The sequence below is a fragment of the Thamnophis sirtalis genome, unplaced genomic scaffold, assembly GCF_051295495.1.
Source record: "Thamnophis sirtalis isolate CommonGarterSnake01/CBP01778 unplaced genomic scaffold, rThaSir2_p1.2 scaffold_3, whole genome shotgun sequence".
NCBI classification, from domain to species: domain Eukaryota; kingdom Metazoa; phylum Chordata; class Lepidosauria; order Squamata; family Natricidae; genus Thamnophis; species Thamnophis sirtalis.
The window spans coordinates 4,793,854-4,865,645 of record NW_028261383.1 but is presented as its reverse complement, the minus strand read 5'-3'; the positions used below and the strand labels follow the sequence as shown (position 1 = coordinate 4,865,645).

At 40.3% G+C, this 71,792-nt stretch overlaps 2 protein-coding genes across 2 annotated transcripts; both read left to right on the top strand.

The window, feature by feature from the left end:
• The first annotated feature begins 27,330 nt into the window (after positions 1-27,330).
• Positions 27,331-30,265, top strand: LOC148047053 (vomeronasal type-2 receptor 26-like). The gene is made up of 2 exons (XM_087707708.1): positions 27,331-27,412; positions 29,355-30,265. The coding sequence occupies exons 1-2, from the start codon at positions 27,331-27,333 to the stop codon at positions 30,263-30,265; spliced, it is 993 nt and encodes a 330-aa protein (XP_087563834.1).
• A 769-nt stretch (positions 30,266-31,034) lies between these two features.
• Positions 31,035-52,711, top strand: LOC106543808 (vomeronasal type-2 receptor 26-like). Its single transcript, XM_087707707.1, has 4 exons — positions 31,035-31,057; positions 39,869-40,160; positions 40,244-40,304; positions 51,801-52,711. Exons 1-4 carry the CDS (start codon positions 31,035-31,037, stop codon positions 52,709-52,711), a joined length of 1,287 nt encoding a protein of 428 aa, XP_087563833.1.
• Positions 52,712-71,792: the final 19,081 nt, after the last annotated feature.

Genomic DNA, 71,792 nt, shown 5'->3' with positions numbered 1-71,792 from the left:
CGCACCGCGGTTCGCCCACATAACACCCATCCTCCGCGAGCTGCACTGGCTACCTGTTGATCTCCGGGTGCGCTTCAGGGTGCTGTTGACCATCTTTAAAGCCCTTCATGGTAGTGGATCTGAGTACTTGAGAGACCGCCTTCTGCCGATTACCTCCCTCCGACCGATAAGATCGCACAGACTGGGCCTCCTCCGAATCCCATCCGCCAGTCAATGTCGACTGGCGACTACACGGAGGAGAGCCTTTTCAGTTGCAGCTCCGACCCTGTGGAACGATCTCCCTGTCGAGATACGCACCCTCACCACTGTCCAGGCCTTCCGCGCAGCCCTCAAGACCTGGCTCTCCCAACAGGCCTGTGGATAAGTCTCTAATTTGCCCCACCCGAGTGTTGAATGTTGAATGCAAGTTGTGTTTTTATTACTCTATTTTGTTCACATATTGTTTATTTTGAATTGCACCCCCTCCCTAATGATTGTAAGCCGCCCTGAGTCCCCTCAGGGAAAAGGGCGGTCTATAAATCCTAATAAAATACTAAAAAAAAAAAAAATACTAAAATCTCCTTAAGAACTGTATGGGTATCAGTCTTCCCATTCCCCTGAGGTCTGTGTAGTGTTGGAAGGAAATTGGACATTTATTTGGATATTTATCTTCGCTAGATATTACAAGTTCTTCATTCCAATGACACATTTCCTACTATAAATTCCCCAGCCTCAAGGTTACCACCATTTATAGACAAAAGCTAACTTTTAACCTCCCCCAGGGAGTGAAGCCATGTCTTCCTCTGTACCAGATCCTTTGTGCCTTCCAGTAACCCCCAAAAGACAGGATGAGTTCATGTGCTTTCTGGGGATGATAGAAAAGCTGCTGTATAAAAGTAACCATGTCAAATGAACTCCGCCTCTGCCTCAAGCAATTTGCATTGCGTGCTCCATGGAAGACCCAGCCTGGATTTGAACCAGAATCTTCTTCTAATGATATACACTGAACAATGTCAAACAAAGGAAGTCTGTTTTTCAAAGAGGACCTTGCAAAAGAGACATCTAAAGCTAGTCCAAGGCCAAAATTGGTCCAAGTTCAAAGTATCAGCCAGTCCAAACATCTAAGATTCAAGAGTGAATTCATACACAAGAATCACACTTGAGCTGAACATTATTTCTATTTCCAGCAAAGAGAAGAAAGAAAACCCAGTTTATTTTATATGGGCTTTCTCTCCTCGGAATGTTGCTGCAACCAACTGTCAGTGATCGGAATCTTGACTCTGTTGCTAGGCAACTAACCTAATGGAAACTCGCCTTCTGCTCGCCTTCCTCCTGGGCCATGATAAGCCAACACCTCAAGAGCCAAAATGAAAAACAAAGAGGGTAGTAGATAATTTTGTCTTATATCCCTCTAGCTATCACACGGTTTAGTTAGATCATCACCTTTAGCCATAATTTGAATCTTCTGAAATGAATATAACAACTTGCCATATTTTTCAGAGTATAAGATACACCGGAGAATAAGATGCACCAAGGTTTTGAAGAGGCAATTTTTAAAAAAGTTTTTGTACTCTGTTAACCTCTCCAAAACGGCCCAATTTTCATGAAAACGGGCCTATTTTTTTCCCAAAAAAATTGCATGCATAGCCTTTAGGAAGCTTATAGAGTGCTCCTAGGCACTGAGGGAAGGACAAAATTGAGCAAAAACTGGACCGTTTTTCACTCATTTCTGCCCTCCCCAACCCCCAGGAGCATTCTGAAAGCTTCTTAGAGACTATGCATGGCCATTTTGGTGAAGGGGGCGGGGTTTGGGGAGGCAAAAAATGCTATATTCAGTGTACAAGATGCATCCAGATTTTCAACCACTTTTTTGAGGGAAAAAGTTGCATCTTATATTCTGAAAAATACAGTAATTTCTTTATGTTTTTGATAAAGTCAATATCTTCAATTTATTAATTTGTTTGTTTGTTGTTTATTTATTTATTTATTTGTATTTCATATTTTTAACCACCCATCCTCTTCAAATTGCCACATTATTTCTTTTACATCCAAGAATATTAACCCAGCTTGTTTTTCATTAAATTCTTGTAAATATACTATGATATTCAATATAGTTCTCATGTTGTCTTTTGTCTTCTGGATAAAAATCTACACTGATCTTCATGCCTAAAGTTGTAATTTGCTTTATAATAAATCATTCAAAATTAATGTAAACACTTTATAATCATGATCGAATAAGTAAATTTATTTTTAATTCTTATATTATCTATTAAACAGTTATAGCTTTTTTTCTGGCTTTCTTATTAACCCTTTTAAAGATAACATTAGCACTTTTAACATGACAATCTAGGCTTCTTTTTTAATGTTAAGAAAACATTTTTTTCTTGGAAATTTGTGAGAGCAATTTTCAGCAATTCCAACATAGTGTAGGTATTTTGAAAGTCCTTGAATACATTTGTAAGTTTCAAGAAAGATAGAAACTCACCTGGGAAATTTAAGGTAACCCATAAATTTGCTACATGTGGAATGTTATGTAGAATCAATGTTTTCCCTTGTTCAAGACTCACAGGTAATTGATGCCTTTTATTGTTTGATCACTTGCTTTCTGATATATCACAAATATCGAATATATGGATCATTTGTTTCTGTACCCTATAAAAACACTTAAACACACACGCACAAACCCATTATAAATGCTTTGCTTTGCTTTAATTTGTTACTGATTCATATTTTGACATGGGCAAAGAAGCCACTTCAGAAAGAAAAAAGTCTCTGTCTATAGTCCAAGCATCAAATCCAGCCAAACTTGGGATACTTGATTTTGGAGCCAACCCCTTGACTCTGTAGCAGGGTGGAGTAGAGCCACTGATCCATAGACTGTTTCAGTTATGTTGTCCCAATAAGCTGGCTTCATATCTGGTGTACCATGCTCAATGAAACACACGTTGAGGTGGAGATTGCAAAAACTTTGTTATGAACAGAAGAAAGGACACAGGAGTGTGTGTGTGTGTGTGTGTGTGTGTGTGTGTGTGTCTGTCTGTCTGTCTGTCTGTCTGTCTGTCTGTCTGTCTCTGTCTCTCTGTATCTGGGTTGTATGTATGTATGTAGGTAAGTAGGTAGGTAGGTAGGTAGGTAGGTAGGTAGGTAGGTAGGTAGGTAGATAGATAGATAGATAGATAGATAGATAGATAGATAGATAGAGATAGAGATAGAGATAGAGATAGAGATAGAGATAGAGATAGAGATAGAGATAGAGATAGAGATAGAGATAGAGATAGAGATAGAGATAGAGATAGAGATAGAGATAGAGATAGAGATAAATTTATTTATTTCCATCTTCCATGTACAAATATCTTTGTGCAGTAATAATCAAAATTTACAACAGTAGTCATTACATTAATATTGATTCTCTGATCTTACAAAACTAATATTGAACATGATAAACATATTCATTTCTCCCTCTTAACATATCTTCTAATAAAAATATAATAGTAGTATTAAATCCTAATATTTATAATAGTAATCTTGTTATAATAAAAAAATTGTATAAGATATTTTATAGATGGCACCATGTGCCGGTGAGGCTGACAAAGCAGCACATTGATTTTGAATAGAGGTTGGGAAGGAAGAGAAAGAAATTGTTCTGTGCCCTCTTCCTCCCTTTCTGAATCACTGGCATCCGTTGCTGTTCATGGGATTTCTTCCTTCCCCGAAAAACATTCCTCACAAACATTTTCAACTTCCCTCTTAAAAATGCTTCCAATACCTTCACACAAAAACTGTATCTTGATTCATTACTGTTACTGATAAGCAGAAATAGTAAATTGCCATAACTCAATGGAGACCTGAGCAGCAGTGGGGGTGATGGGCCCTGTCTCTCCTCTCCCTACACTCCACATAACTTTCCCTTCTCTTTTGGAGTAAAATATTTCCTTTTTGGCAGTGAAGTCAGAAAACCTCATTTATTAAAGCTAACACTGTCAGTCAAATTAGGCTGATGAAACTTTCCTGGTGAAAAGCTCCATCCCAAAAGGGGAGTCAAAGGCAGCAGGCATATTTCCTGGCTCAAAGCTCTGATGCAAGAAGAGGGAACACAAGCAGACATTATCAATGGTCCTCCTTATTCCTCACTCTGTCCCCTTCTTTCTAAACACCCAATAGTGAGGAACTCACTATGGCGGAGGCTGTATAGGAGCTGCAGACAGAGAGGTTTGTTAAGAAATTGGATGAGCTGAAGGCCCTGCATGTCCTCCATTCTCTAAAGAATAACATGGCTAAAAGTTTACACACAAAAATTTCATTTTGGTCTTGGGGAATCTCTACCAAATAACTTAAGACAAACACATGGGCTGTTGTTGTTTTTTAAACAAGGGGTTGCCATATCTCAACCCAAGATAAGCCTTTCATGTCAAACTTAGGTCCTCAAGTCATTTATCATAAGATCTTCTAAAGGTTCACAACAGACAGCATGATTGCTCCTTGTCCTTGCCTGAGACTCATAATGACCCACATAAGTAGGGAAAGGTCACACTCACCTCTCCATAGCCAAATTCCCCCTGCCAGATATCTCCAGTCATTGCTCAGTTGAGCTGACTTCATGGCCAAGGGTGGCTGAGAATTGGAATGAAAAAGGGAGCACACACATTTAACAAACCTTCCTAACCAAAACAAACTTTTAGACAGAGACTGTTGCCTTAAAAGACTCCTAAATGGTGCCCTTTTTTGGCAACAGGAAAGGACATAAGACCTCTACATCACATATGGTGCTATGATCCCTGGTCCCAGATGAAAAAAAAAAGTGAATTCCAGTTTATGTGGAATCAAACCACAGGACCCAAAGCAAAGAATCAGACCTCACTGCAGTGTTTATTATACAGTAAGCACTGGGAATGGAGTGTTCTCCAAAACGGGGTGAAACTCTTATAGACAAAGTGATACTCATCCCACTCATACTGTGATGGGCTTTTTTATTAGTTTTTGTGTTATTGTGTTCAAAGCTGTAAGCCACCACAATAATCTATGTATGAATTGAGTGTGTTTGTTTATTAAATAAATACATAAACATTTATACATTTCAGAAAGGAGGGGAAAATGATGCAAAAGGGAGAAAATGATCCATCCATACAATACAATACAATAGCAGAGTTGGAAGGGACCTTGGAGGTCTTCTAGCCCAACCCCCTGCCTAGGTAGGAAACCCTATAGTGTTTCAGACAGATGGCTATCCAACATCTTCTTAAAGACTTGCAGTGTTGGGGCATTCACAACTTCTGGAGGCAAGCTGTTCCACTGATTAATTGTTCTAACTGTCAGGAAATTTCTCCTCAGTTCTAAGTTGCTTCTCTCCTTGATTAGTTTCCACCCATTGCTTCTTGTTCTACCCTCGGGTGCCTTGGAGAAGAGTTTGACTCCCTCTTCTTTGTGGCAACCCCTGAGATATTGGAACACTGCTATCATGTCTCCCCTAGTCCTTCTTTTCATTAAACTAGACATACCCAGTTCCTGCAACCGTTCTTCATATGTTTTAGTCTCCAGTCCCCTAATCATCTTTGTTGCTCTTCTCTGCACTCTTTCTAGTATCTCAACATCTTTTCTACATTATGGTGACCAAAACTGAATGCAGGATTCCAAGTGTGGCCTTACCAATGCATTATAAAGTGGTATTAACACTTCACGTGATCTTGATTCTATCCCTCTATTTATGCAAACTAGAACTTTGTTGGCTTTTTTGGCAGCTGCTGCGCACGGCTGGCTCATATTTAAATGGTTGTCCACTGGGACTCCATGATCCCTTTCACAGTTACTACTACTGAGCAAGGTACCACCTATACTGTACCTGTGCATTTCGTTTTTGTTGCCTAAATGTAGAATCTTACTCTTTTCACAATTGAATTTCATTTTATTAGATAGTGCCCAATGTTCAAGTTTGTCAAGATCCTTCTGTATCTTTAGCCTGTCTTCTGGAGTGTTGGCTATTCCTGCAGCTTGGTGTCATCTGCAAATTTGATGAGTTCCCCACTTATTCCCTCATCCAAATCATTGATGAAGATGTTGAAGAGTACTGAGCCTAAAACAGAGCCTTGGGGTACTCCACTGCATACTTCCCTCCCTCCATACTTCTCATGTTGAGTGTGGTTGGTCAGCCAGTTACGAATCCATCTGGTGGTGATGCTGTCTAACCCATATTATTCTACTTTATCAAGTAGTAGGTTATGGTCTACCTTATCAAATGCCTTACTGAAGTCCAAGTAAACTATATCGACAGCATTCCTCTGGTCCACTAATTTTGTCACATTATCAAAGAATGCAATAAGATTAGTTTGGCATGATCTGTTTTGACAAACCCATGTTGGCTTTTGGCTATTACTTTGTTTGCTTCTAGTTGTTCGCTAATTCATTGCTTGATTATTTTTTCCAGAATCCTTCCTGGTATTGAGGTCAGGCTGATAGGTCTGTGGTTTCCTGGATCTATTTTTTTTCTTTTTTTGAAGATGAGAACCACATCAGCTCTTTACCAGTCCTCTGGTAGTTCCCCAGTGCTCCAGGATCTCTGAAAGATATAATTCAGTGGTTCTGAGATCTCATCTGCCAGTTCCTTCATAACCTTGGGGTGCAATCCATCCAGTCCTGGTGATTTGAACTCGTCTAGGGTAGACAGGTGCTCACCATTTTCTTCCCTATTTCAATTTGTGTTCCTAATCTGATTTTTTGTGGTGCTGTTTTTGATAGGTTGGACTGTTTTATCTCTTTGTGTAAAGACAGATGCAAAACATGAGTTAAATAGTTCTGTTTTCTTCCTGTTGCTTGTCACCTTCTTGCCACTTTCTCCCAGCAATGGATCAATTGTTCCCTTAACTTTTTTCTTGTTTTTAACATGTTGGGAAAAGCTTTTTTTTGTTGTTAATTTTTACTTTTGTGGCAAGCCTTTCTTCATTGTCAGCCTTAACTTTCCTCACCTCATCTTTACAGGCTCGGGCTATTTGCTGATATTCTGCCTTAGTTATGTCCCCCTCATTCCACTTTTTATGCTTATCTTTTTTGTCTTTCAATTTGTCAGAGAGTTCTTTATGCAGCCTTGCTGGTTTCTTTTGGGAGCTGTTATTTTTCTTCTTCATTGGTATTGTGCTAGACTGGGCTTTTGTAATCTCATTTTTCAAAATTTCCCAAGCTTGTTTTCCCCTTTAGGATTCTCATCCATGGAATTTTTCCCAAGCTCTCTCTAAGTTTATTGAAATTAGCTCTCTTAAAGTCCAAGACTCTAGTTTGACTTTGTTCTACTACTTGTGTTTGCATGTTGAATTCCAATATTGCATGGTCACTTGCCTCCAGGGTTCCTGTGGCTTCAACACCTTCTATCATTTCCTCTCTGTTAGTGAGAATTAAGTCCAATATGGCTGATCCCCTTGTTCCCTTGTCCACTTTTTGCAAAACAAAGTTGTCTGCTCAGTTTGTTAGGAACCTGTTGGATCTTCCACTTGGTACAGAGTTTGTTTCCCAGTTGATGTCAGGGTTGTTAAAATCTCCCATTACTATTTTGTATCTCTTCCATGGTAGCAGGGGACTTGGGTACTGGTAAATCTGTGCCATGAGGGATGGGATGAATTGCTGAGTGAAGATTGGGGTATGAAATGGAATGCTTCCATTTGGAATTAAACCCTTTCACATTGCATGAACAAAAATAACAGTCATCACTATGGTTCTTTTGCTCTCACCATACCATAGGAATCCCATAATGGAAAGATTTTTTCTTACCCTTGAACCAGTTTCGGAGGTCCTCAACACACTGTTTGCACACTTTATGAGGCGCCCAAACTTTATCTTGATCTCCAATTTTTAGTCCAAAGTGTGCAAAGTATACTTTTTTCACAAAGTCTGTAATATTCTGCTGTTGCTTCAACTCTGTATATTCACCACAGATGAAACAGAAACTGTCTGGTGAATTAATACACTTTTGCGGAACCATAACATAACAGTTGAAGAATGACGAGCTAACATGAATTGCAATGAAAAAGTGTGAACAGCCTAGAACCAAGAACCTGATGATGATTCGTGCACAAGTGTGGCATGCAGGAGAGAGCAGCTCTGTTTCTGTACATGAGACATCACAGTGCTGGCCACGCCCCCTGCACTGACCGGAGATGCTGCTATCTGCCCTGTGTCTCCCTCCCACACTGGATTCTTCAGGAAAGATTATTCCCTTCTACCATTAGAAGGACAGACTTTTTTTATTTTATTTATGGTTTTATTTGTATTTGTAGGCCGCCCTTTTCCCTGAGGGGACTCAGGGCGGCTCACAGAAAACCAAGGGAGGGGGGAATACAACATTGAGATTACAACACATAATAAAATAGCAAACAACATGCATACTACATTCGGGCGGGGTAACAGTCCTTATCCCCAGGCCTGACGGGCGAGCCAGTTCTTCAAGGCTATGCGGAAGGCCTGGACGGTGGAGAGAGTACAAATCTCTACGGGGAGCTCGTTCCAAAGGGTCGGGGCCACTGCTGAGAAGGCCCTCCTCCTTGTGGTTGCCAGCCGACACTGGCTGGCCGATGGAATACGGAGGAGGCCTAATCTATGAGATCTTATAGGTCGTAGGGAGGTAATTGGCAGAAGGCGGTCTCTCAAGTATCCAGATCCACTGCCATGTAGGGCTTTATGGATGATCAATAGCACCTTGAAGCGCATCCGGAGATCGACAGGTAGCCAGCGCAGCTCGCGGAGGATAGGTGTAATGCGGGTGAATCGAGGTACACCCGCAATCACTCGCGCGGCTGCGTTCTGCACTAACTGAAGTCGCCGGATGCTCCTCAAGGGCAGCCCCATGTAGAGCACGTTGCAGTATTCCAGCCTAGAGGTCACAAGGGCCCGAGTGACTGTTGTGAGGGCCTCCCGATTCAGGTAGGGTCGCAACTGGCGCACCAGGCGTACCTGGGCGAATGCCCCCCTGGTCACAGCCGCTATATGGTGGTCGAATGACAGCTGTGGATCCAGGAGGACTCCCAAGTTGCGAACCCTCTCTGAGGGGTGTAAAATTTGACCCCCCAGCCTGAGTGTTGGATTATTGGTCAGATCTTTGGGAGGAAAACACAACAGCCACTCGGTCTTTTCCGGGTTGAGCACAAGCTTGTTAATCCTCATCCAGTCCATAACGGCTTCAAGCCCCCGGTCCACCACGTCCACCGCTTCATTGATTTGGCACGGGGCGGACAGATACAATTGAGTATCGTCCGCATATTGATGGTATCTGATCCCGTGCCTGCGGATGATCTCCCCCAGCGGTTTCATGTAGATGTTGAATAGTAGGGGGGATAAGACCGAACCCTGCGGCACCCCATATTTTAGGGGCCTTGGGGACGATCTCTGCCCTCCCACTAACACCGACTGCGACCTGTCCGAGAGGTAGGAGGAGAACCACCGTAATACGGTGCCTCCCACTCCCACCTCCCGCAGTCGTCGCAGAAGGATACCATGGTCGATGGTATCGAAAGCCGCTGAGAGGTCAAGGAGGACCAGGATGGAGGGATGTCCTTCATCTCTGGCCCTCCAAAGATCATCCATCAATGCGACCAAAGCGGTTTCTGTGCTGTAACCGGGTCTGAAGCCTGACTGGAAGGGGTCTAGATAGTTTGCTTCCTCCAAGGACCGTTGGAGCTGAAAGGCCACCACCTTCTCAACAACCTTCCCCAAAAAGGGGAGGTTGGAGACCGGGCGATAGTTGTTAAGGGCAGCTGGATCCAAGGATGGTTTCTTCAGGAGGGGTCTCACCACCGCCGCTTTCAGTGCGGCGGGGAAGTTCCCCTCCCGAAGGGAGGCGGTTACAACCGCCTGGATCCAGCCTCGTGTCACCTCACTGCAGTTAGAAACCAGCCATGAGGGACACGGATCCAAAGCACAGGTGGAGGAACTTACAGCTCTCATGGCCTTGTCCACATCCCCGGGGGTAACTTCCTGAAACTCAACCCAGAGCTGTTCTACTTGGTCCCCCTGTGCCTCGGCTGGAACTGCAGGTGTGGAGTCCAAGTCCGCCCGAAACCGAGCAATTTTGTCCGCTAAGAATTGGGCATATTCTTCAGCTCTGCCCTGCAAGGGTTCCCCCGTCTCCCTTCTGTTCAATAGGGAGCGGGTTATCCTAAACAGGGCGGCTGGGCGGGACTCAGCGGATGCGACCAGGGAGGCTATGTGTGATCTTTTAGCTGCCCTAAGTGCCCTAGTATATTCCCTGGTGCAGGTGGTTACCATTGCTCGGTTCGATGCGGACTTATCGGACCTCCAACGGTGCTCTAGGCATCTCCTCCGGCGCTTCATCTCCCGGAGTTCCTCGGTGAACCAAGGAGGTCTCCGGGATCCGCCGCCTCGGAGGAGCCGCAGTGGCGCAATCCGGTCGAGGGCCTCTGACGCTGCCGAGTGCCACGCAGCAGCCAGAGTCTCCGCCGGACTGTGGGCGAAAGTGTCAGGAATAACCCCAAGCTCTGTCTGGAACCTTGCTGGCTCCATAAGACGCCTGGGGCGGAACCACCTGGTCGGTTCCTCCTCCCTACAGTGGGGGTTTGGCCTCCGGAAGTCGAGCCTCAGTAGGCAATGGTCTGACCACGACAGGGGTATGATGTCACTCCCCCTCAGACCAAGATCACACATCCACTGCTCCGAGAGAAATACAAGGTCAAGCATGTGTCCCGCTGAATGGGTTGGGCCTCGGATTACTTGGGTCAAGCCCATGGCTGTCATGGAAGCCATGAACTCCTGCGCCCCATCAGAGTTTTCACCGAGCGACGGCAAATTAAAGTCCCCCAGGACCATCAACCTAGGGAACTCAATTGCCAGCTCGGCTACCAACTCGAGGAGCGAGGGGAGAGCTGCTGCAACGCTGTTGGGAGGCAGGTACGTTAGCAGCAGACCCACTTGACCCTTGAGGTCCAACTTTAACAGCAAAGACTCACACCCGACAATCTCCGGAGCAGGGACCCTACGAGGAGCTAACGACTCCCGGATAACAGCGGCCACACCTCCACCCCTTCCCTGGGCTCTCGGCTGATGTAGCACCTGAAATCCTTCTGGGCACAGTTCTACAAGGGGGACTCCTCCCTCTGGGCCCAGCCAGGTCTCAGTAATACATGCCAGGTCTGCCCTCTCGTCTAAAAGTAAGTCCCGGACGAGAGGTGCTTTATGTACAACAGACCTGGCATTTAGCGACAACAGCCTGAGACCAGGGTCCTGACTACTTGCGCCATCTGGTCTTGGAGTGGGACTCCTAGGGCCGGAAGAAGGGATCTCTGTAATGTAGCGAACCCTCCTTCCCCGGTAATGGCCTGCCCTAAAGTCCCCGCCGTATCTGCCCCTCCCTGTTACGACCGCAATACCCCGACCCTCTCCCGTATCTCTGGTCCCCTCAACCACCCCCGTGGCCCCCGCAATTCCCGACAGGTCCTCCGAATCACGCACACTCATGCACTCCCGCAAACAGTCCCCACGCAAAAAGTTAAAAACACAAATTTACAACAATATAATCATAAAAAGTGGGACATTCACTCATGTCAAGCATACCTCATACATAACCCATACAAAGAAAGAAGAAAAAGATGAAAGGAAAGGAAGAAATTATAATTGCGCTAGAAGTTAATTAGAATAAAGTGCGAATAGTTCTGGAAGAGTCCAAAAAAAAAAAAAATCTGAGGTGGTTAAGGAAAGGAGAGAGCCTCCTATACACTGTAGGTACCCCCACTCGTCCAGCAATGATGTTATCCGAAGGAACAGGTCCAAGGCGGCATCAGGCAACAATGGCCGTGGCAGATGAAAATACAAGTAAAGGAATAGATGATAATACAGTCCAAAAGGTCCAATAGCCGCATTCCAAGGGTTGAAACTTGCTTCAAGACTTGAAACTTGCTTAGCTTATGTATATATTGCTGACCATCAGATTTACAGTGCTATATTTTTTTTACATAACTCGGACAAAGCCTTTAAGATTTTTTTGGCATTTTATATCTTAAATGCACTTATGTGAATTAATTAATATTAATTTGGACTTTAAATTTGGTTAAAAACCCATTAATATAAAAAAATGCCATAAAAATGATAAATTTGAAGACAATTTTGCATGTTGTGGCAAATCATGATGTCTAGGAGTTTTTTCAATATTTTATTTGTTTTCAGCACATCGAAATACATTGAAATTAGATGAAAATAATCAAACAGCTTTTTAGTCGCAGACCTGTGTTGTCCTTTGTAATGTTATAAACATAGACAAATTCATTTTATCCACATAAACCTCTTTCAGATGTGCCCCTTTTCAAGATTTTTCCTTGATTTAAAACAATCATTAGTATGAGCTCGATTCAAGGAAAAAAATTTACCAGGATATAATTCAAAATTTGATTTAGTGAGTTTAAAAACTGTTGAGCCTTGGCATGGAATATATTTTGTTATATATATTCCATGCCAACTATATCCATGTTGAGGACTGAAATGTCAAATTCATGCTAAAATTCTCTTTTGAGGGTGGAAGGTTTCCAGAGGTTTTCTAAGAGGCATTTGGGGACAACTTCTCTCTCACTCCTTGGCTCATTTTCAGAGTTTCACCCCATCTATGACTCCTCCCATTAAGCACCTCTTGCTGATTCACTCAGAGTTTAGGGAGTTGATGTCTCTCCTTGTGGCCATTATCCAAATCATAGTGATTTATTTGCTGTCTGGATGCTAAATCTCTAAAGACATTTAGAAAAGCTTTTGGATGTCACACAAACACAGCCATAATGTGCTTTTACCTTGATATCACATCAAAGCATTTTTGCCAAATGTCTTTGCATTAAAAAAAATCTTGGGGGCATAAATGTTTCTGGAGAAAGAAAGAACCTTGGAGGGTTTTAGGACAGGCAGGGACTGTATTTACTCCCCTGCCCTTCAGATGTGAAGCCTTGGCTGGACTCGGTCTGGATTAGGAAACCTCTGAAGCTTCTGTCTTGAAAAAGGCTTTGGTTTATTCCAGGTCTTCATATCAGTGTTTCCTCAAAGCAGACCCAGGGCTGGAGACTCTGCCAGAAAAACATCATGTGGCTGCTTCTGCTGCTTCTGCTGCCCCAGGAAGTTTTGGTGAGCCTCAGAGCCAATTGCTGCCTGACTCTGAAGAGGGACGAGGTGCACCCAGAAAACCATTACAGGCCAGGAGAGTTTCTCATTGGAGGCATTGTCTCTGCAACAAAGGCTAGATTTTTACTACTAAGCTTCAACAAAACTCCCCTGACTCAATTTTCTAGGTACGTTAAAGTTTCTGCACAGAATTAGAGCCTCTCCATTCGACCCTGAGTTCTCCTGTTCCAGCCTCCTCTCCTTCAGGGTTTGATCTTATTGATCTGCTAGTTTATCTCTCTTTCTGCTTCATTTCATTCTTGGGGATCCATTTTCCTCTTTTCATCTGATTTGAAACTCACAAACAAATAATCAGTAGAGATGTTATTTATTTATTTTTATTGAAAATTTTAAAAACCTTTAAAAAGTAGAGATCTTATTTTTTTTTTTTTTCCTTGAGAACTTTTTTATTTTTCTTTAAAAAAAAAACACAAATAAGTCATCATTTGTCAATCATTAAGACATTGAAGTACAATTTTTTTTTGTTGTGTATACCCCTCCCTCCCTCCACCCCCCCATCCCCCCTCCTCCTTCCCCCCCCCGACTTCCCAGAACCCGTACACGGTATGGATTTTTAACTAACACAGTCTAAAATCTATTGAGAAAAAAGAAATAAAGAAATTAATGACATTCTAGATTGAACTTAGCTTCTTCTTACTGAACTGACTTTTAACAGTTTAAATCATTTCTGATCTTAAGCATAGGCTAACTGGAATTTCTTAGTCCCGTATTTATTTTGTATATAGTCAATCCATTTTTTCCAGTCTCGTTTATATCTCTCATTTGAATAATCTTTGAGATATGCCGATATTTTAGCCATTTCAGCTAAGTTTGTTACTTTCAATGTCCATTCTTGGATTGTAGGCAAATCTTCCTTCTTCCAATATTGCGCCACCAACAATCTTGCTGCAGTTATCAGGTGCAAAATCAAATTGGTCTCTACCACTGTAAAATCAGTACATATACCTAGTAAAAATAACTGAGGAATAAACTTTATCCTTCTTTTAAAAACATTTTGCATGACCCACCATATTTTTATCCAAAATGCCTTAACCTTTTGGCAGGTCCACCATATATGATAATATGTAGCATCGAGAGAACCACACCTCCAACATTTAGGCTGTACATTCGGATACATAGAAGCCAACTTTTTAGGATCTAAATGCCATCTGTAGAACATCTTGTAAAAATTTTCTCTCAGATTTTGAGCTTGTGTAAATTTCACATTTCTTACCCAAATTCTTTCCCATGTATCCAACATTATTGGTTCCTCAATATTTTGAGCCCATTTTATCATACAATCTTTAACTAATTCTGTTTCCGAATCCATCTGTATTAATACATTATATATCCTCTTTATATGCATTAAGCTTTGATCTCTTATTTGTTTAAACAGATTATCCTCAACTTGAATAAAACCAATTTTTTGATCTATTTTCCACCTAGCCTGTAATTGCCCATACTGGAACCATGTTTGAACTACCTTCTCCTCTTTTAATACCTCTAAAGATTTTAATTGTAATACCCCCCTTTCCGAGGTAAGAAGCTGTCTGTAAGTAAATCTGTCCTGTTTTTGTGCTGTATTCATATTTTCAATTGCATGTCTAGGAATTGCCCACATGGGTATCTTGTCATTTAATTTATATTGGTATTTCTTCCAAACCCGCAGTAAAGCATTTCTTAAAATATGACTTTTAAAGTTCTTATCCAATTTTTTGTTGAATAACAGGTAAGCGTGCCAACCAAATACCAGATCGTGTCCCTCAATGTTCAATATTCTATCATTGGTTAAATGAATCCAATCACTAATTACAGATAATGCCACTGCATCATAGTATAGTTTTAAATTAGGTAGTTTCAGTCCTCCTCTCTCACGTACATCTTGCATTATTTTCATCTTTACCCTCGGCTTCTTTCCTGCCCACACAAATTTGTTGATACCCTTTTGCCATTCTAAAAGGTTCGCATCTTTTTTAAGTATAGGTAACATTTGGAAAAGAAATAAAAATTTTGGTAAAATGTTCATTTTCACTGCCGCTATCCTGCCCAGCAAAGATAAGTGCAATTTCTCCCATTTTTTCATCTCTGTCTGTATGCTATGCCAAAGTGGTTCATAATTATGCTTATATAACTTCCCATTTGAAATTAAAATGTTAACTCCAAGATATTTGACTTTTTTAACTACCTCACATCCTAGCATCACTCCTAATTCTTCCTTTTGTTTAATATTCATATTTATAGCTAATGTTTTGGTTTTTCCTAAGTTTATTTTAAAGCCAGACACTTGACCATATTGATTAATCGTATTCATTAAAACCATACTGGATTCCTGCGGTTGTTCCAATATTATGACCAAATCATCCGCAAAAGCGCGGACTCTATATTCTTGCTGCCTAATCTTGATCCCTTTTAAGCCATCCAAGCCCCGTATTTTATTCAACAATACTTCCAAAGTTATAATAAACAATAATGGGGACAAAGGACAACCCTGTCTTGTACCTTTTCCAATTTGAATAGAGTCTGTTAAACTTCCATTGATTATGATTTGTGCTGTTTGCTGTTGGTATATTGCTTTAATTGACTGTAAAAAATTATCTCCTATCTGCATTTTTTGCAATATCTTCAGCAGAAATTGCCAGTTAACTCGATCAAAGGCCTTCTCAGCATCCAAAAATATAAACGCAGCAGGGATCTGGTTGTTCTTTCCCAAATATTCTAATGCATTAATAATTAATCTGACATTACTTTTCATCTGTCTCCCTTGTATAAAACCTGTTTGGTCCGTATGTATCAATTGTTGAATGACCAACATTAACCTATTTGCTAATATTTTAGTAAAAATTTTATAATCTACATTCAGTAATGAAATGGGTCTATAATTTTTGGGTTGAGTAGTATCTTGATCTTCTTTGGGTATCAAAGATATAAACGCTGTCTTCCAAGATGGAGGGACTTTACCTTCCGTTTGAATCATATTAAATAATTCTCTAAGAGGTTCTACCATTTCTAACTGTAAGTTTTTATAGTAAACCGCTGTCAAGCCATCTGTACCTGGTGCTTTCCCTGGCTTTAATTGCTTAATTACCTGCAGGATTTCCCCCGAGGTTATTGGTTGATTCAATTTTTGCCTATGTTCTTCTCTAACTGAAGGTATTTTCTCCTTGTCTAAATATTTGTCTATGTCTAAACCATTAATTTTATCCCCTTTATACAGTTCTGTAAAAAATTCCCAGAAAGCCTTTTGAATCTCTTCCTGTTGGAACACCTCCTTCCCTCTGTAAATCAATTTAGATATATTTCGAGTTTTCCTTTTTTTCCTAATCTGATAAGCTAACCATCTGCCAGGTTTGTTTGCATTACAAAAAGTATTGTGTTTTGCATATAATAAATTAGTAGCTACCTGGTCAGAGATCAACATGTCAAATTGAGATTTTAATATGTTAATAGTTTCCTTAACCTTTGTATCGTCTGGTTTCCTTGTTAACTCCAGCTCTTTTCTCTTAATTTCCTCTTCCAGTTCTGTTCGTTTTAACCCTTGCTTATTTCTATGTGTTTTATTTATATTCATCAAAACTCCTCTCATATACGCTTTGCTTGCATCCCATACAAATTCCATAGATGTACCCTTATTCATATTCAAAACAAAATATTCAGATAGTAATTTTTTACAATCATTAATATAGTTTTCATATCTAAATAAATTTTCATTCAGTCTCCAAAACCTTCTTGCCTGCACTACCCTTCCCAACTCCATCCAAACTGGGTTATGGTCCGAAAGGACTCTAGCTGCAATCTTTGTTTTCTTGACTCTAGAAAGCAACTATATCCATGTTGAGGACTGAAATGTCAAATTCATGCTAAAATTCTCTTTTGAGGGTGGAAGGTTTCCAGAGGTTTTCTAAGAGGCATTTGGGGACAACTTCTCTCTCACTCCTTGGCTCATTTTCAGAGTTTCACCCCATCTATGACTCCTCCCATTAAGCACCTCTTGCTGATTCACTCAGAGTTTAGGGAGTTGATGTCTCTCCTTGTGGCCATTATCCAAATCATAGTGATTTATTTGCTGTCTGGATGCTAAATCTCTAAAGACATTTAGAAAAGCTTTTGGATGTCACACAAACACAGCCATAATGTGCTTTTACCTTGATATCACATCAAAGCATTTTTGCCAAATGTCTTTGCATTAAAAAAAATCTTGGGGGCATAAATGTTTCTGGAGAAAGAAAGAACCTTGGAGGGTTTTAGGACAGGCAGGGACTGTATTTACTCCCCTGCCCTTCAGATGTGAAGCCTTGGCTGGACTCGGTCTGGATTAGGAAACCTCTGAAGCTTCTGTCTTGAAAAAGGCTTTGGTTTATTCCAGGTCTTCATATCAGTGTTTCCTCAAAGCAGACCCAGGGCTGGAGACTCTGCCAGAAAAACATCATGTGGCTGCTTCTGCTGCTTCTGCTGCCCCAGGAAGTTTTGGTGAGCCTCAGAGCCAATTGCTGCCTGACTCTGAAGAGGGACGAGGTGCACCCAGAAAACCATTACAGGCCAGGAGAGTTTCTCATTGGAGGCATTGTCTCTGCAACAAAGGCTAGATTTTTACTACTAAGCTTCAACAAAACTCCCCTGACTCAATTTTCTAGGTACGTTAAAGTTTCTGCACAGAATTAGAGCCTCTCCATTCGACCCTGAGTTCTCCTGTTCCAGCCTCCTCTCCTTCAGGGTTTGATCTTATTGATCTGCTAGTTTATCTCTCTTTCTGCTTCATTTCATTCTTGGGGATCCATTTTCCTCTTTTCATCTGATTTGAAACTCACAAACAAATAATCAGTAGAGATGTTATTTATTTATTTTTATTGAAAATTTTAAAAACCTTTAAAAAGTAGAGATCTTATTTTGAAGCAGAAGCATCCACTGTGATTGATATCCATTCAGCGGAGCTGGACTGTGGATGGGCAAGAGACTACCATTCTTATGCACAATAAGGGGTTGAAAAATGCAGAAATGTTTAATTTTATTCTGCACCGAGTCACCTATTAAGCGAAAATTAAATGACTAGATTCCAGATCAGAATTGCCTTTTTTAAAACATTGTGAATCCCATTTGAATGGATGCCAGCATCCTAATCATTTAATGAGTTAAATGTCACTAAGGTCTTTATTGTGAAAATGTTTGAAACAAAATAACATAATAACAACAGAATTGGAAAGGACTTTACAAGTCTTGTAGTCCAACCCACTGCTCAAGCAGGAGACCCTATACCATATCCAGACAAGTGACTGTCCAGTCTCTTTTTAAAAACCTCCAGTTCTTCTTTTCACTAGACTATTTTTTGGTATTTTTGGTATTTTATTAAAATTTATAGGCCGCCCTTTTCCCTGAGGGGACTCAGGGCGGCTTACAACCATTAGGGAGGGGGTACAATACAAAATAAACAATATATAAACAAGATAAGTAGTAAAAACACAACATGCATTCTACATTCAACACTCGGGTGGGGCAAATTAAGGACTTATCCCCAGGCCTGTTGGGAGAGCCAGGTCTTGAGGGCTGCGCGGAAGGCCTGGACGGTGGTGAGGGTGCGTATCTCGACGGGGAGATCGTTCCACAGGGTCGGAGCTGCAACAGAAAAGGCTCTCCTCTGTGTAGTCACCAGTCGACATTGACTGGCAGATGGGATTCGGAGGAGGCCCAGTCTGTGTGATCTAATCGGTCGGAGGGAGGTAATCGGCAGAAGGCGGTCTCTCAACTAGCCATATCCAATCCTGTAACTGTTCTTCATATGTTTTAGTCCCCAGGCCCTTCATGATTTTAGTTGCTCTTTGCAATTTTTCCAAAGTCTCAACATCTATTTTGCAATGTGGCAACCAAACTGAATGCAACCAAATATGGTCTTACTGAGGTTTTATAAAACTGGACTAATACTTCCCCTGATCTTAATTCCATCCCTCTGTTAAGGCAACCTAGTATTGTGTTGACTTTTTTTGGCTGGTGCCATACTGCTGGCTCACATTTAAGTGTTTTTCCACTAGGACTCCAAGATTCCTCTCAGAATTACTCATATAAACATATAAATCATATAAACTCCTCCGGAAATTAAGCACACTCCTTTTGTTAACAAGCATAGTTGCTCATTTTACGTGTTTGTCTGCTGGGAGTGTGTATGTGGGACTGTGTGTGTGTGTGTGTGTGTGTGTAATTCTCTGTTTGTGTCCTTCACTGATTCTATATTTCATATGAAATACTAATTCCAATTATTAATTGCTAGAAAAGATAAACAAACAAAGGGACAGAGGAAGATTGGAAGTGAATTTGAAATCTTAATACAAAAGTGGAAATAATGACAACAAGAAGAATAAGACAAAACCTATGATAGAACAAACTTAAAGATAATGTAGATTTTAAAAATCATTATGTGGAAAGTGCTACATTGAGAGTTTAAGTACAGATGGAGATACCTTTATGGTATCTCCATCACAAGGAACATTCATTAGAACAGAAAGAGAAAAATGGTTAACATATCGAGATTTATTAATACAAGAAATTGAAATGAAGTAAAGAGAACAAGTGATCGCAAAAGGGCATAGTTTGCAGTGATTCCCATCTGCACAGGTTTAAAAAAAGATTTAATATGGATTAACAGACATTTAAAATAGTCTTTTAATCCATATTAACCGTTCCACTGGTTAATTGTTCTCACTATCAGCTTTATTGCAGGTGGCTCTTTCCTTGATTACTTTCCATCCATTGCCTTTAGGTGCTTTGAGAAATAACTTTACCCCCTCTTCTTTGTGGCAGCCCTTTAGATATTCGAACACTGCTATCATGTCACCTCTAGTCTTTCTTTTCATTAAACTAGACATACCCAATTCCTGCAACTGTTCATCATATGTTTTAGCCTTCAGACCCCTAATCATCTTTTTTATTCTTCTCTGCACTCTTTCTGGAATCTCAACATCTTTTTTTCCCCACATTCTGGCAACTAAAATTGGATGCAGTATTCCAAGTGTGGTCTTAACAATAGATCTTGATTCTATCCCTCTATTAATGCAGCCTAGAACTGTGTGGGCTTTTTTTTGGCAACCATAGCAAAATGCTGGCTCATATTCAATTGATCATCCACTAGGACTCCAAGTTCTCTTTCACAGTTACTACTGTTGAGCCAGGTATCACCAAGAATTCTATACTTATGCATTTGGTTTTTCTTGTCTAAATGTAAAACCTGAGTTTTCTTTACATTGAATTTCATTTTGTTAGATAGGGGTCAGGGTTCAAGTCTGTCAAGATCCTTCTGTATTTTGACCCTATCTCCTGGAGTGTTCGCTATTCCTGTCAGCTAGATGTCATCTGCAAATTTCATGATTTCCCCTTCTATCCCCTTATCTAAGTCATTGATGAAGATATAGAAGAGTACTAAGCCTAAGAGAGAGCCTTAGGCTCCCTAATGCACAATTCCCTCCATGTAGATACAATTCCATTAAGGATGACAAGTTGAGTGTGATTGAATAGCCAGTTACAAGTTTATCTGGTGGTGGTGCTATCTACCCCACATTTTTCTAGCTTGCCAAGAAGTAGGTTGTGGTCTACTTTATCAAATCTATGCTGAAATCTAAATAAATTGTATCTACAGCATTTCTCTGGTCTACTAATTTTGTTACTTTTTCAAAGAATGCAATAAGATTTGTCTGGCATCATATGTTTTTGAGAAATCCATGTTGGATTCTGCTTATAAATTTGTTTGCTTCTAAGTGTTTGCAGATTTGTTGCTTTATTATCTTTCCCAGAATTTTTCCAATTATTGAAAGCAATAGCACTTAAAGTTATATACCACTTTACAGTGCTTTACATCCCTCTGTAAGTGATTTACAGAATCAGCATATTGCCCCCAACAATCTGGATCCTCATTTTATCAACCTCAGAAAGATGGGAGGCTGACTCAGTCTTGAGCCAGTCAGGATCAAACCCCTGGCAGTCAGCAGAATTAGCCTACAATACTGCACCACCATGGCCCATGTGTCAGGCTGATAGGTCTGTAGTTTCCTGAGTCCACTTTTCTTCTTTGTAGATGGGGACTACACCAGCCCTTTTCCAATCTTCTGGTAATTCCCTGTTTCCCCAGGATCTTTGAAAATGGTTCTGAGATCTCATCTGCCAATTTCTTCAGAACATGAGGGTGCAATCCATCTGGTCCTGGTAATTTGAACTCTTCTAGAGTGGATAGGTTTCCTTTACCATTTTCTTGATTAATTTGACTTTCATTCCTAATTTGCATTTTACATTTTTAATAAATTGTATGTTTTTTTCCCTTTTATGTAAAACAGATGCAAAAACTCAGTTAAAAGGTTCTGCTTTCTCTTGCAGCTTGTCACCTTCTTGTTCCTGTTAATAGACCAAAGTTTCCTTGACTTTTTTTTTTACATGTTACAGTTATAACATATAAGATGTTACAGATGTAAAATGTAACAGGTTACAGATTGCATGATTAAATGTGCTATTCAATTTGGATATGAAATAGAGATGGAAGGATCTGGGTAACTGGTATTCAGTTTACACTGTGTCATAATTTAAAATATAAACCAACATTATTTATATTGGTATTTCTTAATAATAAATTAGAAAAGATTCATAGTGGATGGTTGGATTTTATATATGGTAATCACAGCACATTATTGTATGCATAATGATGGGTAAATCATGGCATCCCCACAGGACTAGACTAGATTATGAAAAGTTCAGATTTTACAAAAATGACAAGTTATCTGTTGAAAAGAAGGCTGGAAATCATTCATATATTTCTAAACTTAAAGGTTTTTTTCCTTTTTATTTTTGCAATCAATCCAATAGATGAATTACAATCAAATAGATGAGATATTTTTTGGAGATTTGAAAAAAAAATCTATCAGATACAGAATTCAATGCTCCCCAAACTCTCAGCATTGGGCGGATTAAAACTATTATTGTTGAGAGAGGTTAATTAAATGTTCTTTCTACTAATTATCTTTTAACATATTCAGGAAAGCATCACCAGAGTATTGGAAAATGCTTTCTTTCCTTTTTGCTATCCAGGAGATCAACAAGGATTCCAACATTTCATTCAATGTCACCCTGGGTTACAACATCTATGAAAATAATTTCTACCAACTTATGACCTCAGAGGCTTTACTGGACCTCCTTTCGGAGGGCGAGGCCAACGTTCCCAACTACAGCTGTGGAAGGCAGAGAAACACAGTGGCTGTTCTAGAAGAGGCTAATACTGACATCTCCATTCAGATTTCTACCATGTTGGAAACCTACAAAATCCCACAGGTGTGTCTTTATTGAGAATAATTTTTTTAGACATGCAACTTTCAGTCAAACATCTTCTACCCTAAATGAAGAGCCAAGTTCTATTATGGGAATTGTATGAAGAGAGGATGAATCTATCAAATGATAGAAGGATCTGAGCACATACATCTCTTCCTGGCACGTTCCTAATGTTGCTGGGCATCTCTGCAGGCTATTTGTAAGAAGAAAATACAACGTTGAAGTGAGAGGAGAAACAACATAAGAGCAGAATGACCAAACAGGTCCCTACAGACGGTTATTCTTTGCTAGCAGTGGAACAATTCCTTGATTAGGGCTAGATTTTTGAATGTCATGGTATTTAAATAAAATAGCATTTCTTTATTTATTTTCCTTTTCAGATCAATTACGGTTTTGATTCTCAGGTTCTGAGTGATAAAATCCACTTTCCTTTCTTCTACCCAATGATCCCGACTGAAGGACTTCAGTACCCAGGGATGGTGAAGCTGGTCCTCCATTTCAGGTGGACCTTGGTGGGTCTCCTTGCTCCAGACACTGACAGCGGACAAAGGTTCATGAGGACATTGACTTCCATGCTAATAAAGAATGGCATTTGCCCAGTTTTATCACAAACCTTTCCCATAGCTTCTGGGAAAGTATTTGTAGACCTCCCTCTTTACCGCAATTGGAGAAAGGTGAATGTCTTTATTTATGGTATAGACATAAATACATTCCAGAAAGGTGTTATAATTATACAACAGGTCTTTGAAATGATTACTGAACCTCTTAGAGGAAAACTCCTGATCATCACAACCCGCTGGGACTTCACTATTTATTTGGGAGTTGAGCATTTCCCCACTAAATACCTCCATAGTACTTTTTCCTTTCTTATGAAGAACAATCAAATGGGAAAGTATGGTGGTTATACAAAGTATTATCCTTTGATGAGGCACTTTGCAGAGAAGTCCTTCCTGTGTTCTTATACCAAGGATGCCTTTTCAGTGAAAGTCTGGAGAAGGTGTAGGGAAAGAGAAGAACTGGAGACTCTGAGGAAAGAGGAGATGGATCCGATCCTGACTCTGGACAGCTATTTCATTTATAACACAATATGGGCTCTGGGACGAGCCGTCAATACTGCTTATTTATGCAAACTCAGGAGGACAACATATAAATGGGGTCAAAACTTGAAAACTCCAATACTGGATGCATGGCAGGTATTTATTTTTTATTGCACTGCACTCTATAGCTGTTGGGGATTAATTTTAAATTGTAAGAACTGTGTAATTATCCTGACCATAGTTATAATGTATTCTGAATATAAAAAATTAAGTTGAATTTCATCTTTTGCTTTTTGAAAATATTGTGCTCTTTCCATAATTGTAGTTCAGCGTTTGTCTGCTGATAGGATTAAGATGATCTGATGCTTTTCTGATGGCTGTTTTACCTCTGCTGCCAGTTGATTCTATTCTTGTCTTTTTCCAGTCTGTGGAATGTTGGTTTGTCTGATGTTATCTTAGATTTCTGTGGGAAGTCCAGTGGTTTTAAATGTTCCTTCTAAGCCTGCCAATAATGGCAGGACATGTTGACTACCCAACCAGATTCTTTTGCTTCTGTAACAGAAGCATGTTCCAACATGTCTTTCATGAGGGGGTATGGGTACATGTTTTCTATGCATACACCATTTATTCCTCTAAAATCAGGGATGAAATTCAGTAGGTTCTGACAGGTTCTGGAGAACCAGTAGTAAAAATTTTTTAAAGTTTTTTATTTTCCCATTTTCATAACAAATAACCACATGTATACTGTTACATAACCAACATTATTTTATATTATTAAATATTTACATCAATTCATCTTACCATCAAACCATCAAAATGATTATTGGCTCTTCTGCTCTCTATGCACCATATTTGTACCATATCCATCACTTTCTTCTCCCTCTCTTCTCTTCCTCCCTACCTCCTTTCTTCCCTCTGTCATCCTTCTCTTCTCTACTTCCCCTTCCTCTCTCCTTCTTCTCTCTCCCCTTTCCACTCCTTCTTTCTCTCCTCTTCTCCCCCCTGCCTTTCTCCTAACTCACTCTTCTTCCCTTATCTCTCTCCTCTACTCCACACTCTTCATCTCATTTACTTGGTGTATTTCAGCCTCTGAGCAACCTCCATTTTATGTTGATGGTGTTTATAATTTTGTTTCAATGAACATCTTTAATTTTAACATATATCCTTCTTTTTTTGAAAGGAAAAAAAAGTATACATATATAGAAATTATATTTTACCACCACCCCTCCCAACCTATTTTTGGCCGGGAATTTGGATCTGATTATGATTCCCAACTATTCTAATCATAATATTGTATAGTTATACATCATTACACATCCTAAATTTTTAGTTCTGTCTTTATAGTCTCAATAATTTTCCATTGTAAGTATGTTTCATGTTCTCTCTCCATTTTTCCATATCTTAGCTTAGCTTACCTTTAATTGTCTTTAAATAACAATCCTTACTGTTCAATGTTCATTACAATTCCATTGATCTGCTATGTAGAATAAGGAGCAATACATACCTCGCTTCTTAAGAATTCTATACATGCATATTTTGTATATTTTACCTATATTTAATTATCTTTCCATTATCATATTCAATCAATTAGCAACTCAGTTTAATTATCACGTAAAAGGGTAAATCACATACCTCAGTTTTAGATTCTCCACATAACAATTTCTAAATATCTGATTTTTTTCTAGTAAATCTTTTGTCCCAATTCTCTATTCCTGTCTCCTCCCTTCTCTTTGTTGGGCCATGTCCTCCCTCTTCAATTTTCCCCAAGCCACTGCCAACCCCAGTGAAATATTTTGTCATTTTTTTTATTTCCCTTTGTTGGGACACATCCCCCCCTTTCAATTTTTTCTATACCACTGTCAAACCCAGTGAAATTTTTTGTCTGCTTTTTATTTACCACTGTTTCTACCCTTTCATTATCCCCCCCCTCTTCTTCCTTTGCTTCCTACCTCTCCTCAGATTCTAACTTCAAAATTTTATATAAAGTTAATTTTAATGATTTATGCATACTTTTTTATAATTTCATGTAATGCTTCAAATTCCCATCTTTCCATAATATCCAGCTCCAAAATTACAGTTAGTTGTATGGTTAATTATAATTTAAATCCCAAGTTTCCCAAGTTTCTTCTTATTTCACAATTCTGGTCCAACTTAAATTCGGTTTCACCTAAGTTGGATAGGAAGAAAAGAGAGAAGCATCTTGACCACTTCACTTGCTTTATTCTTCCCTCTGGCAAATAACTCCGTATATATTTTTTTTGCTCTTGATTTTTTTCCCTTGTTACATTTCACCTCTCATTGGTTAGAGTTGCTTACAATATAGAAATATAAAAATAAAGAAGCATATTATTCATAAATACTTCGCAAAACTGTACGCGCAAGATAGTATGGAGGAAACTAAGATAAAACAATATTTAAAGACAGAAAAGATAACCCCGATCTCAAAAGAACAAAGGGAGACAATAAACAGGCCAATAATGTTAGCCAAAGTGGAATTAGTCCTGAAAATCCAGAAAAATAATAAAATCCCAGGATCAGGTGAATTTGAAGCTATGAAAATTTGAAAGCTATGGCAAATCTAGACAGCATACTAAAAAGCAGAGACATCACCATATCAGCAAAAGTGCATATAGTCAAGGCTATGGTTTTTCCAGTTGCAATGTATGGCTATGAAAGCTGGACCATAAGAAAGGCTGAGCACCAAAGAATTGAAGCCTTTGAACTATGGTGCTGGAAAAGACTCCTGTGAGTCCCTTGGACTGCAAGGCTATCAAACCGGTCAGTTCTAGAAGAAATCAACCCTGACTGCTCTTTAGAAGGCCAAATCTCGAAGATGAAACTCAAATGTTTTGGCCACCTAATGAGAAGGAAGGCTTCACTGGAGAAGAGCCTAATGCTGGGAAAGATTGAGGGCAAAAGAAGAAAGGGATGACAGAGAATGAGGGGGCTGGATGGAGTATGAAGCAGTAGGCGTAAGCTTAAATGGACTCAAGGAAATGGTAGAGGACAGGAATGGGGTCGCAATGGGTCAGACATGACTTCGCAATTCACAACAACAAATTTATCCTGGCTGTATCTTTTGTTATACTGTGCTTTCCATTGGTTTTCCAAACTCTGCAGTGACTATTATGAGTGGAAGAGATAAGGGACATCCTTGACCATCCTTATTTTCCAAGTCACCCTTGGGCCTTTTAACAATATTTTTATTCTATGTTCCTCAGTACAGATCCTTCATTCCAACTCAAATAGAGGAGTCTTGCCAGGTAACTTTCTGTGTCTATATAACATTGTCCATTTCCTCTTCCATTCCAGCTTCATCCTTTTCTTCGGACCTCTCAGTTTTATAATAATTCCATCGATGGAGTATATTTGGATGGGAATGGAGATCTGGTGGCAGACCTGGACATTGTGAACACAGTGGTTTTCTCCAATAAGTCTGTTAGTAAAGTGACAGTTGGGAGTCTAGAAAGAGTGGGATCCTCAGATTTCAAATTGATCATGAACGAGAATGCTATTGTAAAGATGGAAATGCTGAACAAGGTGGGAAAAATACTTTATTATCTTTTTTTTAAAGTCTTACCAATAGGATTGCAGAAATCCATTTAACTTTCTATTGAGTAGATACATTGAGAATTTAAACTAAAAATTGTACTGTGGCAAACATGAGAAGAGAAAATAAGAAGGCAAACATCAAGAAGCTAAATAGGTTTGATGATCTCTAGATTTCTTGTAGGTTTCAAATGTAGCAAATGTAAATCTTGAACTGGAGATGCCCTGACTTTTCTGTTTCACATCCCTTATCCTATATAATAATTCATGTTATGGATGTTATTTCCACCCTCTCTCTTCTCAGCCCCTGTCCATTTCCAGATGTGTGAAAAACTGTCCTCCTGGATTCATGAAGGTGGCTCAGGAAGGGAAGCCCATCTGCTGCTACAATTGTCATCCTTGTGCAGAAGGAACCATCTCCATCCTGGAAGGTAGGTGCCATCAGAGGAAAAGAGCAGACTTGGGGAAGGACCATAAATCCTGAGGTTTTACATGAATGTGCATTTTGAAAGGCTTGGCCAGATTGGGTCCCACCTCTTTGAGTCTTGATCAAGATATACATTTATCTCATAGTAAATTAGAAGAAATGATCTTGGAGCTTTATCTGGTATATATGCCAATCAAACAGGGATACAAATCATGGACTAAGGATAAGTCTGGGTTGAGTATTGTGAGAGAGATAACATCTTTTGCTATTTGTCTTTTATAATAATCCTTTGACTGCTCCATCACTTCAGGTAGTGTCTTTTTTGGTCAGCCTTAGATAACTCCTGGGTTTATGTCTCCTGTGATTGACATTCCACAAGTTCTGCTGGAGACTCTTCTTTAAAGACATTGGTGAATATTTGCCCATGACAAGGAGAGGAGAGGAATCAAGAGTTGGGAATGAGACAGGCTTCCTGTCAAACTTCAAATTGTGTTTGTGCTGTTGCAACTATTATGGCTTCTCTGTTTGGCAACAGACTATTGGTGGGGGAGGGGAGGGGGAGCAATAGCAGTAGACTTATATACCGCTTCATAGGGCTTTCAGCCCTCTCTAAGCGGTTTACAGAGGGTCAGCATATTGCCCTCAACAATGTGGGTCCTCATTTTACCCACCTCGGAAGGATGGAAGTCTGAGTCAACCCTGAGCCGGTGGGAGATAGAACAAAGATCCAGACATCAACATGCCAGCCATGGGAAGCAAGGACCAAATTTCAGAAGGTGTTTACCAGAGCTGAAAAAGATTTTTTCACAACAATACTAGAAATTTCCATTGGATAATGTGACCTGGCTTAATGGGGGGGAGGAAGATTTTGAACTTTAACTATATGAGATTGTGCAGGAAATAGTTAGATTTGGTTTTTCCCTCATCTTTCCCAATATGATAAACTCATTAAAGTTTTGCATTAAGAGATTGGATCATTTCAGCTGTGCTTGACACTTCCTTCTTGACCTTATGGGAAGATGGCTCTCTTTTCTGTTTATACAAAAGTGTCAAATGCATTTTGATGTCCTCACTCCATATCCAACTCATCTTCAAGGGTCACTCCATCTAACATTTCTTTCTCCATGGCAAAAATAGTGTTTATCCACTTCAGCTGCATAAGGAATGCTGAGTGATCATTCACGTGTATTCATTCCATTGTAGGGTGGTTCCAGTGGTGGGTTTCAATTTTTTTTAGAACTTCCGTAGGTGTGGCCTGCTTTGTGGGAGTGGCTTGCCGGCCATGTGACTGGGCGGGAATGGCCAATGTGTAAAATGTGGTGAAATTCACTTAGCAACACTCTTGCTTAGCAACCAAAATATTGGCTCAGAAACTCTGGCATTTGAAGAATGCAAGTCTTAAAGCTGTCAAGTTAAAAGACCCTTGCACCCCTAACCCTTTAGAAAAAAACCCAGGGGTGTTCAAACTTGACAGCTTTAAGACTTGTGGATTTCAACTCCCAGAATTCCTCCTCTCGCTCTTCAGGGAGGGAGCTAGAACTTAAATGGTAGATTTATTGTAGATTTGTGGAACCTCTTCTATAGAAGAGGTTAGAACTGGCAGGAACCCACCCCTGGCTGGTTCTCATTAATGCCTGTAAGCACTGACAAAAGGCTGGGCTCCAATTTTCAATAGGTTCAGCAGTAGAATGCTAAAAGGGTGTAATTGCCTTCCTTTCTTGAATTCTTTCCTCTTCCCTCCCTCCTTCTCTCTCAACAAGTTCATTGATAAAATGGTGTCATTGAAAAAGAAAAATAATATTGAGCTGTACTAGCTGGAAAGAAATGAAGAAAAAATATTGAATTAATCTACACAAAGTCATTCACATAAAAAACAAGTGTACCCAAACAATGCATTTAATTAAAGGACGTGTTAGAGGGAGACCCAATTTTTTGCTCTTTTTCAGATGCAGAGAAATGTACAAAATGTCCAGAAGATCAACATCCAAATACCAATCGAGTTCACTGTATTCCCAAGATGAAAACCTATCTTTCTTACAAGGAAAGTCTGGGGATTATCCTGACTTCCATTGCCTTGTTCCTCTCTTTGATGACAGGCTTTGGCTTGTGGATCTTCATTAAATTCTTGGAAACACCAATTGTCAGAGCCAACAACCGTGATCTCTCCTACATCCTCTTGGTTTCCCTCCTGCTTTCCATATTGACCTCCTTACTATTCATTGGCCGGCCAAGGAGAGTAACCTGCCTCCTCCGACAGACATTCTTCAGCATTATCTTTTCAATTGCAATTTCTTCAATCTTGGCCAAAACCATCACAGTAGTGTTGGCCTTCTTGGCCACAAAACCAGGAAACAAAGTGCAGAGATGGCTGGGGAAGAGCTTAGCCAACTCCATTGTCCTTTCTTGTTCTGGCCTCCAAGTTGTCATCTGCAGCATCTGGTTGAGCACTTTTCCTCCATTCCCTGATTCTGACATGCACTCCCAACCTAGAGAGATCATACTACAATGCAATGAAGGCTCTGTCACCATGTTTTATGTTGCCCTTGGATACATGGGCTTTCTGTCTGCTGTCTGCTTCACAGTGGCTTTCCTGGCCAGGAATCTCCCTGGTGCCTTCAATGAAGCCAAGCTGATCACCTTCAGCATGCTGGTCTTCTGCAGTGTCTGGGTGAGTTTTGTGCCCACTTATCTGAGCACCAAAGGAAAATACATGGTGGCTGTGCAGGTCTTCTCCATCTTGTCCTCCAATGCTGCTCTGCTGGGCTGCATCTTCATCCCCAAATGCTACATCATCATTCTGAGGCCAGATCTGAATACAAAGGAGCAGCTTACAACCAGAAGAAATGTAGAAATGTGAGAGAGAGGAATTTCAAGTCTTAACTTTTTCCAACAGTCCACATCAAGAAAATGGTCCAAGCTGCTCTCCATACATAAGCAAACCAATGATTTTTCTTAATATGTTCAGATAGTCTTTGGAAGATAATGTCTCCAATTGGATAAAGTAAAATTCAAAGATGTCCACTCAGCATGTTTGAATCCTTAAGGCAGAATATCTGCCAATGCCCTTAGCCTACATGGGGTCTGAGATGCTGCACCCAGGTTTTCCAATCATGACACTTGTGCAATGGGAATCTTGTTACCATGCCAGAAATATATAGTTTGTGGAGGAGGCTCTAAAAATTCCATTATTTGGTTGTGGTTTTTAGGTACAAGAGACTCTCCTCCTGGGGGAAGAGTCCAAATTATTAATCTGTGGCCATTTTATCCAGCCTTCCTCTGAAAATTGATTTATCTACAAATTGTAAAATAGAAATGGGAAAGGACTGAATGTCACTGAATTCTGTTCTTCCAAAACAGAGCTGACATGAAAATAATGAAAAGATGAAATTAAGAATATGCAACAGTGTGAACTGCTCTTTCATAGAAATAGAAAAGCAAAATTGTTATAAGCATGGTGGTTATTATGAAGAAGCAAGTCCTTTTGCAGATAGAAAATTTGGCACAAGAAGCACTTATCTCTTCATTCTACTCAGGTGTTACAGCTTTTTCTAGTGATCCCTACAGTATGGAAAGTAGACTAAAGAACCTAATACATACAAACCTCTGGGATTTTGTAGCCGACCAACATGGGGGCAATCTTGGAGGAGATGTAAGTCTTAGTCCCTTCAAGAACAATGAAGAGGTCCTTCTGCCTTTCACAGCTGTAGTTGGGAACCTTGACTGCCCCAGCTGAGAGCAGGTCCAGCCCAGCATCCCAAGCCACTCTGGGTTTCAAATAATTGTCATGAAAGTTGTAACTCAGGTCCGGTCTACATTGGAGAGGAGATGGAGATTTTGGTTGATCTCTTGGAGGGCAATTAGAAAGGAGAAGACTTTCCAGTTGCACATGGAGGCACATGGATCTTGATCAGCTGCTGCTTGAGAACAGTAACCTGTGCTTTGTTCCTGGTACGGATGTGTCCCAAACATTTCTCCATAGGAAAATAGGATGGTAATTCACTAAAGGGATCAGGCAAACAGATACATTCTGGAAACTGAGAAATGCTTGGAGCTTATGGAATCATTTGTGAGTTAATTCCATGACCAGAGGAGTGACTTATCCAGCAATTGCAGTAGAAGGACACTGCTTGACATGGTATGATATCAAGATAGGTGTTGTTGTAGAAATGACCTCTCTAGTGTGATAGCCTCCTGGCCTGTAATGGTTCAGTGTCTCTTCTTCATCCTACTCCAGAGTCAAAAGTCATTTGATACATTGGACATTGTAGAAGCACCCCTAAAGTCCAGCTTGACAAACAGATGAACATTTTGTAGGTGTTCTAGATATTCCAAAATTATTGGCAAGAAAAAGAAATTATTCAATGGTGGTGTGATCCAAGCCAAAGGAACTGATCATAGTGTACAGCCTTTGATTATTTTTTTTGAACCACTGGGGTGATTGGAGAGTGTATGTAGAAATACAATGGTCTGAAGCAAACTGGAGGTCTTTAAAGTTCTGTCTGGCTCCAGAATCAAGCATGGCCCATGCCTCCAATAGAGGTTTCTCTGGTATGTGCAATGATACTGAAACTGCTAGGTGTTTTGATGGAGTGGGACTCTATTTGGGCTTGGTTTGCCAGAAGTTGCCCCCGTTAGTAGCCCAACATAAACCTAATCCATTTCCCAAAAGGGCTGAGTTGAATTTCTAAACTCACATTGAGTGAGATTTATCAGTCGCTTTGGCAGGGATAAACAAATCCATCTGGTGATGATGCTGTCTATTCCACGTTATTTTTAGCTTGTCAAGAAATAGGTTGTGGTCTAGTTTGTCAAATGCCTTTCTGAAATCCAAGTGTACTATATTCACTGTATTTCACTGGCCCACTAATTTAGTCAACTAAATTAATTTAGGTATTTCCATTCCCTCAACTCTGGATTATTCAGGGAGGAGAATGGTAAGTGAAAAAGAGGTGGTGTTGCAACTTCAACAGCTCGAACTGGTGTTGGTGCTTCTTCTGTTCCTCCTAATGTGCTCTTTTTCAGCAACCTTCATTTAATTAAGCTCCCGATCAAGCTTCATCTTCTTTGTGGATTCTGCTCTCCTACCCTCCAATTCCAGCTTCTTTAGGCTAAGGTTCTGAACTATTGGAGCTGCCACCTCACATACCCACTTAACTTTGTTTTGGTGCCAGTCTGCCATGAACTTTAGGGGGAGGGAAACTGATTGGGAAGAGAGAAGAACTCCACTGTTCATTGTGCCAGTTGGAGACAAGACCTCAAGGACAACTGTCTATCAGGAATGCAGCTGCACATCAAGGATGGCTGCTTCAAACACATCTGGTTTGAATGTGATTAGATAAACCTGAACCAATGGAGAGGGGAAGTCTCTTAGAAGGGGAGAATTACATTTGGGAATTTGCCACATGAACCTCAGATCTGATTTTGCTTTATTATTCTTACCCAACCTTAATAATTTATACCTTTCACATAAAAATGGAGTTGTGTATCATTCTCGCTTAAGGTATAATCAACGCAGGACTTTCACATTTCTGGTAAGGAATTTCCTGCAATGTACAGTACATTTTTATAGCTTGTGTCTTCCAGACAAGGTTGCATGCAAGTACTGTTTGCAACATATCAAGTGGCTGTCAATTTAAAAGCTTATGGTTAGTCTGTGATTTCTACTGGTTCATAGAAGAAAGGAATCTTTTAAAGAGGGAAACTCCTTGATTCTCTAGTGTTAATGTTATGCAAAATCTTTGCCAGAACAATTCTGAAATACAGCCCATCTGCCTGGAATCCACACTGTATAATGGACATTAATACATTGGAGTGAGTCCAGAGGTATTTCACGAGAAGAGTACTCCACTCTTCTGCTTGCAATAGAATATCGTATGCCACTAGACTTGATATTTTGGACCTGGACAACCTAGAACTATGCCGCCTACAGTCTGACCTAAGCTTAGATCACAAAATTGTCTGCTACAACGTCCTTCCTGTCAATGAGCACTTCAGCTTCAACCACAATAATACACGGGCAAACAATAGATTCAATCTCAAAGTATACCACTCCAAACTTCATTGCAGAAAATACAACTTCAGCAACAGAGTGATCAATGCCTGGAATACATTACCTGACTCTGTAGTTACATCCTCAACCCCTCAATCTTAAACTGTCTACCATGGACTGATTCCTAAGAGGTCTGTAAGGGAGAAATGCATAAGCACACCAGCATGTCTACCGTCCCTGTCCTACTGTTCCCATTTATTTGCACTCATTTCTTATGTGTACATGTATATCTGTTTATACATATGTTTATATGTTTTATTGGTATTTATACTTGCTTTCTCATACATGCTTGACAAACCAAATAAAATTAAAAATAAATAAATAAAAAGATACCCTCAAACCTTCCCCTCCTCCAAGTCCTTCAGTTCTGAGGATTCCTGCTTATGGGTGAACAGCCAATGGCCAGTTTGGTTTCCTTGCTGCCACCTCCTTTCTTCATTATCAACCAGTTTCTCCCTTCCCAACAGCCCTTTGGGGAGCCAGAAGAGGATTGAAGGAGAAGTCTTCTCCCTCACTTTGGGGCTCAACCTGATACAGGTGTTGGAAGGCCATTGGTTAACTCCAGGATTTGAACCATTGTCAACGTTAGCAATAGCAGTTAGACTTATATACCACTTCATAGGGCTTTCAGCCCTCTCTAAGCGGTTTATAGAGTCAGCATATTGCCCCCACAGTCTGGGTCCTCATTTCACCCACCTCGGAAGGATGGAAGGCTGAGTCAACCTTGAGCCGGTGATATTAGAACCGCTGAACTGCAGATAACAGTCAGCTGAAGTGGCCTGCAGTACTGCACCCTAACCACTGCACCACCTCGGCTCTTGGCACCTTTAACTTTGTTAAAGGTGCCAAAAGAACATAGGTTTCACACAAACACAAAACAGTATTAATTAAATATGTAAAAAGTATTCAAAACTGATAACCCTAACACAATTCCAGGTTTGGTCAAACAATTCAGTTTCCAGCTTTGCCAGTTTCCCATAGCATCCAGGAATCCAGCCAATTCTCTCAAATGATCCCCAAATCCCTTCTCACCTTCTTTTCCATTATTAGCTTTTTAAGTAAGGTAACTATCTTTGAGCTCATAAGGCTTGATCTTCAAAGGACCAGTTGCTCCTGGCTACCCCACCTTTTTACTTTTCCAATATACTTTACCTTTCCTTTCTTCTCTCTCTTTCAATATTCCCAGCTGTGTTTTCATCCCAATCATCTGCTAGCATCACATTTCTGCCCATCAATCACTGCTCTAGCACTGGAGTGGCAGATCTCCACATTAATACAGTTAAAAGGATGCTGTCCCTCTGGAAGTTATCTTAGAAGCAACTCATCTTGAAACTCTTTTCACACTCCATTCATTTATATGATTTTTTTTCTGCTGAGTGAATTATGTTAGAACAAATGGAAAAGTTCAGTCTGAAGGGTTTTTTCCCCAACCCTTTCCTCTTCCTGAGCTTTTGGTTTTCTTTGTGGGTTCAGCTACTGATGTCAATGATAGTGGGATGGCTGCTATGTTCCCAGGGTCACTCCTAGTACTACAACTCTGAAGCGGTGATGTTGTTCCTTCAGGTTGTTTATCCTGATGCTTGGCCAACATTTCCCATAAAGCCCAACCAGATGATAGCCCTTCTCCCTTTCTCCAGGGTACTGCTAATCCAATTTCATGGCAGTGAATTATTATTCCAAGAAATATTTTGACTCTGTAAAGAGGAAAGTTCTTTTTTAAGACTAGGAATTCTCTTGATTAGATTAATGACCTCTTTTTCTTGGTTTTGGGGGCTTCTGCAGCACACTGTTGACCAGTGACATGTGGTGAGGTTTATGGCTGGTGAGGCACTGATGTCATCACAATCAGATTTACAAACATTAAAATCCTACAAATTATCTTATCCAACATTTGATTGGCAGCAGTTAAAGGGTTATGTTTAAGGTCTCATATCAGCATTCTTTACACATATTGTAACACACAACAAAGCACATTTGCCATCAGAGCAGATGTTGGGGAGGGGGGCAAGGATGAAAAGGGTCCACTCCCTCTCCCTCAGACCCCCAGGAAGGAAGGAAGGGGAGGAAGGGTGAGGGAAAGGAAAGGAAATGGGAAAGAAGAAGAAGTAAGGAAAGAAAAAGAGAAAGGAAAGGAAAAGGAAAGGAAGATAGAAGGAGAGAAAGGGAAAGGAAAGTGGAATGGATTGGTACTGCTCAAAAATCAGGTCTCAAGATCCTGTTGACCACTTTGGCTCAGGCAGTCCAATTCCACGCTGCTTCCCTCTCTCCACAAAGCAAAGGGAGATGTCATCGCAATGCCTGAGAAATGCTGGATGTGCAGAGAAATGCAGGCTACAACCAGTGAATTGCATTTTCCCAGGAACCAATGAAGCCCTAGAGGACCAATGAGAATTCTCTCTTCTGCAGCGTCATCAGTCTCCAGGCAGAGTCTTCCTTGACTTCAGGAGAGAGTTCCATGCAGAGAGAGGAGGGAGGGAGGGGGAATATTTTAAATCATTTTAACACATTAAAAAACACTATGCGGCAGTTGGAAACTGGTGTGCGGTGTTTTCTTGTTATGTGTGCGGCCGTGCAGGCATGCCCCTTAGAGGGAATATTGCCCACTGACTAACCCACCTATTTGTCGGAAGCTTTGGTAGGCTCGCATTCCCCCACTCCCCAATCTTCCTCCCTTTGCAATTCATGCAAGGTTAACTCAACAGAGAAGACTCAATCCTCAATGCAACTGGCATTGTATTTATTAAAGAAAAAAGGAAAAAGGAAATCTGAAGGAAAAGAGGGAGTGTGGCGTGGGGGCATCAGAAATGGAGAAAGAGAGGAGGAAGAGCAGGCGCGATGCTGCAGCTTTAAACAGAATGACAGAGTTGAAGCCTCTAAAAAAGCGTCCTCTACTATGAGGCAGAAGAACTGCGCACCTCATCTACCTCAGGATTTTTTAGGCTTTTAACCCTCGCTTAACTCTGCTCGAGCGATTTTATGAATGCCTTAGAAGTCAGACTAGACTAGATGAGGCACACAGTTCTTCCACCTCATAGTAGAGGACGCTTTTTTAGAGGCTTTTTAAACAGTTAGGCAGTCATTCACGGTGAGGCAGCAGCTAGCTAGCCTCACCTCAGCACTCGCCTTTTTCCTTTTACATTTTTTCCCCTTTCATGATGACAGTGGTGAGGCTGTGTCTACCCAGACTACACGTCAGTGCTGTTGACTCATATTTAAGTGATTGTCCACTAGGACTGCAAAATCCTTGTAGGTGCTGGCATTAAGCCAAGTTTCACCTAGTCTATACCTATACCATTTTTTTCTTGCCTCGGTGTAGAATCTTACGTTTATCTATGTTGAATTTCATTTTGTTAAATAGGGCCCATTGTTCAAGTCTGTCAAGAACCTTTTGGCGGAGCTGTGGTGGCACAGTGGTTAGAATACAGTACTGAAAGCTACTTCTGCTGACTTCTGGCTGCAGTTTGGCAGTTTAATCATCACTGGCTCAAGGTTGACTCAGCCTTCTTTTCTTCTGAGGTGGGTAAAATGAGGACCCAGATTGTTGGGGACAATATGCCGATACTGTAAACTTCTAAACTGCTTAGAGAAGGGCATAAAGCACTGTGAAGCAATATATGTCTAAGTGCTATTGCTATTGCTATTGAGCTTGTCTTTTGGGGTGTTGGCTATTCCTATCAGCTTAGTGTCATGTGCAAATTTGATGAATTCCCCTTCGATTCCCTTGTGTAGATTGCTTATGAAGATACTGAAGAGTATTTGGTCTAAAATGGAACCTTTGGGTACCCCACTGCTTATTTCCATCCATGAGGATATAGTTCTGTTGAGGACAACATGTTGAGTATGTTTAGCCAATCACAAACCAATATCATCAGCATATAATAGTGACCAACAGCAAAGATGGAGGATGAGCTTGTCTAGTATCTGTTAGTATTGAAAATATGGAACAGAAGATACCATCCAGAAGGGCATCAGATGTTTTTCAACTGGGATTTAACTTTCTTCTTCCAATGCTAATTTCCAAACATGTCCCAGTAGGAAAAGCCAGAACCACTGAACAATAGTGTCCCCATAGGTGTGTCTGATTTTTCACCAATATTTTTTTCTCTAGCCCCAAAGAAGATCAGGATTCCCAGAGGAGAAGTTGCTTATTACTGTAATTATCTTCATCCCAGTCTTTGAAACCTCTTTTTCTACTTCTCCAGTGACTGCCACAGAATGGAAGGATTCTTGCATTGGAAAAGGATAAAACCTTTTAGACATGATGAGTATTCTTCATAGATTTAGGACAGGCAAGTGATGTGCTTTAAATGTATATTTCTCTCTTTTCCATGTCAAGCTTGGTTTGTCTCTTTCTGAATTAGAAAAGCCACAGGCATTTCCATCTTATGAAAGTGCATTGAATTTTTTCTAACATTGTTTAGAAATACTGGCTGATTCAGCACAAGCAGCAATGGACTTCCTGCTTTTGTTTATGATGCTGTTGCTTGTATTGATCCAAAGAAACTCTGGGAGGCTCAGAACAAAATGCCCCCCAACTTTGAAGCAGCAAGACAGAGGAAATCCATGGAACTATTATGGGCCAGGAGACCACATCATCAGTGTGGTTGAAACTGCAACAAAACCTTCACTTGAACCATTGCAGTTCAATGGGGCTCGTTATATTTCTTCTCCGTAAGTCATTCAGTGCAATGGAGTTGCATTTCCCGCATTTGCATTTCTAACACTCTTCGGGAAAAGAGCTGATGTGGTTCCCATCTTCAAAAAAGGAAAAAAAAATAGATCCAGGAAACTATAGACCTATCAGCCTGACCTGAATACCAGGGAAGATTCTGAAAAGACAATCAAGCAACGAATTAGCAAACATCTAGAAGTAAACAAAGTAAAAGCCAAAAGCCAACATGGGTTTGTCAAAAACAGATCATGCCAGACTAATCTTATTGCATTCTTTGACGAAGTGACAAAATTAGTGGACCAGAGGAATGCCATTGATATAGTTTACTTGGACTTCAGTAAGGCATTTGATAAGGTAGACCATAACCTACTACTAGATAAAGTAGAAGAATGTGGGTTAGACAGCATCACCACCAGATGGATTCGTAACTGGTTGACCAACCACACTCAACGTGTAGTCCTTAGTAGAACTGCATCTACATGGAGGGAAGTATGCAGTGGAGTACCCCAAGGCTCTGTTTTAGGCCCAGTACTTTTCAACATCTTCATCAATGATTTGGATGAGGGAATAAATGGGGAATTCATCAAATTTGCAGATAACACCAAGCTGGCAGGAATAGCCAACACTCCAAAAGATAGGCTTAAGATACAGAAGGATCTTGACAAACTTGAACATTGGGCACTATCTAATAAAATGAAATTCAAAGGTGAAAAGAAAAAGAAAATGCACAGGTACAGTATAGGTGGTATAGAACGCCACAATATAGAAAAGATGTGGAGACTCTAGAAAGAGTGCAGAGAAGAGCAACAAAGATGATTAGGGGACTGGAGACTAAAACATATGAAGAACTGGGTATGTCTAGTTTAATAGAAAGAAGGACTAGGGGAGACATGATAGCAGTGTTCCAATATCTCAGGGATTGTCACAAAGAAGAGGGAGTCAAGCTATTTTCCAAGGTACCTGAGGGTAGAACAAGAAGCAATGGGTGGAAACTAATCAAGGAGAGAAGCAACTTAGATCTGAGAAGAAATTTCCTGACAGTTAGAACAATTAATCAGTGGAACAGCTTGCCTCCAGAAGTTGTGAATGCTCCAACACTGGAAGTCTTTATGAAGATGTTGGATAGCCATTTGTCTGAAACAGTATAGGGTTTCCTGCCTAGGCAGGGGGTGGGACTAGAAGACCTCCAAGGTCCCTTCCAACTCTGCTATTGTATTAACTTGAGGAAGACAGACACAGAAGTCCAGATCATCTTCTCCTCCCCTTTCAGTCCTGAGTTCAACTCTTTAATACTGATGTTTATTTTGCATAATCATTGAAAGTTTGTAGTTGCCTGCCAGTCCATGTTAACTACGGCTCCTTATAGGAATAAGAATGATTTGTTTTTATAATTGCTTTGCTGGATGACTTATTCCTCCCTCATGTTGCTTCTATACAATATATTTATACAGTATATTATACCTTCTTTCATGATTAAACAATTCTGAATCCTGATTGTTTGACAAATAAAAATATCTACTATTGCAAATAATGAAGTATTTGTGACTTGTAACCCTGATGGAGGACTATCACCATCTCATCTTCTCAATGTCAGAAAAACCTAAATGATGATGGGTGACAATGACCTGTCTCTTGATCAATATTGCTTTAATACTCGATAGGCTTGTGGGGACAAATAATAAATTAATAAATATATATTTATACATGTTGATGATAATAACATGGACATATTTGTACAGGATTAAAGATTCTAGTCTTCAAGAAATGCTACCCTTCATTCTCCCAATTCAAGTGATCAACAAGAATACCCAACTCCTGCAAAACCTCACCCTTGGCTACAACATCCATGACAACTATTTGAGCACTCTCCACACTTCGGATGCCTTAATGGACATGCTTTCTACTGGAGAAGCCAATGTTCCTAACTATAGCTGTGGAGCAAGGGAAAACCTTCTGGCTGTTATTGATGGAGCTTTTAGGGAAGTCTCCATGCAGATGTCTACCTTAGTAGCAACCTACAAAGTCCCTCAGGTTTGTATATGTGTGTGTGTTTCTTGATCTAGTAAAGTGAATAGAGTGGGTGAACAATAGATCTATCCATAAATTCTCTTTAGAATTCAAGGCTGCTTCTTGCCATAGCTGTTTTAGCTGTCATTGTGGACATTGGAATACTCAGTGAGGAGGAATCAAAATAGCCATATCCACTCATGACATCATCTCCATTGCTTTGGAGGCTTCTGCTGCAAACTTGTGAAAGTGAAGAAAGCCTCTCTGTCCAATCAAATAGTCCACCATAAAAAGGAAGCTGGCAGCAATGATGGGAAGCTGATATTTTGTACATGAACTTAGCCAAAGTAATGACATCTTAAATGGTAAACAAATCCCAGATTCATGAAAAGAATCCCAATGGATTATCTTACCAATTTTTGACAAAACACATATGTCTTATTGACTTATACTGACCACTACTATTAACTATTTAGTTAAAAAAAATAAAATGATATTAGGCAATATTTAAATTATTTTTGCCCTAATCTTCTTGTAGTCAAATTCATCATAAAAAAGTTTTCAATAGAAATAAAGACTGTAGTGAGAATTTCCTACTGGCTGAACTATTAAAAATATATTGGTATTGGGGGTCTTCCATTTGGCAGACTTATTTACACAATTAAATAATATCTGCCATCCCCCAGGTGGGAGATGAAAGTAGTACTTTCTATATGTTAAATAAACCAATAAACCAATAAACCAATAAACCAATAAACCAATAAACCAATAAACCAATAAACCAATAAACCAATAAACCAATAAACCAATAAACCAATAAACCAATAAACCAATAAACCAATAAACCAATAAACCAATAAACCAATAAACCAATTAATCAATAATCAAACAAACAGTTCTTTCAAAAATGAAATAGTAGCCATAGATGGCTATTCAATTGTGAGCCAATAAAACAAGTAAAACCATTCAGTATTCCACTTTTCTCTGAGACTGTAGCTTGACTCCCTCACCATCAATGCAAGAGTGAATGTCTTGCTCAATTTAAAAAACTCATAGTTATCCAGCTTCCTTAGTCCTAAACTACTAAAGTATATAAGACCAAGCTCTTACATGGAGCTAACATTTGGGGCTGAAAACAGATATCACTACAGGTAGTCCTCGACTTACAACAGTTCATTTAATAACTGTTCAAAGTTACAGTGGCACTGAAAAAAGTGACTTATGACCATTTTTCATACTGACAACCTTTGTAGCACCCCCATGATCATGTGATCAAAATTCAGATGCTTGGCAACTGGTTTATACGTATGATTGTTTTTGTGACCCAAGGTCATGTGATCACCTTTTGCAACCTTTTGACACACAGAATCAATGGGGAAGCCAAATCTGCTTAATAACAGTGTTGCCTACTTATTTTCTGCAGTAATTCATTTAACAACTGTGGGGCAACATTAAAAATGGGGCAACATTCACTTAACAGCAGAAATTTTGGGCTCAATTGAGGTCATAAGTTGTGAACTACCTGTATTAAAAGGAACCCAATCACAGGTACAGTAAAGGTGGTACCTTGCTAAATAGTAGTAACTTTGAAAGGGATCTTGGAGTCCTAGTGCACAACCATTTAAATATGAGCCAGCAGTGTGCAGCAGCTACCAAAAAAGACAACACAGTTCTAGGTTACATAAACAGAGGGATAGAATCAAGATCACGTGAAGTGTTAATACCACTTTATAATGCCTTGGTAAGGCCACACTTGGAACACTGCATCTAGTTTTGGTCGCCACAATGTAGAAAAGATGTGGAGACTCTAGAAAGAGTGCAGAGAAGAGCAACAAATATGATTAGGGGACTGGAGGCTAAAACATATGAGGAAGGGTTGAGGAACTGGGTAAATTTTGTTTAATGAAAAGAAGTGCTAGAGAAGACATGATAGCAGTGTTCCAATATATCAGGGACTGCCACAAAGAAGAGGGAGTCAAACTATTTTCCAAAGCACCTGGGGGCAGAACAAGAAGCAATGGGTAGAAACTAATCAAGGATATATAATTGTATCTGTGTTAGAACAGACATCATTTCAATTGAAATCCTCTTGGATTGTACAACTGACAAATTATATTAGGAACTATGGTCTTCTTGCCTCTTTACAATTGGAGAAGAAGCTAAAAAGATTGCTGCACAAAGAATCTGGGTTATTGAAGGAGAGAAAGTTAGTGCCATCTTCAGGAAGGTTGAAATAGATGAGCTGGTACAAGCCTACCTCGTGAACCTATGAAATGGTCTTTATCTTCCTGGGGAATGATAGATTAAAGCAGCATAAATAAAATAGGGGGCAGGTTGTGCCTGAGGCCTCCACCTCTAGTGAGGGAAGTATTTTCCACTTTAGAATAAATGGATTCCTTCATTCCTTTCTCAAACTTTCACCAGGGTGGTTATCCTGAAGGACATATATGGAGTCTGCCTAAGTAACTTTCTTAGAGTTACTAAGAAGCTAATAAAGGAGAATATTTGTAGTGCAGGACTGAAATGAGGTCTCCTTGGTGCTCTCTGAGCTTGCTTGATTTCTTGCAGATGTTTCATTACCCAATCTAGGTAACATCATCAGTGCTGGCAAGGAGTGCTGAATGATGAAAATTCTTCTTTAATTTTACAACGTATAGACAGACTTTACCAGTTTCAATTGGGGAAAATGTAACAATCCTAGACCAGGCCAAATCCCAAAAATGCCATGGAATTTCTAGAAGCCTGGCACTCTGACAAATTAGCCATCAATAGGCACATAGACATTAACAGCAAAAGAGACAAGCAACCATCCCAAAAGGAAACAAAAAGATCTAAGCACCTCTCCACCAGCAATCAGCACCCAGATCAGCACAGATTTACTTTAAGGTCAACAATGCCCCAATCAAGAAATTGCCAAAAGAGCCAACAGCAAATAGCCTAACCAAAGAATATCTAAGACCAAACCCACCAACACTGACAGGCGAGCCACCAGAATATAAAATTCCACTATATTAAATAAACGGTGTGTATCAAAAGCCATAAGTCACATTATAGGCTTTTGGAAGCCTCTTTAAGAGAGAGACAAAGTTAAAGCATCTTCCAAATCATAGTATCAATTCTCCCTTGCCACAACATGGAAAAGTAATATAGGTTCCCTCTGATTTTTAGTAAATATCAAACGCTACTGCTACAGAAAGTTAAACAGAAAGTTGACAACAAATGGCACTCCTTACTAGCACTGATGAGGCTATCTACTTTGGGTAATGAAATGCCTGCAAGGAAACAAACAAGCTCAGAGAGCACCAAGGACCCCTCACCAAAGAAGCTACTTTAATAAGCAGTGAAAAGTTTCAAATAGAAAAAGAAGTCCAATTGCCATCACTTAACTTCCAGCCAACTCTACTGGATGACTGAGAATATTTATTGACCTATGTAGTAGGTTCCTTATTGGAATGAAATAGTTTGCTTGAAATATACATGTGACTGATTGCATTCAACTCCAGAATATTACAGAAATATGATTTGCATTTTTATTCTTATTCTTTTTTACTTAATTTGTATCCTGTATTCCACATTTGCGTACAGTCTTCTTAATGTTCTGTTTTTAAGAGTTTATACTGTATCAGGGGTGTCAAACTCAAGGTATGGGAGCCGGAACCAGCCCATGGGGTGGTTAGGTCTGGCCCATGTGGCCACCCTGGAAAAAGTGAAGGACTGGTCCACAGTTCCTCTGCCAGTGAAAATAGAGTTTGTGGGGGGCACCGGTGGCAGTACCAAGCTCCATTTTCACTGGCACAAGGTTGCAGGAGGCCATCACAGCCGAAAATGGAGCTCGGAAGCCCATTTTCACTGGCAGAGTATTCGGGCCACCACAGAAGAGGTGTTGACTTGGCCACACCCATCCTAGCCATGCCCTTCCCCCCTCCCAAGGTCAAACACAACCCTGATGCAGTCCTCAATGAAATCGAGTTTGACACTCTTGGTTTATATCTTAATATGGCCTAATAGTTATTCAAGAATAAACTGCTCTAATATTTTCATGAGCACCAAGTTGGATTTCTTAAAATCTAATATTTTGGATGATCTGGCTGTAAATATAACACATAATTCTTAATTGCTTTTTCAGATTACTTGTAGATTTGTTTCAGAGGCTCTGAGTGATAAAAGACAATTCCCCTTTTTCTTCCGGATGGCCCCCAAAAATGGGGTCCAGTACCCTGCAATTGTCCAAATACTCCTCCATTTCAGATGGACCTTGATTGGTCTCTTTGCTTCAGATACAGAACAGGGAGAAAATTTCATGAGGACCTTTACTCCTACACTTGTCAGGAATGGAATTTGTGTTGTTATATCACAACAACTGTCTATGACTCGACTTGCGGCACCACTTAAGAATGCCATCTCTAAGTGGAGGCAAGTCAATGTCTTTGTTTTCTTTACAGACTATAGTAGCATGATGGATGGAATTCACCAAGTCCATTTTACACTTGAAGGTTTGCCACAACCCACTGAAGGGAAAGTCTGGATTATCACACTCTTCGGAGACTTGCCAATGAAAAGTCACAGACTTTATGAATATGTCCATAGTATTTGGAACTTTGTTATTCAGGAAAGAGGGTATGAAGATCCCTTTGAACCATTTATATTTGTGGAACCCTTGCACAAGTGTTTTCACTGTTCTTTTTCAAAGCACGTCTTTTCTGTCAAAGGCCGGAGAAGATGCATCCAGAAAGCACCACTGGAGACCCAAGATAAAAGCAACAGATTAAAAATTGACCACCGTGCTTACAGTGTAATTAAGACTCTGGCCCATGCTTTGAATGCTGCATATTCCTTGAGATCCAAGAGGACAAGGAAGGAGGGCGAAGAGAAATTGGGCATTCCAAAGCTGCAGCCGTGGCAGGTATGGGATTCATGAAACTTAGTTCCTTTGGAGAAGAAATCCAAAGGAAAATTAGGGGAACTTTCTGCACCTCCTTGTGCTGTGAGTGGTCAACAGGCAATTGTTGGGAATCTGTTCACTTGTGAATAATGTTTCAAAGACTGGATGCCGTGACTTCTAATTTTAAAAAAGGATGCATTCATTTTGAAATAAATTCATGTATATATGGGTTTGCGATTAGCATTTTACATTCATGAATTTTAGGAAGATATCTACACTGTGGATCCAATCATTTTGTTCTTACACAAGATAACATACTTCAAGTCCCACTTTCTGCTGAATTTTCATTATGCACTTGTCTCTATGATGAAATAAATCTATTCCTGGAAACTTTTCAAGAGATCAAAATATGAATTTGCACAACCCAGAGAACAGAAGGGGGAAATGGGACACAATTGAAACTTTTAAATATATTAAGATGTGAATAAGGTTATAGAAGGTGGCATTTTTAATTTTAAGCAGAGTTAAGGACACAGGGGCATAACCTCAAACTGACAGAAGGGAAGTTCAAAAGTAATGTTAGAAAGACTAGTGGAAATTTGGAACCAACTTCCAAAATAAAAATAATATCCCTAATTAAAAATGAATAAATTAATTAAAAGGAATACAATAATAAGAAAAAAAATCAAAGGCCAGACCCTTTATCCACAAAGTTCTTTTCTGCTATCAGTTTTCTATGTTTGAATGTAAGTAGGGATGTCTAAGAGTAGCTATAAATCTTGCATTACAAACTAGTGATTTATCAACTTTAACTATAATAAAAAAATGAAAGAATAACAAAGTAGGAAGGGACCTTGGAGGTCTTCTAGTCCAAAAGTTTTGGTCAGACAGAAAACTCTACACAATTTCAGACAAATGATTGTCCAATCTCTTTTTAAAACCTCCAGTGTTGGAGAACCCACGACTTCTGGAGATAAGTTGTTCCACTAATTAATTGTTCTAACTGTCAGGAAATTTCTCCTAAGCTCTATGTTGGATCTTTCCTTGATTAGTTGATGAGTTTCCATCCATTGCTTTTTGTCCTGCTTTCAGGAACTTTGGAGAATAGGTTCACCCCTTTCTTTGTGGCAGCCCGTTAGATATTGGAAAACTGCTATCATGTCACCTCTAGTCCTTCATTCATCAAACTAGACATACCAAATTCCAACAACCATTCTTTATATGTTTTAGCCTCCAGTCCCCTAATCATTTTTGTTGGTCTTTTCTGCACTTGTTCATCATCTCTTTTATGTTGTGGTGACAAAAACTGGATGCAATATTCCAAATTATAGAAGAATAGACAAACAAGTTCTAATTATTATTCATAACTTTCAAGTTGTATAAGAAATATTGAAAATTATTTGACTATAATATTTAATCTGTTTCATCCACTTAATTATCATATGTCACATAAGAAAGCAGTTTGTTGATATTCTACTGAAATCAAGTTATTTCACCACCATTCTCACAATCTACTAAGGAAGAGAAGTGATATATGAGAATCACCTTGGGAGTGGGGGCGGGAGTAAGAGAAGCTCCCTAAAAAATTATTAGAAAAAAGAAAGGGATTCCACAGCTGGATCAAGGGCAGAGAAAGAAACTCATAAAAGATCACCCCTAACTTTTAAGGCTTTTAAAAGAGTTGATAGAAGACTTGTTCTTTCAAACTTGCAAGATTCTGTTAATGTAGCCTTACAATGAAGTCAAATTAGCTCATGGTTGGCTTGGGTTTCCCATCTTCTAACTTGGAGAAGATTAGCTTGGCAACTTTCTTCTTGTCAAATCTAAGCATTCTTGAAATCATCCAAAACATTTAAGAATAATCTCTTCATTTGTTTATTTCTTAATTGTATTTTGTTTGCTCTAGAATGTTCCCTATAATTAAGAAATATTGTCAATTTTATATTTTGTTAATGCTGTATATGATAGAGAAATTTTGTGCAACCTTTCTTTTTCATTTTTGAAAATAGTGGTAACCAGGGACGTGCAGTCACTAGAGGCAAGGGAGGCGGAGCCTCACCAGTCTCCTCAGGAAAAAGAAAGAAATTTAAATATTTTTTTAAAATAATTAAAGCCAAGATAGTCGCTACCAGATTCCAGGTCACAGTGGCTTGGTGTCTGCTTAGTGTTAACCAAAGCAGGAGGCAAGAGAACTTGGGGCCTCCTTTCCATGAGGAATTTTTCGCCTTCTAAAAGTTAAGAAAGAGTTAAAAGGCAAAAAAGTTCAGATGGAAAAGAGGCACTAATTCTCCCGCCTCCTGATCTGGAAGCAGCGAATCATGTCGACGGGGCGTTCCGGGTGAAGGAGGGGCGGTGGCAGTGGCAGCGGCTGCTTTAAGCGCTGCCTTGTCTCGCAGCCAGGGCCACTCTGGGCCACCAGCCGCTGGCACGCGCTCCTGCGAGAGCCTCTGCGTAGCGCCGGGAGGCCGCAGAGAAGCTTCGCTCCACTTCTCACTCAGCCTTCCCCCAGAGGCGATCCGGGACTTCCAGCGGCGAAGCTTGGAGAAGCAGCGGCCGCAGGCCAGGGCAGCGGGTGGGCGGCGGCATCGGGGGCAGTGGGGCAGTTTGCATCGCGGGAGCCGCCAAGCGCCTTTGCTGCAGACACGGGCGCTTGGCTGCTCCCGCGATGCAAATTCCCCCCCCGCCGAGGCCGACCGCTGCCCTGCTGAGCTGCTTCGCAAAAGGATGCCCAGCTGAGCCTCACCAGGTATAAACTTCACCGCACATCACTGGTGGTAACCCTTGTTTCCCAACTAAGAATATTTGCAAATTAGAGAAGCGTAGAATATAGGATCGACCAGTTTTGCTGAAACTTTTTCACTCAGTTATGCAGGTAATGGTAACACTTTTTGTCAGAATTAAAAATATTTGGAAATTAGACAAGTGTAGAAGAAAGGTTTTAAATATGAAAAGATCCTGTTGGTTTAGATAGCAAGGTTTTTGCTTTTAAAATGGCTGGATGTTTCCATTCTAGCTTCATCCCTTTCTGCAGAAGAATGAATTTTGCAATCTTTCTGAGATGAAACTGTACTTGGACCAACATGGAGATCTGGCAGCAGATCTGAACATCCTGAGTTGGGTGATTATCCCCGAAGAGGATTGTATGGAAGAACAACTGGGTAGTTTTGAAAGGCAGAGACTTATTATCGACCAATATGTTCTTTTACTACTAAAGTGGCTCAACAAGGTAGGTGAAATATTGGCATCTTTTCTTTCTTTTCCAAAAAAGTGGCCATTTCAAGTGGGCTAAATCTAGCCAGAAATTCATTAAGAATGTTATGTGTGGACAAAAACATTTATCATTTCCTTAGATGGATAGGGAAGCTTCAGAAACACTTCAATCAAGGTGTATTTCAGAATCTGTAATATGGGACAGTGTTTTAAGCTGATTCAGCTACATCCAGATTGAACTACTGAGTGATTATTATTTAGGATAAAATTGGTGAGAGAGGCCCTCAAGTGCTAGGTATTATGGGGCTGATAGTCTCAAGCTTGTTTGTTCCTTGTCCAGAAACAGCAAAGCAAAAGACAATTCTGTTGACTAATGCTTCGGTTCCAGTTTGGAGTGAACCTGGTAAAAAAAGAGTCAAAATTGAATGGAAGTTCTGCTTGATCCAGTGGAACTAACTCTTGGCATTACAATTCAGCTTGTCCTGGTTGGGGGACAGTGTCTCTTGAAAGGGAAGCCCATACTGTGGGAAGTTTTTAAACAGGCCAGAGCTGACCAAAGTTATCCATGCTTCTCTTTCATCCAACTGGGATAGAGCAACAGGTCTTCTGCTCCTAGGAAGGAAGTCTAAGGCTTTCAATAAAATTTAATCTGAGATCATCTTACTTTAAAATCATGGATATATGAAAAGTGGAGGAATGCATGTTAATATGGCCATGAGGACAAACCCATTGATAATAGAATGGAATGGAATGGAATGGAATGGAATAGAATAGAATAGAATAGAATAGAATAGAATAGAATAGAATAGAATAGAATAGAATATTATTTATTGGCCAAGTGTGATTGGCTGCACAAGGAATTTGTCTCTGCTGCATAAACTGTCAGTGTACATAAAAACAACAAAGTGATAAATCATAAGATACCAATATGAGAAGGTAATAGAAAAGATGATAAGGGTAATAGTAATGCTGTCCTACTTCATGATTAAATATCCTTAAGCATAAGACAGCGCTTTGAGAATTAATTGTTTAGAAAAATGATGACATGGGGGTGGGGGAACTGTCTGTGTCTGGTTATTTTGGCATTCAATGCCCTGTAGTAGCATCCTAAATGGAGAAGTTGGAACAGTTTATGTCCACAATTTAAGAGGTCTGTAGATATTTTCTCAGCTCTTTCCAACCTGTGCAGTATAGCAGGTCCTTAGTGAAAGGCAGGCTGGTTGCAACTATTCCTTTTCCTCAGTCCTAAGTACGTGTTGAAGTCCTGTTTCATTGATGTACCAACCAAATTATGGAAATACAAATTACAGACTCAATACTTCCTCTGTAGAATAGTACCAGCAGCTTCTTGGGCATTCTGAATTTCTGAGTTGATACAGGAAAAAAAACATTTACTTAATGCTAAATCTTTTCTCAATTCCATCTCTTCAAACTTTATTAAGTAGAAAAGTCCTTTACTGCAGGATGATATTCCAGAAGGAAAAACAAGGGACTAAAAGAAGAATCTGGCAGTAGTTCTATCTCTACCAATGTTTGGAACTAGTTAGATATTTCATGGCACTGAGCTTCTTTTCTTGTTGGGTTGTAAGGGTTTACTGTTTATCTGAGTGACTTCTTCAATATGAGCAACTTGATTAGGTATATGTCTTCTAGGGTAGTTTCATATTATTCTCTAATTTCACCTAATCTGAATAGACTCACTGTTAGATGACTGAATATCTTTACCGTCATTTAGAAATTTTATATATACCTAAGTGCAGCCCAGAGAATACTTGGCTGATGTTCATGTTGACCACCATTTTGATGGGTGGTGAGTCCTGACACATTTTCTTTGGTTTTCCTTGTTTTACTGCTCAGTCTCTGCCTCAGTCAAAATGTGTAGAAAAATGTTATCCTGGATTTGTCAAGCAGGCTCGAGAAGGAGAGCCAGTATGCTGCTATGACTGTGTTCCTTGTCCGGAAGGGACCATCTCCACTCAGGAAGGTGGGTGTTAACCAGAGAAAAGGGCAGTTCTGACCTAGGCTTCCTGAGACAGTATAAATCACATGCTTAGTCCCCAAAACCCTCTTTTTATTTCAATGGCTATAAATTATGTTCATTCACAGCCTGTAATGATTCACAAACAGTCTGTAAAGAGTCCTACAGATATCTGCCACAGTCTTTTAGGGTAGTGTTGATAAGCACCCACCTTTATCTCTCTTGAAACTCTGCCGGAGACCTTATTGCTAATTAGTTTTGCAAGGCCAAATGGAGCACAGAATCAAACAGAGCTTCTCAGAGTTTGAACCGACCAGAATGAACAAAGTTGCTTCCTGCAAAGGCTCACATCTATTTGCTCCTCTTTTCTGTCCTATGGGAGGAGCCAATCATCTCCAAGCCTTATTCCTGAGTTGCCCTTTTTGTCTTAATTGTTCTTGCTTTCTGGAAGCTCTGCACATGCACACAATGGGAATAGGCTCCCTTGTCTTTCCTCCTCACTGATGTCTGACTTTGGAGGCTCTGGAGGCAACACATAACTACCAGATGGCCCTGGTCCCCTCTCTGCCTCCAACACAGAGCCCTCATCAGAGCCTTCCCCAGACTCCAGGACTGGCCCATGTTCCTCCCCAACCTCCTCACTGTCCGACTCTGCTGCCAACTCTGCAGGCCACCGGTGGACCACAACAGTGTCATGGAAGTGGATTCATCCAAAATATTTTCATGAAAGTACAAGTTAAAGACTGATGTAAGCTCAATTGGTCTTCTTTTCTATTTTCAATCTGGATATCTAAAGAAAAGAATAGCAAAAAGACCTTGGACAAGGGGTTGGGAAGAGATAGGAGAGTGTGACCGACTGGACAACCTTTACTACTACCAGAGAAAACATCTCTTATGCTTTTTGAATGCATTCTGCCACATTTGTCTTTCTGAGGACATATAAGTTACTTGAAACTTGAGGAATTGTTATAGGCCCACCTCTTGGAAGGATTGTTGCAATATGGGTCTTTACCTGAGGACCCAGACTGTTGGGGGCAGTATGCTGACTTTGTAAACCACTTAGAGAGGGCTGTACAGCACACTGAAGTGGTATGTAAATCTAAGTGCTATTGATATTGGTATTGCTACTTGATGTTCACTGAGAAGCTGAAGAGATGTTAACAGTTATTGGATATAGATCATTACATGCTTATTACCAAAGCTCCCAGTAGCCATTCCAGATTATTTGTAGGACTAGCTGTCTCTGCCAGCCAAATAGATTTCACAAAATTTGCATTCTGTGAGTCAAGTACATCATGATATGCCATCTGGCAGGACCCAAGAATTTTCCCTGGAAAGATTTATTCTTTTTTTTTTAAACAACTAATAATATAGATTCATATTATACAGGAAATCATTTGGGTCTCCATTCAATTTGCTAGTATTGTAGATAGTTTTTAAAGAAAATGGTATTACTCTTACGTTCTTTCTCTGGAGATCTTCGGAAATGCAATTTGGAAAATACCCCAACTAAAAATTGTTGTGTGAAGAATGTATTTTGTTGAAAAGTGAAATGCTAGAATATTAAAATAATATTCCTTTTTGGTTTTCTCAGATACAGAAAAATGCACCAAGTGTCCAGATGATAAATATCCAAATGAGGATCAAGTCGATTGTATACCTAAATTTATAACATTCCTATCTTATGAAGAACATCTGGGCACTATCCTGGTCTGTTTTGCCTTATTCCTCTTCCTAACCACAAGTCTTGTTTTAATCATATTCATTAAATACCGAGAAACTCCCATTGTCAAAGCCAACAACCGGGACCTCTCCTACATCCTCCTGGTCTCCCTCCTACTTTGCTTCTTGTCTCCCTTTCTCTTCTTTGGTCAGCCAAGAAAGGCCACCTGCCTTCTCCAACAAGCAGTTTTCAGCATCATCTTCTCAATTGCCATTTCTTCTCTTTTGGCAAAAACGATCATGGTGGTGCTGGCTTTCCTGGCTACAAAACCAGGAAACGGAGTGAAGAAATGGTTGGGAAAGAGCTTAGCCAATTCCATCATCCTTTCTTGTTCTGCTGTCCAAATCATCATCTGTTCCACCTGGCTGGGAGTTTCTCCCCCATTTCCTGATTCTGACTTTCACTCCCAGCCTGGAGAGATCATCCTGCAATGCAATGAAGGGTCTGCTGTCATGTTCTACATCACTCTCAGCTACTTGGGTTTTCTGGCTTCCATCTGTTTCATGGTGGCTTTCCTAGCCAGAAATCTACCTGGGGCTTTTAATGAGGCCAAGCTGATTACCTTCAGTATGCTGGTCTTCTGCAGTGTGTGGGTGACCTTTGTGCCCACTTACTTAAGCACCAAAGGGAAATATATGGTGGCTGTTCAAATATTCTCCATCCTGACCTCCAATGCTGGTCTGCTGAGCTGCATCTTCATCCCCAAGTGCTACATTGTCATTCTGAGGCCAGACCTGAATACAAAGGAACAGCTTACAACTAGAAGAAATGTAGAAATATGAAACATGGGACATAGTAACATAGATGGACAGGAAAGTGAACTAAAGCTTGCTAATAGTGAAGATTCATGCTTACATAAAATTAAATATGCATATCTACAATTACCATCTTATCTTCCTTTCCTGAAATGTAGAAATATGAGTATTTAAAAAAGGTTAAATCATGGCAACTGGACCAAAATTTGTTTATACTGATATATTTTGTTATTCACCCGGTTCACCGACAAATGTACGCTCAACAAAAGTGCGCCGACAAAACCACGGTGAGAAAAGAGTGAGGTTGAAATCGTGCCCACAGAAGCGCGCCGATAAATGCGTGCCAACGAAAGCACACCATCAAGAAACAACGCGAAAACAACGTAAGAACGCTAACCCGAACCCTAACTCTAACCCTTACCTTAACCCTAATCACACTTTCGTCGGCGCGCATTTATCGGCGCGCTTCTGTAGGCACGATTTTGACCTCGCTCTTTTCTCGCCGCAGTTTTGTTGGCACGCTTTTGTCGGGCGCGCATTTGACAGGTCACATATTCACCCAAGTAACTTCTTCAGTCAAAATAAATTTTGTTAGGCAGAGTGTCAGAAAATCATTGGAATGTACTAACTCTTGCCACACCAACTGTAGGAGTTTCTCCCAAAAAATGTATTTCAAAATGTAAATGAAGACTCAATCACCCAGGCCAAAAGAATGGTTTGATTTTTCTAGATACTTTTGGCCTAAACATTTGAGTCTTCATTTATATTTTTATAAAATGAATGTATTGTTTCGCCTGTAGGATTTCCTCTTCCCGTCTGCACTGGAATTCTTCCAGTCTACAGTGAATGAATAATAACTGCAGTGAGCCTTAATTATTTGTTTTTGTCTCCTGCATTTGATTCAAAAGGAACAGGTGCTAGCTGTGGGATTCACATTGTTGCCATGTACCAGCATCATTTATGAGTGTGGATAAGGAAACATTCTGTGTCTAAAAGTCTATTTTGATTAGGGAGGTTGGTTGAATATATTTGGTCATTCCTTTCCAATTCTCAGCCATTCCAGGCCCTGCTGGGAGCTCAAATGAGCAATCAAGGGCAGAGCTGAGGATTATGCCCAATTCTTAGCGGACAAAATTGCTCGGTTTCGGTCGGACTTGGACTCCATCCCCGCAGTTCCAGCCGAGGCACAAGAGGATCAAGTAGAACATCTCTGGGTTGAGTTTCAGGATGTTACCCCCGGGGATGTGGACAAGGCCATGAGGGCTGTAAGTGCCTCCACCTGCGTACTGGACCCGTGTCCCTCATGGCTGGTTACTAACAGCAGTGAGGTGACACGAGGCTGGATCCAGGCGGTTGTGACCGCCTCTCTTCGGGAGGGGAACTTCCCCGCCGCACTGAAAGCGGCGGTGGTGAGACCCCTCCTAAAGAAGCCATCTCTGGATCCAGCTGTTCTTAATAACTATCGCCCAGTCTCCAACCTTCCCTTCCTTGGGAAGGTTGTTGAGAAGGTGGTGGCCTTCCAGCTCCAACGGTCCTTGGAGGAAGCAAACTATCTCGACCCCTTCCAGTAAGGCTTCAGACCCGGTTACAGCACTGAAACCGCTTTGGTCGCATTGACCGATGATCTCTGGAGGGCCAGAGATGGAGGACATTCCTCCATCCTGGTCCTCCTTGACCTCTCAGCGGCTTTCGATACCATCGACCATGGTATCCTTCTGCGACGACTACGGGAGGTGGGAGTGGGAGGCACCGTGTTGCGGTGGTTCTCCTCCTACCTCTCGGACAGGTCGCAGTCGGTGTTGGTGGGGGGGCAGAGATCGTCCCCTAGGCCCCTAACTTATGGGGTGCCTCAGGGCTCGGTCTTATCCCCCCTACTATTCAACATCTACATGAAACCGCTGGGAGAGATCATCCGCAGGCACGGGATCAGATACCATCAATATGCGGACGATACTCAACTGTATCTGTCCGCCCCGTGCCAACTCAATGAAGCGGCAGACGTGATGAACCGAGGCCTTGAAGCCGTTATGGACTGGATGAGGGTTAACAAGCTTGTGCTCAACCCAGAAAAGACCGAGTGGCTGTTGTGTTTCCCTCCCAAAGATTCCACCAATATTCCATCTCTCAGGCTGGGGGGTCAAATTCTATACCCCTCAGAGAGGGTTCGCAACTTGGGAGTCCTCCTGGATCCACAGCTATCGTTTGACCACCACTTGACGGCTGTGACCAGGGGGGCATTCGCCCAGGTTCGCCTGGTGCGCCAGTTGCGGCCCTACCTGAATCGGGAGGCTCTCACAACAGTCACTCGGGCCCTTGTGACCTCTAGGCTGGAATACTGCAATGTGCTCTACATGGGGCTGCCCTTGAAGAGCATCCGGCGACTTCAGCTAGTACAGAACGCGGCCGCGCGAGTGATTGTGGGTGCACCTCGGTTCACCCACATAACACCTATCCTCCGCGAGCTGCGCTGGCTGCCTGTCGATCTCCGGATGCGCTTCAAGGTGTTACTAGTCACCCATAAAGCCCTACATGGTAGTGGATCTGGATACTTGAGAGACCGCCTTCTGCCAATTACCTCCCTGCGACCAATAAGATCACATAGATTAGGCCTCCTCCGTATTCCATCGGCCAGCCAATGTCGGCTGGCAACTACAAGGAGGAGGGCCTTCTCAGTAGTAGCCCCGACCCTTTGGAACGAGCTCCCCGTGGAGATTCGTACCCTCTCCACCGTCCAGGCCTTCCGCACAGCCCTTAAGAACTGGCTAGCCCGTCAGGCCTGGGGATAAGGATAGCCGCCCCTCCCGAATGATGAATGTATGTTGCTTACTATTTTATTATATGTCTCTATGTCAATGTCTGTATTCCCCCTCCCTGATTTTATGTGAGCCGCCCTGAGCCCCCTCAGGGAAAAGGGCGGCCTACAAATATTAATAAAATCTCAAAAAAAATCTCAAATGTCCAGAAAGCCAGAGGGAATTTGGGTTTGAAAGGGTGTGATCTATGTCAAATGGAGACTGATCCTGGGCTCTGTTCAAACTCCCTTTTTCCTATTCTCTTAAAGTATGAATCGCCTCAGCCAAGTGAATTGCCTAATGATGCCCAGGAAGACTGTGATTGGGGAACAAATACTTTCCCAGATAAATAATTCTTTTTTTATATAAATTTTTATTTTAAACACATAAACACATCAACAAAAACAAACACATGACTTAAGACACCATAGGAACACAAAGTTCCTTCATATATCATACAGCAGTTCCGTATTGGTTTCTTTGCAGTTAGTGTTTTCCCTTCTATACATTTCTATCTTGCATTCATGGTCTCCTTATTCGTTATCCATTTTTATGTACAATTCTATATTTATTTATACTTAGCTATTTATAACCAAATATTGTTTACCTATATTGTGCTATATATTCTTACTGTCATTTATTCTCTTACATACAGTTCTAGGTATACATTCACATAGTTATTCTTTTTCTTTGCCATTCTTATACCTTTGTTATTCCATTTAAAAGGTTATAATATACAGTTTGGATTGCTTTCTTTACCATCCCTAGCGCCTGTTGTAACACCACCTTATTTTCCCTTTCTTTTCTCTCTCCCTTCCTTCTCTACTTCCTTCCTTCCTCCTCTCCCTACCCTTCCTTCTTCCCTTACCTCTCTCCTACTCTTACCCTCTCTCTTCCCCTTCCTACCCATTCTCCTTCTCTTTCTCTCCCTTCCTCCATCCTCTCCTTCTCTTTCTCTCCCTTCCACCCACCTCTCCTTACCTCTTTCTTCTTCCCTTACCTCTCCTCCACTCTTCCTCTTTCTTTCCTACTACCAGATAAATAATTCTGCTGTGGCTCACAAATGCACATGGGTTTAGTAGTGCCATCAATCAGGGCTCCACGGACAGTGAAAGAAAATGAGTTTTTAAAATTGAAAGAGAAACAGCCTGAGAGGTGATTGCAAGGATTTGGATTATGAAAAATGTTTGAAGCATGTTCAGTTGAGTGTTAAAAGTGAAACTAAAGATATTTTTTAAAAAGCTATAGCAGTGTTCCTTTCTGAATAAATTTGCTACTCTATCACCAAACAATAACTTGAAGCCTTCAGATCTAATAGTAGCCATGCATATATTATCATGCCATTACATATGTAATAATTGCTTGTTTTTTAAATTAATATGTCTCTGTCAATTGGAAAGAGCATTTCTGGGGAGAACAATTGTGATCACAGCAAAAGTCAATGGGGACACTTATAGAGGCTTAGTAGACACTGTGACACACTGCAGCAGGTGCACAATTCTCCACCCCTGCGACAACCAGCTGATTGTCAGGGCTCACGCAGGCGACGCACACTGTGCGCACATGCACAATTTGCCTTTTGCCATAAAAACAGGTATAGAGGAATTTTGTTCCTCATAGTCTGGCCTTTGGAGGACTGATGATATTACCTTGTTTGATACCTGTAATAAGATCAGTGGATACTAGCACAATTTCTGGAATAACAGTTGTGGCTTTCGGAAGACAGGACAACTTTGGCAAGGTTATTGCTTTGACACCAGTACCCAAGCAATATTCACCATTGTTCCAGCAATAGAAAGCATTATATTGCCATAAAAAGGGAGGAAATGAAAGGATCCCTGAAGGATTAGAGCATACACAGAGTGTAACCTAATTCAGCTTTGGTTAAATTGCTGTTGAGAGAAGCTCCATTGTAACCTAATGTCCCAACTGCATAGATAAAACTTTCTAAGCAAATTGCCAAGCGTAGCTAGCAAAGTATTCTGCCAAGTAACCTTGCTTGTAACTTGAAATGTGTGTTCAGCATTCCCTAACAAAGCTCTGACTTATATGCCAGAAAATATATTTCTTTCCCCTTCTAAGGTCTAAGGTTTTCAGAGTGCTGAGAAAAATCATGAGGTTTGCGTACCATGAAATAATTTTAACACTATGATGATCTGTGCCAGCTGTGTGACTATAAGATGTTTGACCAAAAGTTTTTTTTCCATGATGGTAAGGCACGAGCCTGTTCTCTCTCTCTCTCTCTCTCTCTCTCTCTCTCTCTCTCTCTCTCTCTCTCTCTCTCTCTCTCTCTCTCCCTCCCTCCCTCCCTCTCTCCCTCCCTCCCTCCTTCCCTCCCTGCTCTGTTAAGGTGGGAGACAAAAACACCATCAAGTTTTTGCTTTCTGCAGAAAATAAAAACTGATTATTACCTCATATTCAGAGTTTCATTGGAATTATCAGATTCTGAGCTGAATTCAAAAACCTTACATCAGCTTCATGCTAAACTCAGGATACCTGACTTTGGATCCAACCCCTTGATTTTGGAATAGGATGGAGGAGAGCCACTGAACCATTACACCCAGGAGAACATCTCAATGGTGCTCCCCCAATAAGCTGGCTTCATACCTGGTGAACCATACCCAGTGAAACACACACTGAGGTGGAGATTGCAAAGGCTTTACTTTGGAAAGGACACAGGTGTCAGCATTCCAAATATCATTCAGAATTAAATCAGAGTACAAGACATAACTTTCATCAAAGTTCCAATTTAATAAGAGAGACATGTTGGCACATCTGCAGAAACCCGAATCTGAAGGCATCCTGGGTTTCCACCCAGTTGAAAGTTCATGAACTTGTCCCCACACCCACAAATCCATCACATGGTCCAATCTTCCTCTGCCATGCTGGCATTTCCACCCATCTAGTTCTGGTCAGATGCAGAGGTCCAGAGACAAAGAATGACCTTGATTTCTAAAAAGGATTTTTTTTTATTTTGAAAACAAACACTTTCTACTCCTACACCTCCCAATTCCCCACTAATGAAACAGCATAGCAAATAAAGAGAGAGAGAGAGAGAGGCAGACCAAAGATCCTAAAATGAATATGACTGCAGGCCTGACAACAGGGGGGTCACTCCCACAAGGCCTGTGTAAAGGCCACTCCTTCAACAGTACAGTTTTTGTAATTAACTTCTCCATAGGCCCACCTTGAGCCAACCCCTTTTAGGTCATCTATGTCCTTATCCATGTTACTTGAGATCACCCAATATTACTTAGCTAGCATCAGTATTATCTGGCAGCAATCAGCACATTTATCCCTAATTTCCAGTGGCAATTAGCACATTATTCTGTAATTAGTACATTGTCCCACAAGTTATTCTTTTCTCCAGCCATTGCCTTGTCTTATGATATGTCTGAGACTCCAATTCAGGAATAATTCTTAATGACTCTTCTTTTGTAAGCATTCTTGACCATCCTTGCATGGCATATCTGCTTTTAGATTTTAACTTCTTAATATAAAGATATTAGAGAAGGGGGCTTTAGCCTTTCCATCAGTTCCTGCTCCCAAATCTGGAACAAGGAAAACCAGCAAGGAGCAAGTCATTATTAGCAGGTCTCTTATTCACCTTGTTTCAGTTGCACAGGTTGAGGTTCAGATTTGTTGGGTTCAGGCGTGGGTTCCAGCTGCTGCTACTGCCCATTTGCTTAGGGACATACTTTGCATGCACGTGCGCTTGATGTGTACTATGTATGCATGCACAGCACAACAAAAAATGCTTCTGTGCATGCACAGAAGCAAAAAACAAGATGGCGGTGCCTATGGCACTGCAGAGAGAACAAGTTCAGAAGAGTGGTAGGCTAAGTTACTACCTACTCGGCCAAAGCAGTCTGAACTGGTAGGAACCCAGCACTGGTTGGGTTGCTTCAATTTAATATCAAGGGTTATGAATTTATTTTCTATGCCTTTTGTTCTCAGTGTTCCTCCTTTTCCTATTTAGGCCCTGTGCTTTTTACAATGCATTTGGTCCTCAGTGCTTTTAATCTTCCTATTTAGCCCCTTCCCAATTCCAAAAATTTGGAAAGTTGCCAACAAGGATTGTTCAAGGTGCTTCAGGGAGGAGATCATTCCAATTCCTTTTCAAAACACATCTTTTCTGTCAAAGGTCGGAGAAGATGCACTCAGAAAACACGATTGGAAAAACATGAAACAAAGGAAACATGCATGACACCAGGAATCACCACCGTTTTTACAGTACCATTAAAACTCTGGCTTTTGCCTTGAAAGCTGCATATTCCTCCAGATCCAGAAGGAGAAGGAAGGAGGGCACAGAAAGTTTTAAGACCTCAAGGCTGCAGCCACGGCAGGGGTGTGGTTTCAACAAGGATCCATCCAACTTAGTTCCTTTTGCGAAGGAACCCAAAGGAGAAGGAGGGGAACCAACTCAACTTTCTACTAAAGGCCAACAGCTTTAGCCAATCTAAGCACTGAGGGCATAATATTCCAAAGAGATGGAAATATGACAGATACAGTTTAATATGAAACAAGGGTAAATTTAGAATCAGAATCACAATAGGGCTGGGAGAGTCCTTTGAGGTCTTCTAATCCTGTATGTATAGTTTTATGATTAGCATTGTATAATTTCACCTTCATAAATTTCAGGGAGCATATTAGATCAGGATTCACCAATCATTATTTCAGAACTGGGCCATGGGAGTGGCTGGCCCACACACATGTGCACATCAGTGGTGGGATTTAAATAAATTTACTACTGTTTCTGTGGCTGTGGCTTGGTGGGCATGGCATGGCTTTGTGGATGTGGCAGCTGAAACCTGAGCAGGGTGGGGACCAGTGATGGGTTAAAAAAATACTACTGGTTCAGTGGGCATGGCTTGATGGGTGTGGCTTGGTGGACGTGGCAGAGGAAGGATACTGCAAAATCCCCATTTTTCCCTATCAGCTGGGACTCAGGAGGCAGAGAATAGATGGGGGTGGGGCCAGTCAGAGGTGGTATTTACCTGTTCTCCCAACCCATCAAAATGTCTGCTACCATTTCTCCAGAAATGGTCAGAATTTGCTGAATACCACTTCTAGTGCACATGCAGCTCTACTCACAAAAACAGAGAGCCAGCACAACTGCATGCATGCAGCTTTATTCATGAGAACGAGGGGCCGGAGCACATATGCACGCACACCAGCCAATCACTTGAGTGGCCCAGTTCCCACTGAGCTAGGCCACCAAGCCACAAAGCTTAGGAACCTTCATCTTAATGAATGGTGTGCATTGTAGCTGCTGTCTACAGCATTATTCTTATGTGAGCTACCATAGTATGTGGAAGCACCATCAAGAGATCATCAAGAAAAAAAAAATCTATCCATTCTGTAACTTTCTCCCTATTAACCAAATGGTACAGTCCACAGACTGGCATTTTTGTTTTAGTCAGCTCTCATCCAAAAATGGTTATTTCTAAAAAAGAAAAAGAAAAAAAAGATGGGAAATAAAATTTAAGTTCCATCACAAGAAATTTTAAAATCAGCTCCAGATAGGATTCATACAATAGATCTAAATAGAAAAGAAAATCCCTAACAGGTCCTACTCTTAACATTAGACAAGGTTCAAGGGTCCTGATTACTTAATTTGGATTTGTAGACAGGCAGAATTAGAGTTAACTGCCACTAACTTAGCATGTCACCAAACTCCACCAGCTCTGGCTGATGTTGTTTCCAGTGCTCTCTGGAGACAAAATACATCATTGAAGGACAGCAGAAGACATTATCTGGATTTTTAACTATATGTTCCTCCAACATCACTTTCTGGACATGTACTGGCAGGAAGGATCACAACCACTTCAGAATAGTGCCCCAAGGGGTGTATTTGTGATTTTTCACTAAGATGCTTTTCTACAGCTGTCCCTTTACACATGGACAAAGTTCAGGATCCCAAGAGGAAAAGTTGTTTCTCATTGTAATTTTCAGTGTTCTGGTCTTCTGCTACTTCTTGTCTTTGATGTAAACATCAGACTGAAGAAACATGAAACGGATCTTGCATCAGAAAAGGATCAGTGGCTCTGATCATGTTGTGTGGCATAAGATAAAGGACAGGCATAAAAGACATCTCTTTCTTTCCTTTCTAGGTGAAGCTCAGTTTCCCTCTCTCTGAATTAGGAAAGCCACCGGCATTTCCATCTCATGAGGCTACTTTGGATTCTTCTAACTCTTCTTCTTTTTCTTCTTTACAAACAGGAAGGGGATTAATTCAGCCCTATGAATAATGGACCTCCTGCTTCTGCTTCTGTTGCTTCTGATGTCCCAGCCAGTCTCTGGGAAGCTTAAAATAAAGTGTCCTCTGAATTTGGAGCACCGGGATGAAAAAAGACCAAAGAGCTTTTACAGACCAGGAGACCATCTCGTTTCTATGATTACTACTGCATCAAAAATATTGCATACAACAACATTGCCTTTCAACAGGGCTCCTTCTATTCAGGCAAACTTGTAAGTCATTCAGTGTGATGTAGTTGCGTGCCCTCCATTTCTGCTTCTAATGTTCTCCTTCTTTTTTTCTTATTGCACTTATTTCTCTGTTGCAGAAATTGGCTACTTTCCCAAATCATTTTGATTTCCATGGTTTCTCTCTTTTGTCATATTTGGTGGGAAGACACTCAAATATAAAAATGGGGGCAGAATAACTGTGAAAGAAATCCAGATTATATAACTTTCCCAGATCAATCCTGTGTTATCACTTCAATGTTTTTAGTTAAAAGCAATGGATTGCTGCTGCCATTGCCCTACATATTTCCATATTTATATAATTGCTTATTCATATTCAATATTTAATATATAAGAATAGTGGGTGGTTTTATATATATAAATAGTATCTTATTTTTATGATGGTTCTACTTTAATTCTAGTAACTGGGCAGATAAAAATTAGTACTGTGAAAATAATGGTATGTTTGTGGTTCTTAACCATAGTGGAAAACCATTTAAATCCCATATTTCCAACATTTGTTAAAAGGAAATGGTGAACAGATGACTGTCATTTGCATTTGATTTGGGGTCAATATTAGCTTAAGAATTGAAAGTTTTGTGGAGACAGAGGACTAAATTGAAAAAAAGTATTTTGTTACTGATGATAACATGAAACCTTTTTTAATTAGTAACCCTTCTGATAAAGAAACATTTCTACGGTACATTTTTAATGTTCAAGTGGCCAACAAGACACCTTGGCTTCCACGAAATCTCACACTTGGTTACAACATTCATGACAACTATTTGAACACACTTGGCACTTCAGATGCCTTACTGAACATACTCTCAACTGGAGAAGCGAATGTTCCCAACTACAGCTGTGGAAGGAAGGACAACATTTTGGTCCTTGTTGATACAGCTGCTGCTGATATCTCGATTGAGGTTTCAAGATTAGGAGGCATCTACAAAGTCCCTCAAGTATGTATGTATATCTTCTATTGGTAAATTGAGAGATGCATGAGTGATAGATCCAACCATACCTTCTCTTTGAAAATTTAGAGCTGCTTATCACTAAGGCCATTTTAAGTGTCATAGTTAGGGATTGGTGGAGAGGAGGTAAGGATCAAAGCTGTCATAACCTCTCATGATAAGGATCAATAGCTCTAGCGATGTTGCGTGGCACTTAAATAGGCATAAAGATATCTCCTTTTCTCCTTTCTAGGTAAAGCTCAGTTTCCCTCTGTCTGAATCAGAAATATGATTTGCATTATTTTTCTTTTTCTTTGATCTTTATTTTCTTTTTACTATCTTTTCTTTTATCTTATTTCTTCCTATGTTTTAATGATTAATCTACAATAAATTATTTGAATATCCTTATGAGAACCAAATTGGATGCCCTTAAAGCTAATAGTTTGGAATTGATCTGACCCTGAATATAATACAGTATTCTTTCTTGCTATTTTAGATGAATTTTGAATTATTTTCAGAGTCACTGCATAGCAAAAGCCATTTGCCATTTTACCATTCCCTGTTCCCCCAAAAAGGCTTCTTCTACTCAGAAATTGTTCAAGTGCTTCTCCATTTCAGATGGACCTTGATTGGTCTCTTTGCTTCAGACACAGAGAACGGAGAGAATTTCATGAGGAATTTTAATCCTTTGCTTGTCAAGAGTGGAATTTGTGCTGTTATAAAACAACAAATCTCAACAACTCGACCTACTTCATCCCTCAGGGCAGCCCTCTCTAAGTGGAGACAAGTCAATGCCTATGTTCACTACATAGAATATCAAGCCATTTGGGAAAGACTTCTTACTTTCCAATTAATATTTGATGGTTTGTCAGGACCCATTGAAGGGAAAGTATGGATCACAACAGTCATTGGAATATGGCCAGTGAACATGGGTGTTCTCAAATATGTAAATACTATATGGACCCTTGGTTTGGTAAGAAAGAAAAGACCAATGAATGATGCGTTTATAAATGAATTCTTTATGGAGGATACACTTGGAGGGGAAATCTTTAGTTGTTCCTTTTCAAAGCACATCTTTTCTGTCAAAGGGAGGAGAAGATGCACTCAGAAGGCACCATTGGAAACAAAAAATAAAGGAAACATGCATTGGACCAGGAATTACCACCGTTTTTACAGTACCATTAAGACTCTAGCTTTTGCCTTGAAAGCTGCATATTCCTCCAGATCCAGGAGGAGAAGGAAGGAGGGCACAGATAGTTTTAGGGCCTCAAGGCTGCAGCCATGGCAGGTATGTGGTTCCAACAAGGAGCCATCCAACTTAGTTCCTTTTGAGAATGAATCCAAAGGAGAAGGTGGGGAAATTTTTCAACTTTCTTGTGCTACAATCTAATCACTGAGGGCATAATATTCCAAAGATATGGAACAATGACATCTATAGTTTAATATGAAACAAGGATAAATTTAGAATCAGAATCTTATTAGAGCTTGAAGGGACCTTTGAGATCTCCTAATCCTGTATGTGTAGTTTTATGATTAGCATTGTATAATTTTACCTTCATAAATTTGAGGGAGCACCTTAGACCAGCGTCCACCAACCCCTGGGTTATGGCCCAATATTGGGATGTGGTCTATTCGGAACTGGGCTATGTGAGTTATGAGCCACCACACATGTCCAAATGCAGCTTTACTCACACAAACAATGGGCCAGCATGCCTGCTTGCGTGTAGCTTTACTCATGAAAATGAGGGGCCAGAGCACATGTGCATGCACACCAGTCCACCACTTATGTGGCCCAGTTCCTCTACCCTGACCCAGCAAGGATACCAAGCCACAAAGATTAGGAACTGCTACCTTAGACTACATAGTCCAGTTCTTCCCATCTGCAGGAATTCCATTTAAAAATTATCTGTTTGACCTTCTAGTTGACATTCACTTCCTCAGATTCTTATGGCTGCATAAGATGCTTTCTTTCCGTAACCATCGCATTGCTTTCTGGTAATCATCCTATTCTTTCCAAACAAGGTCATGAATGTCCTCTTTTTTGACCAATTTATTTCTGCTTTAGATTGTTCTCTATGTGACAAATTTTGTCAATTATATATTTTCTCAATGCATATATTGACAATATATAATTGATAAATTTTGCTGAACCTGTCTTTTTCACCTTTGAAGATTGTTGTAAAACTTGTTCTCCCAACTAAGAATATTTGCAAGTTAGATCTCTGTACAAGAAAGTTTCAGATGAGAAGAGACAAAAAGGAATAACTTGTCAAGTTTACTATTTTGAAAATGAGTTTATGAGTTTTATTGACACTTATAGGCCGCCCTTTTCCCTGAGGGGACTCAGGGCGGCTTACAATAATGAGGGAGGGGAGTGCAAGACAAGACAGAAAAGAAAATGTGAGTAAAAAAAATAATTAACAATAAAAATCCCTGGATGTTCCCATTCTAGTTCCATCCCTTTCTGGAGAAGACTGAATACATCAACTTTTCTGAATTTGACCTGTACTGGGACCAAAATGGAGATTTAGCAGCTGATCTGGAGATCACCAGCTGGGTGTTTTTCACCAAGGAGGGTTCCTTCATGGACAGATTGTTCTTTTTTGAAAGACAGAGACTTATAATCATTGAACATTATCTGTCACGGCTAATTTCAGTCAACAGGGTGAGAGAAATTTTGATGTCTTTTTATTTTCCAAAGGCTTCTGACCATTTTCATTGGGTTAAGCCTATGTACCATGGCTTAGCATTGAAATGGAGAAGCTGCATGAAAATGATAAGAGTGCTGATAGCCTCAGGTTTGTTTCTTCCTTCTATGCAAATTTCAAATAAATTTGTTGAGCATTGCCTGAATTCAGCTATGAACTGAATCCAATGAAGTTGAATCATCACCGGATGGAGGTCCTGCTGCCCAATGGACAATTAGCTTTGGAATTAGGATTCACCTTGTCCTGGTTAGGTCCAGTGTCCCGTAAAAGAACAGGGCAAGAGGTTTTTCTGCAACCCAGCCCTGGCCAGAGTTATCCAGTCTAATCTTTTGTCCCACTGGAATAGTGCAAAAGGCCTTCTGCACCTTTGAAGAAACCCCAAGAATTTCTGTTCACATGAAACCATAGTGACTGGTTTGATGAGAGATAAGTCCTTGATCCAGAAAACTGAAGCATTGAAACATGGCTATGACTCAGAGAAAAGCCCTTCCTGATATCTAAAATAAACAATAAGGAGAAATTAGAAAGGAAATACTGCCTAGATTCTGACTAGGCAGTATTGTAAAAGGGGATCGCATCTGAAAAACCCTTGAATGCAAATTGTTCATCTTGAGTGTTACCGATCTCAAATATTCTTAAATAAAAGGAGCTTCCAAATTTATCTAATAGCAAATATGTGTTTTTTTCTTCTATGATAGTTGTTATTACCTACTTGTGATTCTTCACAATGAATATTTTTGGATGCCTACAGTAGTTGGGCCTTAGAAATATCTCTTTCTGACACAGAGTTTATCCAGGTTGCACATGCTGCAGCAAAATATTGTAGAGTTACCCTTTTTGAGGGATATATATTCATGACCTCTCCTCTATCTCATATCAAAGAGTTCTAGAAATAGAACAGTCACTTTTAGTCTTATTTCAACAGCATGTCAGCATGCCAGGAGGCTAGTGCTAACATATTTTCTTTGGAATTCCTTGTTTTTCTCCTAAGTCTCTTCCTCAGTCCAAATGTGCGGAGAAATGTCATCCTGGATTTGTCAAGCGAGCTCGAGAAGGAGAGCCGATTTGCTGCTATGACTGCATTCCTTGTAAAGGAGGGGCCATCTCCACTCAGGAAGGTGGGTTGCAGTGAAGATAATGGGAGGGCTTGTGGAAAAGGGATTCATCCAGAGCATTTTCATGGAACTGCATGTTAAAAAAAGTTTGAAGATCAAATACATTCTTGGTTTTTTTTAAAAATGCACAATTTGTGATCTAAAGGGATAATACCAAAAAACACTCAGAAAGAGGAGCTGGATAGAGATAGGAGCACATGGAAGATTACACAAGCTTTAATACTGCCAGAGAAAATATGTATTCTACTTTTTATTTTGGATCTGTCCTTGTGAACATCTGAGTTTCATGAAACTTGTGGAATTGCCTTAGGAACAGCTTCTGTAAGGATTATTGTAATACCCTTGAGGATCATTGAGAAGGTGTCCATGATGAGGTATTGCAGACAGTTATGGCTGCAGCTCATTACATAGAAATCACCACTTCTGCCTTTAGTCATTCCAGATGATTTGCTGGACTAGCTTTCTCTGACAGCCAACAAGATTTTACAAGAGATCCAGTATATTAAAAAATGCCATCTGACATGTTTCAGGATGTTTTCCTAGAAATATTTTTACTTTTGCAAATGAAAGAGGAAATCACTCATGTCCTAGGACTTCCTCCAACTTGTAAACCTTAACAGTAGAGATAGAGAAAGAGGGTTAGGGTTACAATTATATTCTTAATTTATCTTGCTCTACTTTTAACAAAATATTCTGTGAAAAAGCTAGTGGTGTCAGCTATTATTATTTACTTTTAACAATGTACGTTTACATTACACTGGAACTCATTGTATCCCTAGGACTTCTATTTATTTCATGGACTATTAGAAATACAGCTATTTTTTAGTAATGAAATTATTACTTTTTCAAGTAATTAAAAATTGGTATATATTGAATGTATGACGTACAAGGACAATAATGAACATAACCATATCTGATAGTTGATTGGTGGAGTTATGCATAATTGAAAACAGTGATATACAAATATAAATGGTTGGTAAATCTTAAAAAAAAATACAGCTTTTTTTTTTAAAAAATGGTATGCTTATCTGTTTCTGTGCAGATGTTAAGAAATGAATCTTTTGGAAACTTCCAAGTATCAGTGGATCCCAATATCCCAAGAAGGTATTTCTAGAAATGTAAAAGAACAGAATTTTAAGAAATGCTTTTTTTTTGCTTTTTTTAGATACAGAAAAATGCATCAACTGTCCAGATAATAAATATCCAAATGAGGACAGAATCCAATGCATCCCCAAAGTTATAACCTTCCTGTCTTATAAAGAACATCTGGGCATCCTCTTGGTCTCTTTTGTCCTACTCTTGTTCCTAATCACAAGCCTTGTCTTAATCATTTTCATTAAATACAGAGAAACTCCCATTGTCAAAGCCAACAACCGGGACCTCTCCTATATCCTCCTGGTCTCTCTCCTGCTTTGCGTCTTGTGTCCTCTTCTCTTCATTGATCAACCGAGTAAAACCACCTGCCTTCTCCGACAAAAGGTTTTCAGCATCATCTTCTCAATTGCCATTTCTTCTCTCTTGGCTAAAACTATCACCGTGGTGCTGGCTTTCCTGGCCACAAAACCAGGAAACAGAGTAAAGAAGTGGCTGGGGAAGAGCTTGGCCAACTCCATCATCCTTTCTTCTTCTGCTATGCAAATTATCATCTGCTCCATTTGGCTGGGAGTTTCTCCCCCATTCCCTGACTCTGACTTCCACTCCCAGTCTGGAAAGATCATCCTGCAATGCAATGAAGGCTCTGTTGTCATGTTCTACATCACTCTCAGCTACCTGGGCTTCCTGGCTGCCATCTGCTTCACGGTGGCTTTCCTGGCCAGGAATCTGCCTGGTGGCTTCAATGAAACCAAGCTGATCACCTTCAGCATGCTGGTCTTCTGCAGTGTCTGGGTGACTTTTGTCCCTACCTACCTGAGCACCAAAGGAAAACACATGGTGGCTGTTCAGGTCTTCTCCATCCTGTCCTCCAGTGCTGGTTTGCTGGGCTGCATCTTCATGCCCAAGTGCTACATTATCATTCTGAGGCCAGACCTGAACACAAAGGAGAAGCTTATGACCAGAAGAAATGTAGAAATATGAGACAATGTAATTTCCAACAGGCCAGTCCTAGAAAAAGGTCCAAGATGTTTTGCATACGTTAGTGGGCTAATGATAATTTAAGGGCTAGTTGCACAATCGTCCTCCTTCCTTGTACTCTAGAATTGCAAGATGGCTCTTTTCAGCAGTCAAGGTATCATATCTGTCCTGCTATAACATAGAATTGGAGAAGTGGCAAAATTATGGGAAAGAAACTATAAATTAACAATGGCAACTTCTTATAAAGAAAATTTATATAAAATCTTTTATAGATGGCATTTGCCACCTGCTTGGTTCGCTAAAATGTTTAAAAATCTGTCTAGAAAATGTTGAAAATGTAACCAAAAACTGGGCACACTTTATCATATGTGGTGGACTGGTTTTAAAGCAAAAAAAAAAGGATTGTTATTTACAAAAGATGATAAGGAAATATGTATATTTTAAACTTGAACTATTTTTATTAAGTATAATACCAGAAAAACCTGATAAGCAAAGTATATATTTAATATTGTATGTCTTAATAGCAGCGAGGATTATATTTGCACAATATTGGAAAAATTAAGAAAAACCGTGAGATAAAGAGATAATTAGGAAGATATTAGATTGTGCAGAAATGGATAGACTTACATTGAAAGTTAAACAGAAAGAAGAATTTATTTTACTAGTGGTTGGAAAAAGGGGGTAGAAATTAAAAACTGTAATCTGTATTGTTAAGCAAATTAAATACCCAGACAACATTATCTTTATTAACCACTAATAAATGTAAACAATAGAACATTAATAAAATTTATATTAAAAAAGGTATCATATCTGCCCTATGCCCTTGGATGAGCTCTGAAATGCCCCACTAAGATATTTTAAACATAACACTTGTGCAATGGAAATCTTGTGGAAATAACTATCATTTCAAGGGGGTGGAAAAATATTTTTTTTTAATTGTATGTTATGGTTTTTTGTAATATTGGACTCAACATCCCAACTTCATCAGTATAAGGAGAGGAGAGAAACACCTCCAGACAAATTATGGTAAGGATAATCTGGAGTATCTAACTGGTGAACTAAATTATTATGTGGAATTTACACAAGAGAGGAGTTAAAATGTATCCTCATAAATTCTGAGAAAAGAATTCCTACAAAATGGCATGATGGACTTTCCCATGGATGTGATGTAAGGAAGATAGCTGAGATTTAGCATAAATACCCAGTCCGAATTGAGATAATTCATACATCTTCTGCTTGTGGACAGCCCAGAGGTATTTGGGTAATCATTTTGACATGAAAATGGGCCTTGGCCAGATATAGAAGACCTTCCTTTAATCTTCTTTAAATGGAAGTTTGGAAGCAAATCCCAAAAGTGCTTTTTAAAGAGGCAACAGGACTTTGAACTGTACAACACAGTCCTTTCAACAGTTCCAAGAAGGCTCCACATGAATTTGTACTACTCAAGTGACACTGATGACATAGATAAATCTCCAGGTGGCTTCAACAATTCACTAAAACAGGGGTGTCAAACCGGCGGTCTACGGGCCGGATGCATCACACGCAGGCCATGCCCACCCAGCTCCACAAAGGCAAAAAATAATAATTATTGTAATATGTGACATCAGGTTTGACACCCATGTTCTAAAAGAATGCAACTGAGCAGCTGCCTGCAAGGAGTATAATTCCTTCCCTTCCCTACCATCCAGTCAGAGCTGAAGAAGCTTCTTGGATGAGAAGGAAAACGTTGTCAAAGAAAAAAATACCCATAAGAAAGTCCAGTTGCCTCTTGAAAAAACACCTTTGAGACAGTATGACCTGGATGGCTCAGAATCTCCACAGACGTTTTGCAAGTAAATCCTATTCACAAAGGAAGTCATCATGAAAGAATCAGACTAACAGAACAAAATAACAGAGTTGGAAGGGACCTTGGAGATCTTCTAGTCCAACCCCCTGCTCAGGCAGGAAACCCTATACCAATTCAGACACATGATTGTCCAATCCTTTCTTAAATACTTCTAGTGTTGGGGCATTCACAACTTCTGGAGGCAAGTTGTTCCATTGATTAATTGTTCTAACTGTCAGGAAATTTCTCCTCTCTTCTAAATTGCTACTCTCCTTGATTAGTTTCCATCCCTTACTTCTTCTCTTTACCTTCAGGAGATCAGGGACATGGCTGGTAATCGGATCTGGTTTGAAATGGGGACTTTCAACTTTGCCATATTAAATTCTCAAAATCTAAAAGCTGAAACCTCCACCTGAGCAGGGTGGAAACCAGTGATGGGATTAAAAAAAATACGACTGGTCCTGTGGGCATGGCTTCATGGGCGTGGCTTGGTGGGCATGACAGAGGAAGGATACTGTAAAATCTCCATTTCCTCCCCACTCCAGGGGAAGGTTACTGCAAAATCCCCATTTACACCCGATCAGCTGGGACTCGGGAGGCAGAGAATAGATGGGGGTGGGGCCAGTCAGAAGTGGTATTTACCATTCCTCTGAACTACTCAAAATGTCTGCTACCGGTTCTCCAGAACTGGTCAGAAACTGCTGAATACCACCTCTGGGTGGGATATATTTTTAAGTTAAAGTTGGAGCAGGGTTTAAGTTCTACAAAAACTGGATCATGAGGTGTGAAACTTAAGAGTTCTGGACTTTTTTTCTTTTCTCCTTGTGTGAGTTTATTTTTTCAGTTGTTGCCTCAATGAATGTGTGTATGGTGTGACATTAGTGTCTTTTCAGTGAGAGAGAGAGAGAGAGAGAGAGAGAGAGAGAGAGAGAGAGAGAGAATTGGTGTGAAATGATGCAGTGATTGCATCATTGGTAGCTGAGGCCTGAAACCGCCAAGTGGGAAATCTTGAATGGGAAGAGTGCTGGGAAATTTATATAGGATGCAACTGTTGAACATCTTTTTGCACCAGAGATGGGATTTTTTTAAAAATCTTTGACGAAAATGAGTGAAATAGCCTTAGTGAGTGATCCCATCCTGGTTTGTCCAACACAGCCAAATAGCATAAGGAGAAGTTATC

Excerpts from the sequence above, each read along its gene's own strand:
- LOC148047053 (XM_087707708.1), top strand. The coding sequence starts at position 27,331 with ATGAAGGTGGCTCAGGAAGGGAAGCCCATCTGCTGCTACAATTGTCAT. Across the intron at positions 27,413-29,354 it reads AACCATCTCCATCCTGGAAG|ATGCAGAGAAATGTACAAAA; the intron begins GTAGGTGCCATC and ends GCTCTTTTTCAG.
- LOC106543808 (XM_087707707.1), top strand. The coding sequence starts at position 31,035 with ATGGGGGCAATCTTGGAGGAGAT. Across the intron at positions 40,161-40,243 it reads CAACCTACAAAGTCCCTCAG|AATTCAAGGCTGCTTCTTGC; the intron begins GTTTGTATATGT and ends AATTCTCTTTAG. Across the intron at positions 40,305-51,800 it reads TGTGGACATTGGAATACTCA|ATACAGAAAAATGCACCAAG; the intron begins GTGAGGAGGAAT and ends TGGTTTTCTCAG.